The sequence below is a fragment of the Solanum lycopersicum genome, chromosome 6 (assembly GCF_036512215.1).
Source record: "Solanum lycopersicum chromosome 6, SLM_r2.1".
Taxonomy (NCBI): Eukaryota; Viridiplantae; Streptophyta; class Magnoliopsida; order Solanales; family Solanaceae; genus Solanum; species Solanum lycopersicum.
Genome location: NC_090805.1, coordinates 34,210,965 through 34,271,912, shown reverse-complemented (window position 1 = coordinate 34,271,912; position 60,948 = coordinate 34,210,965). Strand labels below are relative to the sequence as shown.

The following is a 60,948-nucleotide window of genomic DNA, read 5'->3' as shown; positions in this document are numbered from 1 at the left end:
CAGCATCTAGCGCATCGTTGATACAGTTGTGCACTTAGAGTCAATTGGTGGGTATCCTTTCTTTTCGGATGATCCTTTTTATTGCTTTCAGTATTTATAGTTTATTAGGATGTCATTGATCTTGTCCCGACGTCCATCTCAGTTGTTTAGAGGCTTCATAGATAAAATTAGTTGATGTTAGTTCATGAGTCTTTGCTTTTCCTTTCCAATTAAATTGAGATTGAGTTGCCATTTTGACAGTGAATTATATTTACATTCTCAATTATTTATTAAGCATTTGAGTTTAATATTTTTGTAAAGTATATATATGTTGAGTAAAATCTTTCACTGAGTAAGTAAGTCTGATCAAGTTTTTGCTTGGGACCAGCAATGATTTTTTTACGTCTAGAGTGTAGGCTCAAAACGTGATACGGGAGCATGGGATTGGATCACTGTGGAGACTTCTCAAAAGGTTTTTTTGATATTGCTAAGTGAGATACGCTTATATCCAGCTAATTGCATATTTTCAACTCCTCTTGAACAGGGTATTGGGATTAATATTTTAAATTGAGAAAAATGAGGGATTTATCCCAAAGTGAAATTTACGTATTTCTTTTATTTGGAAATTGATTAACGATCTAAATTTGGCTGATTTTGTCATGTAAGTTTTTTTTATCTATAAGTAAATTAATTTTAAAGAAATTTCTAGATTTGACATCAGGGTCAAAATTGATTTTTTTAATTTAAATTTTTAGTCTGTTCTGTTTATGAAAATATCGATGTCTATAGACTCTTATTCACCTAGATTACATATTTGGTTAGATTTTGACCATTTAGACCATCTCTAACTCATCTATATTTTACTTTCCTTCTCTATATTTGAAGAGTAAAATAGAGAATGTTTTTTCCAATCTCTTTCTATATTACTCTCTATATTTCATTTATAAAGAGATGAATAGTAGTTCTCCAAATTTAGAGAACTAGTATTCATATTCTCTATTTTATTTTTTGAATATTTTATTATTATTTTTATTACTTTCTAATTAACATATTATTTTAAATATAATGTTGTTAATTAAATATCTAATATTCATACTTCATTTGAATGTATTAAGAAAAAAATAATTTAATATATACTACTTTCATTCTGAATTAATAGTATTTTATTTTTTTCTAATTTTCGTTGACAATATAACTTGATTTTATTATTACTTTTCACAATAAAAAATCCAAAAGTAAAATGATAAGATGAAAATTTTAATTTAAAAATACAACACATAATATTATAATTTAAATACAAGATAACAATACAATACATAAGATAATAATTAAAATACAAGATAAAATACAATCATAACATAATAATTATTTCGCGATGAAACAAAAATCATGCCGAAACGATTTTGAACGTGCATTCGGAGTTTTGCAATCATGATTTCCAATTTTTACAGTGTCGTCACATTTTTTGAAGAAAGGAAGTGCTACATGATATAATGACTACATGTTTTATACTGCATAACATGATAATTGAGAATGAACATGATCTCAATGCACTACTTCAAGATGTCGTAGAAGCTCCAACTCCAATAATAAAAATGGAGGTAGATGAAAATGTCATATTTGAACAACTTCTAGCTAGACATGAAAAATTGAAGGACAAAAACGCTCATTCTGAACTCCCAATGCAGTAATATAGTATTTATGGGAGCAACGTAATAATTTTAAAAATTGAGTGTTTTTATAATTGTATTTCACTTTTATTTGAATTTGTCCATTAATTTATATTATATAATATTTTCTTGCAATTTATGTTATTTAAAATTAAATTTTATATTTAAAAAAATAAATTATCACATGAAATTATATAAAGTAATATTTAAAAGATTTATATTATGAAATAAGAAAATAAGAATGAAACAAAAATAATAATATAATATTGAGGAAGATAATCTATTTCTTATTTGATTTGGATTAGAGTCGTATTTTGTGTTGAACCAATTTTGTGGAGGTGACTTTGATGCTTGTGTTCAGAAGGATAGTACAGGACAGACTCTCGACATTATTTCATGATAGTGCGATATAAATAAAACATAGAAACTTTCTTTATGTCATTTGGATTTTAAACTTGTCTGATATTAATATATATATATTTTTTTACGATTGAATTATTGATTACGATTAGATTTGAATAATCAGACCAATATATCCACTTGATATCAGAATCAGGAAGAGCACGCGGAAAAATTTCTCCTCGCAAATCGCAATCGCAATTGCTCTTTGCCAGATAATAACCGCTAAAACAAATATTCATTTTATGTGCTGTTGTTTTTGTCTGTGTATTTGGAACTTTCCATATGTTTGATCAATATTATTTTGATATATTTTTAATATAAAATTATAATGTTTAATTAATTTCTTTTTACAATTATAGAACATAAGCAAATCAAAATTATTGTTTTATACATAAACCACTAATTAATAGAAACTCACTTTAATTTCATGGTAATTTATTTTATAGAAGGAAACTTTTATTTCTTTATTTTATAGTATCAGAGTATTCCTTTTCACACTTTCTTACTCGTAAACAAAAAAAATATTCAATTACGTGATTTGATTAATTTTCATAATGATAAGAAGTGTCCCTAAATACTATAGCAATATTGAATTTAATAACAATTAGTTACTACTGATAAGAATTTAAACACTTTTTATTAATATATATAGATATTTATAACTACTAAAAATTATTATTTTTTAATTGTAGCTAATAAATAAAATGTCAAACACGAAATTTATTATGTGTATGTCGTCACTGCCATTCTCATGAATTATTAAGTGGATACACATGCATGTATAAAGGCTATATAATCAAATTTTGTTGTTACCATCCGATGATCCCATAATGCCAAATTGTTAATATTGATTGATGTTTCCATATTGGGTCCAATAATTATCACATACTTGGAATATGACTGGCCAGGCACAAACAGTTTGGATGTTGTTTCAAATCAAATTATTATGATATTGTTCCACCTATCTAATCAACTTTAAAAAAATAAAATTGAATAGACTATTCATATTATTACATCATACCAACTAAAGGTTGCTAGTAGACAAGATTCAAAGAATATGATGTTAATGAAGCACAGCCAAAGATAGAAAACTTATCCAAGTTTTGACTACTAAGGAACAAACTATATTTATTTACATATGCTATTCCTGTTCTTACTATAATTAATTAGTTCATTTATATTTTACATATAATTTGGAAAGTTATCTCCTCAGTGTAAAAACTAACAAATACCCAAATCTATGCAATTTTGATGATAACTAGTTATACATTTAGGGCCGGATTGAATTGACTTATAAAAAGTACCTAATTTATAAGTCAAAAGTTAAAAGTTATAAGTAAACGGTATCTTACTTTTAATTTTGTCTTATTTAGAAAAATTTTTGGACTAAGGGTGTATTTGATATGATGGAAAATGTTTTTCTGAAAAAACAAGTAGATATTTGACTTATTTTTTCATGTTTGGTTGGTAAGTAGAAAATATTATAGTGTTTGGTTTTTGAGAAATATCTTTTATTTTTGTTGGAGTAGAAAATAATTTTTGAAGTTGAATTTTTTTAAAAAAAACAAACTTAAATTTTTTTTCTGGGGGGGGGGGGGGGAGTTTAAGGGTAGGGTGAAAAAAAATTAAAATTTGAAGTTGAATTTTTTTAACAAAAATAATATTAATTTTATTTTTTAAAAAATAATTATATATTTTTTTTGGGAGGGGGGGGGGGGGGGGGAGGACTCGTACAGGGCTAGTGGGGGTGGGGCTAGTAGGGGGCTAGTCGGCTGAGGTGGGGGTCGAGGGTAGGAGTAAAAAAATGAAATTTTGAAGTTTAAAATATTTTTTAAAAATAAACTTACAATTTTTTTTAGAGGAGGGGGGGGGGGGGAGGGTCGAGGATAGGGTTGAAAAAATGAATTTTTGAAGTTTAAAATATTTTCAAAAAAGAACTTAAATTGTTTTTTTGGGGGATGGGAGATGGTAGGCGGTGGGTGGGTGGGTTGAGAGTAGGGGTGAAAAAAAAATTGAAGTTAAAAATATTTTTAAAAAATTAAATTAAATTTTTTAGGGGGGGGGGGGCTGGTAGAGATGGGTGGGTTGGGGGCTGGTAGGGTGGGTAGGTAGGAGAGGTTGGAAGAGAGTTTTGGAAAATTATTTTCTTATGTTTTGAAGGGAAGTCATTTTTCTTAAATTTGAAGAAAGTGCGTTGATTTGGAAAAATTTGATCCAACCAATCATGAGAAAATTTAAAAACATTTTTCATAAATTGTTTTCCTTTATACCAAACACACCCTAAATGTGAATATGCTTAAACACAATTTTTTATCATTTCCATAACTTAAAAAATGCTTAAAACCTAAAAACACTTAAAAATAAGCTAATTCAAACGACTTGTTTTATCATGAAGATTAGTATTACTAATCGGGGAAACTTGCATAAATAAATTTTTCAATACCACTGTTGATGTAATGACCTATTCTGCCGTTATGCATGGGCTAATCCTAAAAGGAATTGGGTGAGAATTTTGGGGTTGAGGAATTGAAAATGTTAGACTAGGCTAGGCTCGAATGAATCTGAGCGAAGTGAAGTTTAGGGCGAACCGAAAAAGAGAATGAATGTTAAGGATTTTTGGTCATCATTCTCATTCATTGGATTGTCTTAAATACTTGTTTATTTTACTAGTATGAGTTTTTTTTTCATTGTGGTAGTGATTGTTGTAATGTTTGTGACTTTCAATTTGCTCAGCTACCACACCTACAATGGAATATCAACCGATTGATTTAGATACCATGCCTTGATACATGTTTGTGTGCTTTTGCGTGTTGATCCCATGAGTTAGTCAAAATTTATTTCTTGTGATGTAATTATTACAAGTCCATGAGTGACCGAATTAGTATGTTTAAATGTTGGAGCGATTCTTGATTAGATTGAGACTGTATGTTACGCACCATATCCCGGAGATTCCTAGGTATTCAGATTACTCCAACATCTCGCTCGCCACTTTCACTCATCTTTCTCACTTTATACAAATATAAATGTATACATCGTGTTTGTGTTTGTATAAAGTGAGAGAGAATTGTATATACAAATACAAATGCATATATTTTCGTCCTATACACTTATAATTATACAAATACGATCTTTCCCTGCACAATTTTTTCTTGTCTTTCTCTGTTTCTCGTTTTATACAAACACAAATTATATAATTGATTCTTTTGTACATGTATATCGAAACAGATTATACAATTACTTCTTTTGTATATATAGGTAGCAAAATAACCATCTTCATTTGTATATGCATAGCGAAATAGTCATAGCAAACATAAAGTTTGTTATGGAACATAATTAAGTAAACTATAATTATAGCATATAAATATGATTTTTGTATTTGCTATACGTGAAAGTTGCTCAAAAAATTATCTAAAACTTCTTATCGTAACTTTTTTTTCTAGTATATTTTATTACAAAGAAGTTAAACATAAGTGAACTTACTTATTTTATAATAAATAAAATTAAAAGAAGTTAACTATACTGTTTTCTTAATCAAATGTGTTACTACCAAAAACTTTAGACTTCGTTTTCTCGAGTAAATTTAATTTAACGTTCTTTCAAATAAAATATAAAGAAATATATAAGAAACATAAGTGTGTAGCCCACATCTTAATTTAGGATGATTTGGACTTTATTCTTACCAAAGAATTTATGATCCTTGTTGAAGTATTTTGATTATTAATGACATATAATTTATGCGATATTTAAGATCTTAAATTTATATAAATATCTAAGAGTTTATGATATATTTTGAAATGACTGTTAGAAGAAATAAGCTAGGTTTTAAATTAAATAGTTTTCAAAATATCTAACTGAAATTGAAAATACATTATCAAATCCTAATTAAAATTGCAGTGAAAATTTTGGTGTTTATACTTAGATGGAAAAATCAAGTTATTCTTGTATAGCAAATAAAAAAGTGTGTATTATACTCTTTGATCTTTTTTTTGGCCAAGTTATAAAGGAATAGAGCATATGCCTTCCTATTACCTACCTATATAGTGGGGAAAGCAAAGCATGATGTGAATCTATCCTAAGCAAGCAAAAGATACCTCTTAAATATATTGTTCCTCCTCCTACTGTTCCAGGTAGGGACGGACACAAAATTATACTTCATATATATATATAGATTTAAAACCTCTTTTAACTATATTAAATCTCATAATAAAAATTCTAATTTGACGTTAATAATAAGATTTGCTTTTTAACGAAAAAATGTTTCGAGTGTATCCATCGTGATTCGTTGAAAAGAAGAAGCAATACCAAATTGAAAAATATACACATTTTGTAAACAGCCAATCACAAAGCTTTTTATTGCAAACCATTACATAATTAGACAACAATCGGAAGGTATACCCAATTATCATTGGCCCCTTCCTTAACTCAATCATAATTAAACAAACACAAATCCCAACTTAACAAAAAAATCAAACCAAACGGCAACAGAATCTCAAACCAGCCGTGTTAATCTTACATCCTATCAGACACAAGAGAAACGGCAGCACAATTTTCTTATAGAGCCAATACAAGACCCGGAACAGATTTACCGACCCGATTAGGTAAGCTACTCTCCCAAACAGAGGGACAATGCAGAGGCGTAATAGAGGAAATATCGGATTGGTTTTTCTTCCGAAAACGGGTTACAGTAAGTGAGGTATTGAAATACTCCCTAACCTGGGTAATTACCCCATCCGTAACAGTCCAGGCGTGAACCCAAGTAATAGATCGGGTCGGGTCACAGCCTTCCACGAGAACCACGGAGCCGAATACGTCAATGGTTTTATGAAGAAATTGAAAAGAGGCGTTATCGAATTTAGCAGTACCGGTGAGTATTTGCATCAAAAATTGATGAGAAGGAGGACCATGGAACCACCACTCAAGGTCGGAGGCCAGGAGTTTCTGGACCTGAACGACGTCGTGTGAGCTCAAGGCTTCATACAGGGCGAGCACCACCCCTTTGTTTGTTGTTTCCTCCAGAGTTAACTGAGAGTTAGCCAGTTCAGTAAAACAAAAACAGATACTATTATGAAGATGAGTGAAGGTAGGTATGATGAACTATGAAGAAGGTGTTATGTGGGGAAGGAATATATTTATAGGGACGTTGGAAGGGTAGTTTGGAAATTATAGGTGAATAGTAGGGTGAATTTAGGTTTTAAAAGGGCACATGATATTTACGCGCCATTCCAGTGCTCGGGGATTACGTGATGATATAGTTGGGTGAGAAGAGCCGTTTTATTTTAGGTAGGGTCCATTATAGATGACGTCATATATTTAAGTTTCAAGCATACCTTTTTTGACCTTAACTTATACAAATACCATACAAGTTTAACTTCATTCAAACTCAGACTAATTTTTGAGTTTTTGACAAGTTGGCTTACAATCCTAGCCCACATATTCCAAATTAGTTTTGAAGTTGGTAAATGAAATTTAAAATATTTCATAAGAAAATTATAAATTGTGAAGATTAATAATTTTTTTTAAAAAAACAATTCTTATATTATCTTTACTAAAGGAAAAAGTTATATATTTCAACAAAATACTCAAATATTTTTACGTTGTAGATATTGAAAATTTATACTATATACATAATATTCCTTAAAGGCATGGAATATGCACAAAGATTATTGAAGATCAGATAATTGTGAAAATATCCCATGTGGAGTGTTTACAATGATCAAGATCTCGAATATCTCATATACTATTGAATATTCTCAAAGAAATCATGAAGATATCAAATATTGTCTCAAATAGATCATGAAGAAATCAAATATTGTCTAGTCAAAGAAATTTAGAATATTTCACAAATTCATGAAATATTCAAAAGGATCATGAAGATAAATTTCAAATCACCTAGTTCGAGAAATACACCTCTAATGACCCTCAAATTATAGAGATCAAAAGTCTAAATCATCCTTATTTGATATATATATATATATATAACGACCCTCAAATTATCGAGATTAAGTTCAAATCATTTTATTTCAAGGAATAGACCACTAACGGCCCTCAAATCACGGAAAAATTTAAATCATCCTAGTTCGAGAAATACGTCACCAATGACTCTCGAATTATGGATAAATCTTAGGAGAGTGAAATCAAGAAAGGAACAAAATTGTACTCATTTGATTTTACCAAAAAAAATTCTTATTTCTTCATATTTTGTTTATGGTTAATTTATTTTCCATATATTTAAAAATATATTACAAACATACGTATTTATGTATATTTCTAATAAATTAAATATTTTTTATAATGACAAATTTTAAAATGAATATAGAACACTAGTCAAATAATAATAATAATAATAATAATAATATAATTAATATTATTATTATTATTATTATTATTCAGTATAATTCATTCATATGAGATGGTCAATTCTAATGTCGAGCATAAATATTTTTTGTGAAATTTAAAAAGATCTTTTCCCCGAAATTTATAAACTTATTAGTGAGCGTTTACATTTAATAAAATTAAAAATACAATTTGAAAATCCCAACTCTTGTTTTTTAAAAAACTTAAGATTAAAATCATGATCGTAAATCACATATTCAAATCATATTCAGTAATTCTCTTGTAATAGTTTTTTCTCTATATTATTAATTGTTGGTGTGACATTTTAATATTAATAAAAATATTTATATGTCACATTATGTTATGTCCATTGGTGAACTTTACATTTGTATCTCTTTACTCTCATTAGTTGTGGAAGAAAGGGATCATTAGTCAAAAGTCAAGCGTTTTTATTATTAGGGTTGACCTATTACATGTCTTAACTACTCAAAAGTGTATTTAATCATCCCTTCGGTCACCCAACCCAGGCCATTACGTATAGGGTGAAAGTCATTCGCCTCCTAGTGAAGCCACGTATTAAATGACCCCCAACCCAATTCAATTTACTTGACCCACCCATTTACTTTTTCTAAGAATACCAAAATCTAATTGAGAATTACGATCGTAAATCGAACAAATAACTAAAGATTTCTTCAATCATATAGTGTTTTTGAGTCATCCTTTGTGTTAATCATTTAATCCAGGTTTCACTTTCATGCTTGCAGAAACTTGGTGGCTATAATCGAGGAGTTCATCATTTGGTACAAGAAAAGTGGTGGTAATTAGGATTTGGTGGAGCATCTATTGTGTCGTCGTCTTCATTTGTGAAAGGTCGGTCAGACATCTTTAAGAGTTGGTTACTTAATAGTTCAGACTAGTTAGCCTAGGGTTATTTTGTCTTTAATTTTTTTTTCAAGTTTACAGTATTTCATTCACATAATTCGCCTTTGTTGATGTATGTATTTTGTCATTGTTGAGGGCCAACTATTAATATTGTTTTCAGATTAAATGTGGTTTGAATTGGTTACTTTGAGATTTTACCATAGTGGTGTTACGAAGAAGAGAAAAATGAGATACAATCATGATGGAGAAATTACTAATTTTTTAGATGTTGATATAGATAGATTTTCTTATTTTGAATTGAGGGATTATGGGAAAAAGTTCTGATATGAACCTAGACAATGCATGCTATTTGTGAAACTGCTTAAAAGTGTTGCTATATTATAAATTAAGTCAGACTAGGATACTAATTTAATTGTTGAATGTTTGAGTAGTGGAGATATTTCGAAGGCATTTGTGTGTCACTTGATTGCAGGTCCCATTTTAGTCCACCTTAACTGAAATATAGATAAAATAGAGCAACTCGAAGAGAGGGAGCATCTAAAATCAATGGGCCTAATGCATCTTTTGATGCAGAATTAGAACCAACAAATGTGGCCCAAGAAAATGTTTCAAACTCTAGTCCTACCCATGCCCCTGTCAATTCAACTACATCTTCTTCTATACACTCTTTTACTGCTCCAAATACTCTTCCTTCTACTCATCAAACTCCAACCTCTATCTATCCTTATATTGATGTAACTCTTGACTCTTTCCATCATTCTACTGATCCAACCCTTGACCCAATCCTTTCTTCTAATGAACAAATTCAAATAGAGAATCATTGAATGGACAATTTGATAAGAGTGATGTAGATAAAGAGCCAAGAACTTTTAGAAAGGAAAATAGTAGAAGAAAGAGAAGGAAAACGAGAGAAAGAGCTCTATGCTTGATCATGTAAAGTTAAAAACATTAAAAAAAAAAAAGAGCTAGTTGTTGGGTATGATGAATTTATAGGTGGTAACAGAAACAATTAAGAAGGCAAGCCAGTTGGTGATGAACCTTACTATCCCTCAGATGAAGTTGTCAGTTTTGAAATAGATTTTTAATGATTACTGTGATGATGACAGAGAGGTTTAATAGAGAGAGATAGTTTATGGAATATTCACAAAGATCATTGGAGGTCAAGGATCTGAAAATATCCCGTAAGCTCTAGCTATTTATAAAAATCAAGATCTTATATATCTCATACATTCTTGGGTATTCTCAAATAGATTATGAAGATATCAATCAATGTCTTTCTAAAAAATGATCTAAAATATTTCACAAATTCATGAAATATTCACAAAGATCAATTGAGATAAATTACAAGTCATCCTAGTTCCAGTAAATTCTAACAACCCTTAAATTGTGGATATCAAAAGTCTAAATCGTCCTAGTTCGAGAAATAAACAAACGGTCCCTCGAATTATGGAGATCAAATTCAAATCATCATAGTTAAATAAATACACCAGTAATGTCTCTCGAATCATGGAAAAATTTAAATCATCATAATTTGAGAACTACGCAACTAACGGTCCTCGAAACGTGAATAAATTTTATGTGAGAAGAATCAGGGGAGGAACAAAATTGCACTAATTTGATTTAACGTCAAAATATTCTTGCTTCTTCATATTTCATTTATGATTAATTTATCTTTCAAATATAAAAAAAAAGTTACAAAAAATACGTATTTATATATTTTTCTAATAAATATTTGCGATAACAAATTTTCAAATTAATAAAGAACACTATTGAATGAAGTGAAGCTTCCCAAACATCTTGTAGCCTCATATTCATAAATGTGGTATTTTTCACACTCATGAATAAGACTCTACTTGACGTGATTTGTCAGACATCCTAGGACCTTTTTCTAAAACCAGTCCCTATATATACCAAGTTTATCACGATTCAAAGTACAACCTAGACGTGACATGGAAAATAAGATCCCGAGAAATTCTAAACAAGTCAATTGACATAAACATGATGTATTGAAATACTCCCTCCGTTTTAAAAAGAATGGTCTAGTTTGATTTGGAACGGAGTTTAAGAAAAGAAAGAAGACTTTTTAATCTTGTGGTTCTAAATTAAAGTTATGTTAAATTTACCAAAATTCTCTTTAATTTTGTGGTCTTAAACATGTCACTTAAAAAGTTAAAGTTAAAGTGTTGTCAAAAAAGAAAATTTGGTCATTATCTTTAAAACATAATAAAAAGGAAATAGAGTCATTCTTTTTTAAATTGAGAGAGTATAATTTAACAGATATAGTCAATATAAATCTCGAATCATAAGGTGACCTAAACAATACCAACGAGTATATAAAAAAATGTGAAAAATACTAAGTCTGCCATAAGCCTTCAACCATCATTGATATGACTAGGACAAACTCCTAAGTCATGACCATAATCTGAAACTGAAAAGATAATAAAGCTCAATAAAATTTTCCATGACTTTGTCATCAAATCACTACCACTCACCAATCCAAATGATGAAAGCTGAGCAATCCTAATCTAAGCACGTCAAGGAGGAGAACTATTAGACCCTATATTATGAGACAACATAGACACAACTATGCATTAGTACGGTAAATGTACTAAGTATGAAAAAGTCTGCATAAATATAAATACAATATCATCATGAGTTAGAAACATGAATATGCAAGACCAAGTAAAGACACGAAAAAATTTAAAAGTCAACTTTAAAAAAGTATATGAGGTTAATGCATCTTAAAATCATAAAGAAAACCTTCAAAAAATCTTTTAGAAAAAACATCGTTTAATTATGAGACATTTACGATTTATCAACAATAAAATCATGTGAGTTGTAACATAGAATCTTGTATGATCGTCACAGCAAAAAGGGAAATCTACTTGTCAAGGAAGGACTCCGTTTGATTCATTAGTGTTATTGTGGATTCGCTGACTAGGTCATTTAGGAAAATCATGTGGAGCACGTAGTTAGGGACAAGGAGATTGTTTCTAGATATTTGACATCAACTAACTGGAGAGACTTCATCTCAATGTCCTATGGGTGCTACGTAAATCTTAACAGAAAAGACATAATCATAATCATCTCAAACCACTTGGAACGACACAATTAAAACTACCAATCCAATCATAAATCATAATAAAGTAGTTCCTTTAAAATTAAAATTTCATAAAATCTTCATAATAGACACATACCTTTATAACTGGCTAAATCATGATTCCTTTCAATTGAGAGAAAACCTTTCACAAATCTTTGATACTTATCTTAAAAGAATCTTTTAAGCATAAATCACTCTTTTATGAAACATGCATAAATCCGTAATCGAATTCATAATCATAGTTCATAAGCTCATAAACCTTGTTCAAACCATATGATTGAAAATCATGTAATTTAATCAAATCATGCATAATAATATTGAATATAAACAATTGAATCATACTAAATAGAATCTATGGAGATTTGCATGAACCTTAATAAAATTGAGTGAAATCAAAATTGAGAATCTCATGGGACCCAATGGGTGCAAGGGATCCATTGGTGAATTTCAACATACCTTGATAATGAAATCCCTAAGAATTCAAAGTGAATGAAACCTTGAAGCTTGAAACCTTAACTTTCATTTTGAGAGCTCTTTGAGAGAATTTGTAGAAGAAGACTTAAGGAATTTGAGAGTTTGAGTGAATGGCAGGGAATAGATTAGGTTTTGAAGATTAAAAATGATTATAGAACATATTTAAAGTCCCAAAATGATGTAGTTTAGGGGTTAAATTAATAGAAAAAGACCAAAAGACCCTTCATCAAAATTTGTCGGACAGGGTCTACGACTTTGACCTACTTTCTATGGACTCTACTGATCATTCATAGATCACTTACTAGGATTCAATATGTATGATTTATTCCACGAGATCATTCTATAGTTTGTGCAACATTCTACGGCTCGTAGGCCTCTATTCATAGACTTTTACTTGTGACCAAAACTTCACCAAGTCTGGATCACTTCTACGGTATGTCATGTCGATTCATAGGTCAAATATAAAAGACTTGACATTTTCAAAACTCAATGTAAGTCCTACGATTTTCTTATCAGAATATGTCGAACTTCCTACGATTTGTAGGTTGAAATCGTAGACTACTATCTTAGTGCCAAAGTGCAACCTTTTCTTTCTTAAACTTAATTTTCAATTTCTGAGGTGTTACACGATGACACTTTTAAAGTGGTGATAAAACAATCAGTTTTATATATAAAATTCCTTGTAAAAGGTGACGAAAGAGGAACAAATCATCAAGATAATTGTTGAAATAACCTGTTCTTTATTACTATTATTTCTTGTAAGTGTCATTTGTGATGTAGCTAGCAGAATTAGTTACAACATAGTAAGTTAAAATGAAACTTTCTAGAAGTAGGTTAGCTGGACCTATAAAAGTACTAGCCATCAATTGTAATTAAGAAAATAATTCAATTTAGATTCAATGAAATAGTGATCCTCATTTTCTCTTCTAATATCTCTATAGCAGCTTGGAAAATTCATCAATGGTGAACTTATTCACCATAAGTTCTACATACAGAACTATAAATTAACATGGTATCAGAGCAGCGATCTCACATTCAGTTGAGCTTAGGAATTTGAGTTAATCGCAATCAATTAGTTTAGTAAATGACAGGAGAACAATCTGCTGCAGAAATAGAAGATCCAGCTGCAACAAAAATTGATCTTCATCATCCTCTCTATCTTCAAGCTTCTGATTCTCCAGGCTTAGTAATAATTCTGATCAAACTCACAGGACCAGAGAACTACTCTCTATGGAGCAAATCAATGGAACTAGCACGGCGAGGCAAAGGAAAACTTGGATTTGTGGATGGAAACTACACAAATATTAAGTTTAAAGGAGAACTAGAAGAGGTATGGGAAAAATGTAAAACAATTGTGCTATAATGGATAGGAAGTACTGTTACAACTGATTTGATGTCAAGCATAGTTTATGCTTCAAATGCGAGAATTCAAGGAACATTTTCATAGATTGAATTTGACGAGGATTTATTATTTGTGGGCAGAAATTGCTAATTTGAAACAAAGAACAGACTATGTGACAAGATATTATTCTAAAATGAAGGATCTATGGAACGAGCTTGATGTAATGGTTCCACTGCCTACTTGTGATTGTGAAGAATCCAATGCTTATATAAACCATTTGAAGTCACAACTATTGTTACAGTTCCTTATGGGTCTTAAGGAGAGTTATAGCAATTTGAGAAGTCACATTTTATCTCGCAATGCTAGTGTAATTGTGAACAAAACTTATGCTACCATGTCTCAAGAGGAAAGCCAAAGATCATTAGGAGTGGTTGATGCTCAGAAGGATCATTTAACTATGATGACAAAAAGGCCACAAGGTTACAGATCTAGAAAACCTGGAGGTTCTGGAGGGTCTGGTGGAGCTGGAAGAGGCTATGAAGGTTCTGGAGGAGCTGGAATACCTTGTATACACTGTGGATATGAATTTCATCTAAAGGAGAATTGTTACAAGGTAGTTGGCTATCCTTTTGACTTCGTAAGTAGGAGAAAAGCTTCCCAACAAAGAACTGGTCCAGATGCTTCCTTTTCCAGTTCAGGATCAGGTTATTTTCTCACTGAACAACAATATCAGGAATTGCTTGGGAAGAAGGATCACACGACCTCCACTAGTGAATGTGTCTAACATGGCAGGTATACATTCTTCATTGTCAAATGTTTTTGCATATGAATGGATTGTTGCTTCTGGAGCCTCTCATCATACTACACATTGTAATGATTTGTTGTTTGACATTAAGAAACTCGACAACCATCTTAGTGACAAAGTTCAGGTGCCTACTGGTGGGAGATGTCAAATCACAAGTGCAGGGAATGCTACTATTTTTGGAACATCAAAGATACAGAATGTTCTACATGTTCCTGATTTCAAATTTAACCTACTCTCAGTGTCTAAAATAACCAAGGACTTGTCATGTGTTGTTCTATTCTTTCCTGATTTTTGTGTATTTCAGGGACTCTACAATGGCAAGGTCTTGGGGATTGGTAGAGAAAAGGATGGGTTATACTTCTTAAAGGAACTGGCCACTCCTACTACAAATACTGTCAGTTTCAAACATCAAGCAGAAGGTGTTCTTTTGCATCTCCTATTGGGACATCCTTCCTCAACTGTGATGCATCACATTCCATCTATTCCAAATATGTTAACAATAATATACAAGATAAATGTCATATTTGTCCTCTTGCTAAACATCATAGATCTAGCTTCCCTCCTAATTCTAGTAAAACACTTGCTTGTTTTGACTTGATTCATGTAGATTTATGGGGGCCCTATAGAAAGCCTACATATGATAAGAAATACTACTTTGTCATTATTGTTGATGACTACATCAATTATACATGGATTTGTCTACTCCATTATAAACATGAGGTCCATATTGTCTTGAAGAATTTTCTTTGTATGATTAAAACTCAGTTTAGTGTCAATGTGAAGTCTTTAAGGTCTGACAATGAAACTGAATCCTTCAACACTCAATGCATGCAATTATTGGCCTCACGTGGCATAATTCACCAAAGCAGTTGTCCTTGCACTCCTCAGCAGAATGGTATTGTGGAGATAAAACATCGGCACATTTTAGAAAAGGCTGGAGCTCTTAAATTTCAAAGTGGAGTTCCTATCAGTTTTTGGGGGTGATTGTGTTAGAACTTCAGTGTATTTGATTAATAAGTTACCTTCTCCAGTTTTGAATGGGAAGACACCCTATGAACTAGTGTATGTAAAGATACCTATTCTTGATCACTTAAAGGTGTTTGGTTGTTTATATTATGCTATCAAATTACCTAGAAGTGACAAGTTTGGTGTAAGGGCAAAGAAGGTTGTTTTGGTTGGCTATTCTGAAACTCAAAAAGGGTACAAATTATATGATTTGGAGGATAAAAGCTTCTTTGTAAATAGGGATGTTGATTTTATAGAATCTATCTTTCCTTTTAAGATAGATGTAACATCAGTTTTGGACATGTTCCATATAACTCCTAACTGCCACCCTCCTACTGCTCTTAGATGTTGACGAGGACACTCAGCCTTTTCCTGACTTAATAAAAATATGCAAGATGACACCTTGTCAAATTTTTAAACCTTGTCAAATTTTATTTTACCTCATGATAGGGTGCAGATGGCTAATCTGGAAGATACAACAGTGCAAGATGTTGATTCAATTTCTACAGTTTCTGCTCCTGCTTGCAGTAGACCAATCAGGGCAACCAGGCCTCCAATATGGCTTAGTGACTATGTTACTGCTGTTACGCCTAAAGGGTCATGCTCATATCCAATTTCTCAACATGTTTCTTATGATCATTTGTCTTCAACTTATCAGATGTATTTGGCAAATGTGTCCTTTTTCACTGAACCAACCTCATTCAAAATAGTTTCTCAATATCCTAGATGGGTTCATGCAATGCAACAGTAGATAGATACTCTAGAAGCTAATCATACTTGAGAGTTGACTACTTTACCTGCTGGTCAGAATATTATAGGTGCTAAATTGGTATATAAGATCAAATATAAAGCTAATGGTGGCTTGTGGCTAAGGGATATACTCAAATAGAAGGTTTAGACTATCATGAAACTTTTTCTCCAGTAGCAAAGATGGTTTCAGTCAGGAATGTGATCAATGTTGTTGCATCTAAGGAATGAGATCTTTTTCACATGGATGTGAGTAATGCTTTCCTTCAAAGAGACTTAGATGAAGTTGTCTATATGGATATCCCTAAGGGTTTCCATAGACAGGGGGAGACTAGAGTGTGCAAGTTCTTGAAGTCTTTGTATGGCCTTAAACAGGCTTTAAGACAATGAAATATTAAACTCAAATCAGCCCTCTTGGCTGACAATTACAAACAAAGCTCCTATGATCATTTGTTGTTTACCAAGAATCAAGGAACATGTATTGTGGTTATTCTTATATATGTAGATGACCTTCTTATTACTGGAAACAATCAAGACCTCATCTATGAGGCAAAACAGTATCTCCACAGCAAATTCAAAGTCAAGGACCTAGGACCACTTACTTATTTCCTAGGGATAGAAATAATGAGGTCCAAACATGGAGCCTTACTCAATCAAAGGAAGTATGCATTAGAAGTCATTTCTGATGCTGGTTTGAGTGGATCCAAGCTAGCTTCCACCCCGTTGGAAGCTAATATCAAACTCACAAGTGTATCCTATGATGATCACCTAGGCAATTTGATTGAAGACCTTTTATTGGAAAATATTTCAGCTTATCAAAGACTAGTTGGAAAGCTGATCTACCTGACTATAACAAGACTTGATATCTGTTTTGTTGTACTACCGCTAAGTCAGCTCATGCAGCAACCCAAGAAGTCTCATTGGGATGCAGCAATCAGGATAGTTAGATATCTCAAACACTCTCCTGGATTAGGTGTTTTTATGAAGAAAGATTCTAAACTAAAGTTGAGTGCCTAATGTGATTCAGACTGGGTAGACTGCCCCAACACTAGGAGATCTGTGACAGGGTATGTTATTCAACTTGGAGGCTTGTTGATCTCTTGGAAATCGAAGAAGCAACACACAGTTAGTCGAAGCTCAGCAAAGTCTGAATACAGAAGCATGGTTGCAGTTGTGTCAGAAGTCATTTGGTTGATTGCATTCTTACAAGATATTGGAGTTAATGTTCCTACTCCTATAGAGCTATTCTGTGATAACAAAGCTGCAATACAAATAGCTTCAAATCTCATGTCTCATGAACGTACAAAGCATATTGAGATTGACTGCCATTTTGTGAGGGAAAGGTTTCAGGCAGGGCTGATTAAACCTGCATATTTGTCAACTACTCTGCAATTGGCTGACTTGCTTACCGAAGGTCTTGTTGTAGCACAACATCACTTCCTTTTGTCCAAACTTGGGGTTCTAGATGTTTTCCACGCTGCAGCTTGAGGGGTGCGTTGAAATAATCTGTTCCTTATTACTGTTATTTCTTGTAAGTGTCATTTGTGATGTAGCTAACAGAATTAGTTACAATTTGGTATGAAGTCAGTTAAAATATAACTTTCTAGAAGTAGGTTAGCTGGACCTATAAAAGTACTAGCCATCAATTAGCTTAGAAAATTCATCAATGGTGAACTTATTCACCATAAATTCTACAGAACTACAAATTAACAATAATCATAATAATAATAAGGCAAATGCTTTTAAAAAATACTATAATTTAATGTTTTTTGTGGAGATATTTGAGTGAAATTAAATATTGGTGTGAGTTGTTATCAAGGACAATTGGTTATATATGCAAATATGAGAAGATTATCTGATCTATTTACATTTGAGGATATTGTCATTTTATAAATTCTATAAGACCGTCAATCTTCATACTTATTTAAGTCATGTTAAGATACTAACAAAGTAAGTGACTCAACACTTAGAATATGGGTGGTTTTCTTTAATAAGGAGAATAAAATATTATATGAAGACGACATTGCTTGCATCATTCAACTAAATAAAGAATATATTGGAGAAAACAAAATAAATTATATTTGTCGATGTTTATTTAAGACACGAATTATTATGATAACATATATACAAGATTGAAATATATAGTCTTTGAGAATAATGTTATGTTTTCATCGGGAGGAGTGAATTACACATTACACTATTTTTTTCTTGCCACGTTTTGTCTCATAAGATTTTTCTGAAAGGTTTTAACATCGCAATAAATAATGTGTATTAAAAATATGTTTACTCTTTTTCGTTGATTAAAATTTTTTTACTTGATTTTCTCTAATAAAATTTTAATGAAGCACATTATCAATCTAAACATAGACATCCAAGGAGGTATTATGAAATTTATTATGGATGACCAATATTTAGAAATAAATCCTCAACTACTCTTCCCTGTAATGAAATTAACTTCCACACCTCCACAACCTTCCCCTTTGATATTTAATCATACTATTTTACACGGTTATTAAGGAATTATTTATAAATGAAAAAAGATAAATATACCCATAAAATATTGTAAATGATATGCAGATACTATTCATCATACTTTTGGAATATTGGTGTTCCTACCGTCCAAAACTAGAGCATATATGTCATTTACTCTAAGGGAAGACTAAATAGGGATAGGAGACACAATCTTATCTGTCGATTCGATATTTAATAAATATCAAATTCGTGGATTAAATTATGACACGTGTATGTGTTATAAATGGTATATATGCTCTAATTTTTGGACGGTAATAGCACCAATATCCCAAAATTATGACGGAGGGTATTTGCATATCATTTATGATAATTCCAGGGTATATTCGTCTTTTTTCACGTTATAAATTGAATATATAATTGATTAATCTATTAATGATTTCTTAATAATCGTGTGAAATAAAAAGTGTCCATCTAATATGGATATATAAAGAAACTTTCATGATTAATGTTATGTTTATAACCAAACTTTTGTATGCCTCTATAAATATAGCACTATAAATAACTACATATAAATTCATATGGCATATACTTGAAAATAAGAAAAGCACTCGAAAGAATTAGAGAACCCTCATATCTTGTCCCTCTCATTTCTTGTTTGCTTTCTTTCTTCATATTGTTATACTTTTTCTTCTTATTATAATACATAATATAATTATTTTTAAAATTTGACAAAGTAATGACAATTGACACCATTAAACAAGAGTTGTTCCATCATTGTTACACTTTTTTCAATGGCTGAAAAATAGTTTTTACTACTACCCAAAAACTTTTATTTTTCTTCATTACAATTTGACTAAACACATCAAATTTTAAATACTTTTGACTTTCCAAAAGCTTCATCAAATAGATTTTAAAGCTCTAGGTTGGCCAAGATACCAATTGTGAGCTAATTAATCCTAACTCTTAAGTTCTTATTAAGTTCTTATAGAAAATTTCAAAGTTGCTAGTCTAGCTGATAATTAAAAATTGTCAAAAATATGTACACACCTACTAGTAGCACTTGTAAGTTTGGCCTTGCTATAGCTACTTGAATTGCATTTTGTGATAATTAAATTCACAGCTTGGAGTCTAGAAATTGGACGTAACCATGTTTTGGGAAAGAGAGATCCATTGTAATTCAAAACTAATAAATTGAGCCATTCCTTGTAGTTATTATTATTGTGTCCAATATAGATCTGGCACTAAATATAATTTTTTGTCGCTAAAAGTAAATAAATAGTGACGAATTTTATGTTATACTAACTAATAATTTTATAGTTATATATTATATTTATTGTATTCTGTCATGTGCCCTCATGATGTGAGTTTCTTTATACCTTTAGTTTGTTGGCTACTTAAACGTGAGTTTTGCGGACTCTAATTATTTGTAGTGAATATATAAAGAAAGATGTTATATGCGAGCATCGTCCATATATTAGTATAAATATTATAGTTTATTTCAATGTAATAAACTCGGCGTGTATCTATTTATTTTTTATGATAAAATAAAAGAGATTTATATAGATTTGTTTTAGCCCAAATCAACTCATGATAAGAGTGCACACACGAGAACACGTAGGCAAATAGTTTTGAATATATATTATTTTTTAATTTAATTATTATACAATAAATCCTTTTTTTTTTTTAATGCAAGAGTCAAATGTATAGCTGGATTTGAGGAAGAAAAGAACAATTTATCTTACTATTCATAGTATTCAATTGATCTTTATCCAAAAAGAGCTTTATTTTACTATTCAACTTATCTCAAAATGAACAAATTTAATTAGATTGAATTGAATCATAACCATCATTGAATAAACCCATTTTAATCAATTCAAATTGGCATTAAAATTGATGTTCCAATACCTGTCACATCCTAAATAACCTTTTTCCTTTTTTTTCTTAAATTATCATCATTAATTATTATATAATATTCATCTATTTATTTTCATTCGTTCGTTATATTAAAACTAGTTATTCAATAATATATGATCTTTTGTGCATATTATATATACTCTTGCTATTAAATATCATTAAATATCTAATATATTTAATATTTAAATTATAAAATGATAATATTATAATTATTATTTAATGTTATTTAAAATGTGTGTTAATTCAATAGTGAAACGTTATTGTTGGCTAGAAGTAATAATTATTTTATTATGTTAACGTCTGAATAAAATAATGTCTAATTAAGCATCAAAAGGTGGAGCAAAGAGATTAGTCTTAATTTAAGTATTTTAATTTAACTGAAAATATGATATACATGTATTTTTTTATAAAAAAAAAGAAGTTAAAATTTTATTATTTTAAAATTAAAATATGTATAATTTTTAAAATTTTATATATATTAAATTGGAAAATTTATCAAAAACAGAAAAGATATTTAAGGAAGTGCTTAAATTCAGATGAAATATTTGAAAAGTGGTGGCCACGTTTCAATTGGAGTCCCAAATAATTAACTAAATAGAGTATAAAAAGTCCACAATGTGGAAAGCTGAACGACATATCACTTCCTTATAATGTTTAATGATGGGTAACGAATGTCGTTTCCTACAATATTAAATACTTAAATAGATATTTAACAACATAATTTGATAGCTCATGATGTTTTGACAAGGATGTATATAATAGGATGACAACTATTTGAAGATGTTTAATAATATTTATCTATTTTATAGAATTAATGTATGATTTTACATTTCTAGTTCCTAATCTTATCTTTATCATTGTTAGATATCGCATTTCTTATATTCAGCGGGTTATATAGTAAAATTATCTTTTTATTTATAATTTCTTAAGAAGTGTGTAAAGTCAATACTAAAGCGGGATTGTTGGACAAAGGGAGTAATTAAGTTTTAATATAATATTAGATTGTAAAATAAAGTATTGAAAACACAATTAGATTTGACACAAATTATTAGTTTCATTTTTGAATTATTGACAACCTAGAAATATCTTTTTACTTGATTAACTAAATTAAAATACACCTCCGATCATGCAACATGAGCGAAATAGACCCCTAAATTCTTTCTAAGTTTACAGGGGTTTTCAACACCTTTCTCAGTTGTTCATTAAGAGTCTCATGCTCCTATAAGAGCTTGTGACCACTTGCTATGTCTTGTTGCAAATTAGGGGTGTAACTAATTTTCGTTAGTCTTTGGATAAAAAATTAGTTAGTCAAGTAGAGATGTGTTCTTAAGGTTGTCAATATTTCAGGAATTAAACTAATAATTTATACCAAATCCAGGGGTGTTTTCAACACTTTTCAGTGTGGACTTATACAAGGATATTGAATAGACAAATAATGTGTTAGACTCGTATCTTTCATAGTATGCATTTTCATCTTCTGGCCGCCTAATGACCTATAATGCTAGTCTACCTCTTTTGGGATTGTTAATGGAGAAGGTAATAGTTAATATACGATTCGTTTTGGCTAGAAAATCCAATTCAGCTATATATTTGACACGAAGATACTTCAAGTTAATACAAATAAGGAAAACCTTAATTATATTATTAAGGAAGGAAGTTCTGTATAATAAGGATTGTAATTTAAAAAAGAATCCTTGTTTAAACATAACTTTCTTACCTTATCAGTAAGGATTGTACAAGCCAAAAACTCTATAAGAAAAGCACGAGGTAGAGGAAAACAAACACGACTTCACGCAGAGAACAAGGGAGAATTATTCATCAAATTGAAGTCTTCAAGGGTGATAGGATTGCTACGTTTAAAACATTCTTGAGTGAGAAGGTTTTATCGTGTAGAACTATTTGTCTTGTTTTTGTTTTGATTGTAATTTACAGTTTATTGTACAAAGGGTGGGTTTGGCTCTTTGTAGGGTTGAGCGTTAGTAAGAGGTGTAACAAAAGGTGGGTTTGGCCTTTTGGAGAGATCGATTGGAGTCAATCGAGGAGGTAGTAGAGATAAGACTTTTGATTATTGAGTTGTAATCACAAAATCTTATAATTGAATTAATAAAACGGGGTTTTTCCTTCCTTGACTGAGGAAGGTTTTCAATTTAATAAGTGTTTGTGTCTTTACTTAAAAGCAACTTACAAGAACCTGGTTCTTGTTCTGGGGTACGGTTTCTTCAATTGGTATCAGAGCCGGTCTTTTCGTTAAAAGATTCACACCTTGAAAAGACTCAATGACAGCACCACCTACCCCACAAGAGGAAGCTTCACAAACACGACCATCACTGTTCAATGGAAAATATTATGGATGGTGGAAAAATCGTATGATGGACCATCTTATTGGCGAAAACCCTGATTTATGGGGAGTAATTCTAAATGGCCCAACCATGCCTATGAAAACCGCAACTGATGGAATCACCAAAATCCCAAAGGAAAGAAAAGAATGGAATGTTGAAGACAAGCTTGCAATTCAAAACAATGCCAAAGCCAAGAAAATTTTGATATGTGGCATAGGACCAGACGAATATAATCGAATCTCGTCATGTCAAGATGCCAAAGTCATATGGGAAACACTGCAAATAGCTCATGAGGGAACAACGCAAGTCAAGAAGTCTAAAATTGATAACTTGAACAGGCAATATGAGCTGTTCAGGATGGCAGAAGGGGAGACTATTCAAGACATGCACACCAGGTTCACCTCCATCATTAATGAGATGTACTCTTTAGGAGAGATAGTGCCTAACAGAAAGGGAAACTCTTGAGTGTCCTTCTTGAAACTTAGGAAAGCAAAGTCGAGGCTATCACTGAAGCCCGCGACCTAGACTCACTGGGAATGGATGAGTTAATTGGTAATCTCATCACATACGAACTTAAGAAAAACCAAGAAAAGGAAATTGGAGGAAAAAGAAAGGAAAGGAACCTGGTTCTAAAGGCTACTGCATCAGATAATTTTGAAGATGAAAATATTGCCCTCATAACCAAAAGGTTCACTAGAATGCTAAAGAGAGGGCAGACCTTTCAAAAGAAAGCTTTTCAAAAACCATCTGAAAACACTAAAGATCAGGTTTGTCATAAGTGTGGGAGCCCAGATCACTTCATCAAATTCTGTCCACTTTGGGCCTTAGAGCAGAAAAAGGAAAACTTTGAGAAGGGGAAAGCATAAAAAAGGATAAGTTTGTCCCCTCAAACAGAAGAATGACAACTCAAGAGGCAGACATGTCAATGAAGAGGGCTTTTGCAACAATGGGGAATTCATCTGATGAAGAGTTTGAGGGTGATGAGACAGAAAACCAGTCTCTTCTTGCACTAGAACAAGAAGATGATTATGACTTTCTTGCCCTTGTAGCAGTGGAAACCAAGGAAGAAAAGGAAACTTGCAGATCACAAGAAACCATATTAGCACTCATGGCTGGATCAGATTCTGAAGAGGAGAAAGAAGAAGAAGATATGAATGAAAAGGTTAGTCTTCATCACATACAAGACAATCTAAGCTCATACTCAAAAAGGGAGCTAGAATCCATACTCTACACTCTCATTGATGCATATAAAACCGTAGACTCAAAAAGGGAATTGATAATGGAAGACTATGCATCACTAAGAGAAGAAAACAAGATTATTGAAAAACAGAATATTCATCTTTTATCCAAGAATGCTAAACTAAGTAAAAACCTAGACTTGATAACTAAAAGGAATGAAGCACTCTCCAAAGAGCTTCTTGTGACTAAAACTGAAGCAGAAAATGGAATGAGATGGACCAGGTCTTCCATACTGCTTGACAACATGCACAAGAATCGCACATATGAGAAACATGGGATAGGTTTTGACAGAACTAGCTCTCAAGTAAAAAATCCCAACATAGATTGTCTATGCATGCACTGTGGGTTGGAAGGACATAAAAGTCATGATTGTCAAAGAAAACAAATTGCTCATAACAAAAACTTGAAGTTCTTGAGAAAACCTCATCATGAGAAACCCAATGAGCAAAAACAAATTCCTAAAGTCAAATCTCTTCCTAGATGGGTCAGAAGAAATCTTATCCACCCATTCCCTAAGCATAAATCAAAGTGGATTTGGGTACCAAAATCTAATTCCCAAAATTAAATTGCAGGGATCAGTGAAGAAGAAGCAGCAACAATGGTACCTTGATAGTGCATGTTCTAGACACATGACTGGAGATAAAAGAAGCTTCCTCCCACTCAAGAACATCAAAGGAGGAAACGTTGCCTTTGGTAATGGAAAAAGTGGTGAAATTCAGGGAATTGGAAAGGTTGGATCAATGGATACTCATGCAATTGAGAATGTATATTATGTCAATGGCCTACAACATAATCTATTGAGCGTATCTCAAATATGTGATAAAGGAAACAACGTTCTTTTTACAGAAAAGGAATGCAGAGTAACAAACTCAGTAACTGGGAACCTCGTTCTACTAGGTAAGAGACACAAGAATGTGTACAAAGCCAAGATTGTTGACTCCAAGGAAGGTACTCTTAAATGTCTAAGTGCAGTGTCTGATTGATCTATGTTATGGCACAAAAGAATGGGACACATTAGCATGACAACTATAAACAAGCTCATATCTAAAGACCTGGTTAGGGGACTGCCAACCAAAAGTTTCAAGGACAACCAAGTATGTGGAACCTGCATTCAAGGAAAACAGGTTAGGTCATCCTTCAAACCAAAGTTGACAGTAAGTACTACCAAGCCACTAGAGCTGCTTCACATGGATCTGTGTGGACCAATACGTGTACTAAGCAGGGGTGGAAAAAGATATGTATTTGTAATAGTTGATGACTACTCAAGATTCACTTGGACATTGTTTCTTGCAACAAAGGACGAGACATTCACTATGTTTGAAATCATTGCAAAGCTGGTTCAAAAGAAATTCAACAAAGAAATAATCAGCATCAGATCTGATCATGGGCTGGAGTTTGAGAACTCACAATTCCTACAATTTTGTACTACAAATGGGATTGAGCATAACTTTTAAGCACCTAGAACACCACAACAAAATGGTGTTGTTGAGAGAAAAAATAGAACACTAGAAGATATTGCAAGAATAATGCTAATCTCAAGCAAACTTCCAAAATTCTATTGGGCTGAAGCAGTGAACACAGGATGCTATCTAATAAACAGATGTATGATCAGATCTGTGTTAGACAAAACACCATATGAGCTGCTAAAAGGAAGAAAACCAAATCTAGTATATCTTAGGGCCTTTGGGTGTGTATGCTTTATACACAACAATGACAAAGACAATTTGGGAAAATTTGATGCCAAGAGTGATGAAGGAATTTTTCTGGGCTACTCATCACAAAGCAAGGCCTACAAGGTAATGAACAAAAGAACAAACCGTGTAGAAGAAAGTGTCCATGTTGTCTTTAATGAACATACTAGTGAAGAAGGAAATTCAGAGGATGAACAAAATGAGGGAACCTGCTCCAAGCCATCAAACCAAAAACATGTGAAAAAGAACCCATACCCTCTGATAAAACATCTGAAATAGGAGATAAGTCTACCAATGAAACTGGTTCATCTACACCTCAAGAACCAGGAAGTATTCCAACTCACAGTTGGAAACATCAAAGTTCTCACCCTTTTCAAAACATTCTTACTCCTCTTAACTCAGGCATATCTACAAGATCCAAATTACGTAGTATGTGTGCATTCTCTGCCTATGAGTCCCTGATTGAGCCTAAAAATATAAAGGAAGCACTGCTAGACTCTGATTGGATTGGTGCTATACAAGAAGAACTCAACCAGTTTGAAAGAAGTAGAGTGTGGAACCTGGTTCCAAAACCCCAAAACAGGACAGTGATAGGAACTAGGTGGGTGTTTAGAAACAAGCTCGATGAGCAAGGTCAAATAGTGCGCAACAAAGCTAGGCTAGTTGTACAGGGATACAACCAAGAAGAAGGTATAGACTATGATGAAACCTTTGCACCAGTAGCAAGAATTGAGGCAATTAGAATATTGGTCGCATATGCTGATTACATGGAGTTCAAACTCTACCAAATGGATGTCAAAAGCGCCTTCTTAAATGGTTACCTACAAGAAGAGGTGTATGTAAAACAACCCCCAGGTTTTGAGAATACCATGTATTCTGATCATGTATATAAACTGGACAAAGCACTCTATGGGTTAAAACAAGCACCTAGAGCATGGTATGATCGATTGTCTACTTTCCTTCTCACACATGGATATACAAGAGGAAAAATTGATAATACACTGTTTCTTCAAAAACAAGGTAAAGATCTGTTCATAGTCCAAGTATATGTAGATGACATCATATTTGGAGGAACCAATGACTCACTGGGAGTAGAATTTGCTCAACTAATGAATAGTGAGTTTGAGATGAGTATGATGGGAGAGTTGAACTTCTTTTTGGGACTCCAAATTAAGAAAACTTCAGTTGGAACATCAATTCATCAACAAAAATACATCAAGGAATTACTGAAGAAGTATGATATGAATGAAGCCAAGTCAAATGAAACCCCCATTGGGACAACAACAAAGCTTGATAAAGATGAACCAGGTTCACCAGTCAACGACACCAGATATCGAGGTATGATTGGATCACTCCTATATCTCACTGCCAGCAGACCTGATATAGTGTTCAATCTTGGTCTATGTGCAAGGTTTCAGTCTTGTCCAAAGGAATCACATCTGAAAGCTGTCAAGAGAATCTTGAGATATTTGAAAGGCACAATGAACCTGGTTCTCTGGTATCCAACTGGTGACTCTTTTGATCTAAAGGGATTTGCTGACGCAGATTATGCAGGACATATGGTTGATAGAAAAAGTACCTCTGGGATGGCACACTTTTAAGGACCGTGTTTAATATCTTGGGCAACTGGAAAACAAAATTCAGTGGCTCTATCTACTGCAGAGGCTGAGTAAGTTGTAGCTGCTTCATGTTGTGCCCAACTCCTTTGGATAAAACAGCAGCTTAAAGACTTTGGTATAGAAACAGGTTGTATTCCTATTCTATGTGATAGCACAAGTGCTATGAACATGGCCAAAAACCCAGTTCAACAAAAACGCACCAAACACATAGATGTTAGACATCACTTTCTTCGTGATAATGTTGAAAAAGGAAACATAGTAATGGAGTTCTGCAAAACTGAGAATCAAGTTGCTGACATTTTGAGTTAGGGCTCATCTTTTTGGATTGATCTTTGTCCAACCAAGTTCTAAGGAGATATAAACCAGGTTCAGTTAAGTTGGTTCTACATTTTGTTTTATTTCAATTGGTTTTTTAAAAAAAAAGTAATTTAACAAAAAAAATAATAAAAAATAAAAAATAAAAAATTTAAATTGGGGGGAAATCAACTTCATCTTCTCTCTCCCATGTCACTCCTCTAAAAAGCAGGTGCAACCGTCACAGCACCCGGCTCCTCGGTGTCAATCTCCCATAATTACTCACACCCCTCGAATACAACATCAAAACCGTTCCCAATAAACCACTCTCTCTAAACAAGCAACCAACCTTCTCTCATCTTCATTCTTCAGAAAAACAAGAAAACAAAATCCATTCCATCACCATGGTTAATCCACTTGTTTCTTACTCTGATGACGAAAGCTCGTCTGATAGTGTGTTGTCTCAGGGGGAAGAGAACCCAGTTGTTGATGTTGTACCAAATCTTGAGAAAGAAAGCTAACTTCCACCCACACCTACACCCTCATCCAAATTAGATCTGCCTCCATCTCCACAACCAAAAACTCCATCTCCACCACCAAAAGCTCCATCTCCACCACCAAAAACTCCATCTCCACCACCACAAGATACATCTCCGCCACCACAAGCTACAGCAGCATCTTCACCTGTTGTTGCAGACTCCCCACCACCACCCATCATCGAATCTCCACCATCACCAGTCCAAGAAACCCCATTATCACCGGTCCAAGAAACCCCACTATCACCAAACCTAGAATCTCCCACAACCACTGTCCCAAATAATCCCCATCTTTTCCCATCTCACCACACCACTCCTCAACATCCACCACCATCCCCAATCCATGATGATATTCTTTTGAGCTCCCTTCACCCTAAAAAAAACCAAGGCGACCAAGAAAGCACATTGCAGTTAAACAGGTTCGTCCACACCGGCCTTTGACAAGGAGTGCGCATGTGGTCAAGCCAGCTGATGATGCAACATCTGGGGTGAAGCGTCGCTGATTGGGTAAGTCTCCTGTTCTTTCATCAATCTCCCCAATGGATCTTGATTCTGAAACTGATGTTGTGTCTAAGGGTAAACATTCTGCTACTCCCCAATCAAAATCAAAATCTGCGAAAAGAAGTGCAGATAAATTTCTAAAAGTGAGAAGGAAAAAGTACTTCCAAACCAAATCAGTGCTTAGGGGTAGAACCTTTCACCCTGATATACTTTCAATGGATATAGTGAAGCAGGTTTGTGAACTCCTAAGGTTTCAGGGGTGGGAGGAGTTATTCCTTGAACCTAGTTTGATTTATGAAAAGAAAGTAGTAGATTTCTATACGAACTTGGTAATCTTAGAAGGAGATGTGGTGTCGTCTAGTGTAAAGGGGGTTGACATTGTGTTTGATGCAACCAAACTTGGGGAAATCCTACATATACCTTGTGTAGGGATAAATGAGTACAATTGGGGTTTTGATGAATATTCTAGCCTGCCAGCCAAATTCTCTCAAGGTAGAGTCAATTCTAGGGCTCAAACTGTTTTAAAGGGCATAATGAGATCTTTGCATAAGCTTCTTTTCGAGATATTTCATAAGGTGATACTTCCTAGAGGCCACCAACGTCACATTGCCTCCATCAGAGACATGGGACTTATGAATGCACTTGAGTGCAAAGAACGTATTGATTGGCCCACATTGATTATCAAACATCTTGCTAGAATTGTGGATCCTAAGCTAGGTTCTCATCAGTTAGCTTTTGGAAACTTGTTGACTAGAGTGTTTGATGCATTTGAAGTACCATTGGGAGAAGGCACGATCTTAACACGTGCAAATATGTTCACTCAAACCATACTTGCTGATTGTGGCATTTCCATGGAGTCGGAGCAGGTTGCAACTGCATCTCCACGTACATCTGGTCCTGTTGCTCAGTTACTCAGGGAACTTAAAGTAGCTGAAGAAAAGAACGCCGCTCTTGAGTCAGAAAACCAGAAGTTACGTGCTGAGCTTGATTCTTCAAATGCTGATATACACAGGTTGAAGGATCAGTTGGTGCAGCAACAACTTGCTAACAACGCAAGAGTTGACAGAGTTTTGGATATGCTGGCTTCTGCTTCTACTAAGTCTGGTCAACCTCCACAGTGACAAAGCATGTTGTTTGAACCTGGTTCTCTTAGTTGGTTTCACTCTGTATTGTTGCTCTTTGTTTTGTTTCCAGAACAATTTATATTGCTCAACTGGCTGGGCGTATTTTGTTGCTATGGATATTGATCAGTGTTGATTAGCCGTTGTTGGATTCTTTTTGATTCGTCAAAAGGGGGAAGAGTTATTTGCGCATGCATCACACGTTACACGTTTGTCTTCATAAAAAAGGAGGAATATGATAGAATGTGATAGAATCGATAATTCATTTTGATGATAGACAAAAAGCGCAAAGAACAGTAGCAAACAAGCCTACTTACGTCATTCTTACTTTACATAGGTTAATTTTAGCGGAAAATTTGAAAATTTTAATTTCCTTAATCATACTTGTTAAACATTCTTTATATTTCGTAATCGTTCATCATCAACCATCTAACATTTAAGAGATAAGTAACTGAAAGAAATAATTCATTAAGTATTAATTGTATATCGGTCAAAATAACACCAATACAACGTTTGAACCAAAAGAGGAAAGAAGCACCAGTGGAACATGCTCCACTAGCTCAATTCTAAAACTATGCTAGAATGTAAAACAGTAGCATCCTCGAAAGCATGAGGACCTACCAAACTCCGGATGAATGCTGACGTCCGGATTACTGCAACAACGAACCTGTAGCTCTACCGTCCACCTGTGCCTGCACCTAAAAGTAGATGTTTGTATGGAATTAGTACACACTTGTACTAAGTATGGGTATGTGCAAGCACACACCAAGGACATGCATGAGGAAGAATAGGTCTTTCCTAACAACATGATGTTTGAAAGTCAAGTCAGTGGACTTGCTAAATTGAGATTGAGAAATTTATGCCATGAGAGTGACATGCATCATTATAATCATCGTACTACACACAACACATAACATCTTCATATAGCACATAACATATAACACGTAGTTTCTTCCATATCATTCATTCATATGCCATGAGACCTTATTATCATAGACTTAACCTTAACACTTTTCCAAATGAGGGCTCAACATATGGGACCTCAACTAGGGAGCCTTCTTTAGCAAACACAGAGTCTGCTTCATTCATTCATACGTATTTCATTTCAATTCATTCATAGGCCAGTGCGAACACCAGCTATACCTAGGATGTAGTTTAAGACTTTCATCGGGTTTGTTGTGCAATGATTAAGAATAACCTAATATCATTACCTGAATCTAGCTCACCTCTTGATTATCCTATCCTAACACTTTCGGTATCATTCATTTCTTTATATGATTCATTTGAGGCTTGCCTCATTCATTCATTGGAAACTTTAACTTTAACCGACATAGATCATGTGAGCATCATGAAATCCAGTGTCTCCCCCACACCGAAAAGAGGTGGAATCACCGGCCAAAGCGATTCAATAACATGCTAGCGTATATGGGAATTTAACCCCGCCAGATCCCCATAGTGGCAATATAGGTTCAAAGACTAGGAGATTTATGGAGACCCATACCCGGCAAGCCGAACAGTCTCATCTCATGAGAGTTACGTGAACCTCCACCCTTCCCGAAAGAAGGCATCACCGCTCATAGCTAGCCTATCGGTGCTCAGTATAAAGTTCCATTACATTCAACTCATACATCGTGGAAGCTGGCTTCTAGTATGAGGACATCATATCTCAATAGATGATTTCTCATCTCATCATTTGTATTAAGTGTTTTAAACTCAATATTTTTCATTAGAGTGTTCATAGAGACTAGTCTCTTCATTATCTTACACTCTCATTGGTGAGTACGTATTGGTAACATTTACTTAGGCTCATTTGAGATTGCTCTCATCAAATACATTCGCCTCACGTCATGTTGTCACTACATTCTTCATTATTAGCACCTTTATTTTTCATAGTTACTCACCTCTTATTACGTGAATGTTCATTTCTTCATTTCATTACGTATATCTTAGGTTCACTTATTTTTGAACGTATGTTAAACTTATGTGTCTATACATACAAGCAATGGGGCTTCATTTATAGTTCGTTAAGTGATTCTTATTTTCCTAAGATTATGTATTACAAGACTAATGTATCTTGTACATATACCAAGATCTTGATTTTTGATCTAAGTAGATGGCATGATTCTTGAATATTTTACTCACCTATTACTTATGTATCAATACGGAGGTTTGGGTACGGGAACCCAAATCTTGAATCACTTGGATATCATTTATATTTTTCATTGATTTTATTTCTAATGTTCATAACATTAGAACTCTAAATTAATTCTCAACATTTTCATGACATAATAAATTTTCTATTTTAATCAGAATTCTAAATTAAATTTCAATCATTTATATGAAAGAATAAATTTTCTATTTTAATTAGAATTCTAATTTAAATTTCAATCATGTATATGAAAGAATAAATTTTCTTTTTTAATTAGAATTCTAATTTAAATCTCAATATTTACATAAAAGAATTAATTTTCTATTTTAATTAGAATTCTAAATTTAATTTGTTTTTTTTTAATTAAATTCGCTTGAATGGGGAGGTTGTGGGTTCGAACCCCCACAGCCCCCTTATTTTTCAGCTAAATTCGCTGAGGAGGAGGCTGTAAGGTGGTGGGTTCGAACCCCCACAGCCCCTCCTTTTTTTGATATATATAAATGGTCTACAGTGAGGTTGTGGGATCGAATCCCCTCAGCCTCATTTTTTTTTAATTTTTCACCTACTGAGGTCGTGGGATCGATTCCCACACCTCGCATTTTATTTTATTTTTTTTCGCGCGTGGCTGGGGGTCGCGAGTTCGATCCCACCGGCCCCCTTTTTATTCCCTTTTCTTTTTCGTGCGTGGCTGGGGGTCGCGAGTTCGATCCCCCAGCCCTCCTTTTATTTCCTTTTCTTCTTTTTTCTCGCGGAAGGCAGGGGCGAGGGTTCGATCCCTGCCAGCCCCATTTTTTTTTTCTTTTTAATTAAGGCATGCTGCAGGGAGGTCCTGGGTTCGATCCCTGCAGGCCTCAAAACCTTTTTTTTTTAATTTCTTTGACGTCCAAAAATTTTCAGATTCTTTTAAAGCCTATTTTTAAGTTCTGGAAATTTATTCCATGATTTTTCTGCACTTTTTCATCAACTTTCACATTAATTTTTAGGGTGATTTCATGGTTTTATTCATAATGTTTTAGTTACATTTTTATAGATTCATCTAACCAAGAATTTCTCACTCAAACAAGCCACCTAACATTTCATATGAACTTCATGCCTTACCCAATTTCATTCACAAAAAAATATACAATCATATTACATTAAACTGTTGGAGCATTACATAGAAAACCTCATTCACCGTAACATACTTACACAAAATTTCAAGAAAAACATGGTTGCCTTTCATACGATTCCAAGTACACAAACATAACCATATTCATTGCAAAAACATAATATACACCTAAATTTACCAGCAATCATACCCAACCTAAAATTCATTGGGAGCTAGTGACAAGGACATACAAAAGGGAACAACCCTGGTTTTCGGAATAAATATCTTGAACCTTAAGGGGTCTCTTGGGAAAGGGACCAAGAGAGAAGAAACTCATACCTTAATCGATGTTCAAACTTTGATGTTGCTGCCCGGAAAACTCCTCCAAACCACTCCCAATTCACTTCAACGTACACCTCACTCGACGAACCTCTCTTAGCCTTGACGTTTTGATTACTTTTTCTTTTACTAAAAAAAAATTTTGTGAGTTCTTCAAGCGTGAAGAACTGTTGATATTTGGCAGAATAACGTGAGAAAGATGGAGAACGTGAGAGAGAGAGTTATTAAGCGTGAGAGAGAGAGAGGACTAATAGGGTTAGGAGACTAAATTCAAGAATTAGTCAAATAAAATTTAAAATAAATAAATAAAAAATCTGGTTTATTTTAATTAATACGCGAAAGGACCATTATGCCCTTAAATACCTATTTATTCTTATTTACTTAATTAATATATATATATATATATATATTATTTTTTTTGGATCGTTACAAAGATCAAGTAAAATAGAGTTATTTGTCAAAGCCAAAAATAATATATTAAAGGTACAAGTTAATACAAATAAGGAAAACCTTAATTTATTATTAAGGAAGGAAGTTGTGTATAATAAGGATTGTAATTTAAAAAAGAATCCTTGTTTAAACATAACTTTCTTACCTTATCAGTAAGGATTGTACAAGGCAAAAACTCTATAAGAAAAGCACGAGGCAAAGGAAAACAAACACGACTTCACGCAGAGAACAAGGGAGAATTATTCATCAAATTGAAGTCTTCAAGGGTGATAGGATTACTACGTTTAAAACATTCTTGAGTGAGAAGGTTTTATCGTGTAGAACTATTTGTCTTGTTTTTGTTTTGATTGTAATTTACAGTTTATTGTACAAAGGGTGGGTTTGGCTCTTTGTAGGGTTGAGTGTTAGTAAGAGGTGTAACAAAAGGTGGGTTTGTCCTTTTGGAGAGATCGATTGGAGTCAATCGAGGAGGTAGTAGAGATAAGACTTTTGATTATTGAGTTGTAATCACAAAATCTTATAATTAAATTAATAAAACGAGGTTTTTCCTTCCTTGAGTGAGGAAGGTTTTTAATTTAATGTTTGTGTCTTTACTTAAAAGCAACTTACAAGATTCTGGTTCTTGTTCTGGGGTAAGGTTTCTTCACCAGATATGAAAAAAAATCAAAAAGTGAGTTCGAATGGAGTGAGTTTAGTGCTTTTCTTTAATATAGAAGCACTGAGCCTTCAACAATGCCCTTCTTGACCTCTTGTTTGAGTTGATCAAAGATGGCGAGTGGAAGAACATCCTGCAATAAAAAATGATCTTCTACTCACAAGCACCGACTCTTGTTGGTGCGATCAATCATAAAGTCAATAATAAAGAATATGTGCTCCTCGCTCCCGCTATGGTTCGATACGATATGATTTGATTGGTCCAACCTTTAGTAACTCACAATCATTTATTTAGACTCGTGTAAGTTAGGGAATTCACCCCGTTCACTGTTTTCTCTCTAACTCGAACAAAAAAATTCTTCCTCATCATGGCTCATGATGTATTCATCAATGAGTAAATCTTAATCATTATCTTCCATAAGGTAAAAAGAATCTAAATCTAGAACTTGTGCAAACTCTTGATGAGGTTGTTCCAAGTGTGTAGGCCCCAATATTGCTCATCTTTTCCTGTTGATAGTATTACAGTAGCAATGGACATAAAAGACATTTTTTGTGTGGCTTTTAACGTCTGAATTCAATACCATTCACCTTAGTGGGGCGTTCAATACCTTCTTTCCTTGATAGATACTAGATAAATTTCCTATTACTATGCTAACTTCCTTAGGGGTACCATCTTGCACTGATTTAGGCGATATTCGGGCTCTTTTAGAGACAATAGTTGACTTTTCCTTATTTAAGGCCTATTTGGATTGATTTTTGGTTTATTTTTGTTATTTTGACTTTAAAACAAGTGCTTATAAGCAATTTTTAACTTTACCCAAACACTTCAAAACTGATTAAAAGTTATTTTGACTTATAAACACCTAAAATAAGTCAATCCAAACTGAAAGTTAGTATAGTCACAAGAGGCATAATAATTTAATGGGAAAAGGCCCAAAATGTCATTAAACTATGTGAAAGGAACAAAAATGTCCTCCGTTTATCATTTGGCTCAAAAATTTCCTTACCGTCAATATTTTTGTTCAGAAATGCCCCTTGCAGTCAATACTTTTTGGTCCAGAAATGACCCTATAGTTACAACGTGGATCAAAAATACCCTTTTCGGAATAAATATTTTATTTTTTTAAACAATCAAAATATTATTATAGAACAATATTCTTGTTTTCTTTCTTCTAAACTTTATCAAATAAAAATGTAAGAAATATTCTTTTTCTATTAATCTCATTTTATCAATTAAAATAGAATAACTTCATGTACCCTTTCGATAGATAATATATATGTATATATATAAGATCATAATATATCCATCATTAATTTAAATTTATATAATGATAATAAATAAAAAGATTTTCATTTTTTACTTTTTTTTTCTTAATTGAAGTAAGATAAAAAATTGCTAATTTTTTTTTTTTAAAAAAAAACATTGTTGAAAAAGGATGATGATAATAATATATTTATTTGGAAATGAACATTTTTGACCCATTAAATAACAATAGGACATTTTTCGACCAAAGTATTGACAACAAGAGCATTCTTGGACCAAACTTCAAATGGAGGACATTTTATTTCTTTTCCCATAATTTAAGAGTATTTTTGAACCAAAATATTAACAGTAAGGATATTATTGAGTCAAACTATGAAAAAAGATAAATACATCCCAAACTATTATAAATGTGTGCAGATATCCTCCGTGATACTTTTGGAACATTGATACCCGAATCTTCTGGAAACTAAAGCATATATAACCTTTATACTAGTTTATTCAAAAATTGAAATTTAAGTTTTGTTCAAATGTCATATATAAACAAAAATTTCAAATCAAAATTCCAAATAAGGTCAAACGAGCCTTAGTTTTGACAAATAGAGTTACTATATACTTGTACTGGTAAACAATATTAGAAATTTAGTGAAATTTTTCTTATAAAATTGACCATTTTGCCAATATTATCTTTCTTATAAAAATGACCAACTTCTAAATAAAATAGGTGCAAAAATTCCCCAATAAATAAAAAAATGAATAAGCAAGCACCAAAAGTTTTTGTTAAATAATAGTCGAGGAATATGCCAATAAATGGCGAAGCATAGCATATCTGAAGAGCGTCGATCCATACCTGTTCATCAAAAAATAACATTATATCTCTAAATAAAAAGAAATTATGATATATATTACATTGTTTGACTTCTAGACAATTTTACTTTTTCATATTTTAACACCCGAAATTCTAATTCCGCCACTAAACCTATCAATACGTCACCTCAAAAGACTAGCAAGTAGAATTGGAATTAGAAATATATTACTAGTATAATAAACGTCATCTCAGGAAAGCTTCTGCATTATCTTATTTAAAGTTGTCTATTTGCATTTGTTGCAAGGCATATCAGTGTGCTTAAGTAATTAATTAATTATCTTCACTTAAGCATGCATGTCTCCAGAAAATTATAGAATAACAACGGTATTAGCTAACGACAAAAACTCAAAAAGGCAAATGGAACAACTACAAATAATAATATTAAGTTGATGAAAAGAGAAGTTCCATGTATACTATCTACTCCCTAAACTAATAATAGACACAAACAGGAAAATGGAGTTTCATTATGAATCTCACTCACATAAACAAACAAACAAACAGAAAGGGAAGCCAATATTGAAATTAAAAAAATGTTAGATTGCTTATAATATATAGTATGAAAGTGGAATTCTTAAGGTTCCTTTTCCACATTTATGGCCAATATTGAACCTTTCATTAACTTGAGAAGCCAATAAGTGAAGTTTCTAGTCTTTGAAAGAGACAATTAACATGCCATGAGCCAGAATTATTGGAAAGGTTAGATTGCTTGGTGTAATAATTAATCCTGATATCTTTTTAGTCCTCCCCTTTATTAGGTCCAGGAATGAATTCTGATTGATTTGAGCCAGTAGACTTCAGACACATATGAATACATGATATATTTAAAACTTTATCGAAATTTGAAAGAAGAAAACAATTTTTCTGTAATATAATAAATACTATATCTGATTAGTACTTAATAGAATATTATCCCAATAATCTCCCACTTAGTTTTTTTAATCACGAGAGTTTTTAGAATAAACCATATCTAAAGGTATGGTTAATGGTATATACCCCTAACATATACACAATCTTGTACTAGAACTGATGATAGATGACAAATATAACATTATATTTTTACTCAAGCAGTGGAGCAGTTGGAAGCCTTGTGCAATATACATGCAAGTCTAATTGAGGTCAAATTTCAAGCTGCCCTCTAAGATAGCGATGAGGCATCTCTGGAACTTGATCTACGGACAGTGGTAATAGATACTTTTTATCTATACAGAAACAAAAAGAAGCTTCAAGACTAATCAATTTAGAAATAGTAATCACAAGCACCGGAATATTTGGAACTTACGAATGTCAGAATATACCATAAGCAGATCAAAGAAGGTGCTCTTCATTTCCAACACGTACTAAAAGATATTTCTAAGAGAAACCCGCTGTTAGCTTTCTTTTTTGAGTTCTCTACAGATCCATTGTTGACTGAAAATCTTCACAAATGAATATGATATATCTAACAGTTAACTCCTCTATCAACGGAGGGGCTTCAGTTTCAGTTTTTCTAAACACAATCCCAGTTATATTTCTATTGTCGCCAAGAAGTGTGTACATGCTAGGTGTATATTGGTATCTTTAGTGTCATTTACAAGCAACAAACTATAAGTGAGATTCTCCAGATACAACACACTTTCTAAGCACAGAAAACTAAAGATTAACATAAGCCTTTCCTATCATGAGCATGTGTAATGTGTATTTCTTAAGCTTTTCTCCGTTGTCATTCTAGCATAGGTTACTATTTACTCCTTAACAAGTTAAGGTAAAAATACATGTTATTCCGGCAGGACAATAGATTCAAACAAACTGCTTTATAGCACTATCATTTAAGGCAAGGAAGAAACTTAAGCCACATACACAAGTAGCTTTTGTATAGACTATATGACATTTTCACCAACCACTTATACGATTATATGAACAACAACAGAAACTAAAACAACTATTTGGCATAAAGCAGTAAATACCCTGCAACAAAGTAAATATGGATTTCTGCAATTAATACAAAGGCAATAATTGCCATGTGCTTTATCGCGAATTGCAGCCAGAGTAGTATCATGATCGACTAATTCTGCTTTTTGTAAAACATGGACCCAATACAATACCAACTTGAGGTGTGATGTTGAAAGTCGAGAATCATTAATAATTGCATAGAATAAGTTAATCAAGTTGATTAAGCTATGCTACCAAGTAGAATTTTACCATGGCATCAAAGATCTACAATCTTAGAAGAGACTTACATCACTTTCGTCCAGTGGCAGGCGACCTTATGCTGCTTGTCCGACCAAAGTGTTCCTTTCTTTTCATAAGTTCACAATTAACTAGTTTTATTTCTTTTGGGTCAACGTTCAAAGCAGCACCATTCTTATTTCTATTTTGAGTGTTTCGATGGTACCATGTGTCTTTTTTAGCAATTATTCTTTGTCACTGTCTCTTTCAACTACTATTCTGACCAATTTTCCAATGACTTTTCAAGAAAGCATTCCTAAAACTTCTTAATCTCTTCTTTTTCATCATGGTATCATGGTCTAGGTATTGAGTGATTCATCTAAACATTGAATTCTAACTCGGTAACTTTTTTGTTTCTTATCATTCTATGTTGATGTTGTTAACATTTACTTCACAATACCTCTTTCAGCTGATGAGAATATATTCTTTCTACTAAAAGAAACACTTTCTTATGATGTGCAATTACCAGAGATTTTCCAGAGGGAACAGCGTTGGCACTGCTTTTCTTTTCAGTGAAAGTTCACTATTCCAGTGACACAATTCAAACAATTGTTTACACTTCCAATGATGTTTAGTATTTCTTGTTGTTAAGCATCCCACCAAATTGGTAGTGGGATGGGGCAATTGTCTTCTTCTGTAGACTTGGCAAACCCTCCCCTCCTAAGATAGCTATTGAGATTGAGTTACGCCCAAGTGCTATATCTATCATGGTACCAGAGAGCCAGGTCCATCCAAATTCATGTTCACCACCGATGTTGTTCTTAATCCACGCACTAGTCTTCCAGCCCTAGGCATGACGGGGGTGGTAAGTATCCCACATGGGAAGTGGGATGGGCAATTGGTTTCCTTACATGGACTTGTGCAATCCTTCCCTCTTGAGCTAGCTTTTTGAGGTTGATTTAGGCTTTGGTGCTATATCTATAACTTGTTTCCAAAATATATAAAAAGGCAATTCCCCATCTTGAGCTTTCACGGTAGGTTCAATTTTAAGAGAATTACTATCAAGTGTAAAAAATTCTTAATGATTGTGTAATTGAGTGGATATTCTCAACAACCTCCTGTTTCTTTCAAAATAAATATTTTTATCGTGATGACTGATAAAAATTCCTTATAAGTAACGATAAATCATTCAATCATGACAATCGACCAACAATGCCTCAATCCTGAACTAGTTGAGATCAGTTATATAAAACAATTATATCCATTCCCATCTATTCAGGTCCATCTTGTGCCAAATTTACATATAAGGAACATCCTAGACAATTATATTTCCAAAAAGAAGTCGAGAAAATATATTAATGAGAAAAAATTGGTTGCAGATGCAATACGCACAAATTTAACTGCCATGAATTTTCTCAATCACTAAAGATACAGATCAGATAGCACATTCACGGACAAATGGTAGAGAATGCTCAATAGCGGATGGTTAGTTAGCAGAGGAGAAGGGTCTGACCAACTTCAAGCAAGAGATTCCTCCTAGTTATTCAGATACCCATTTCTCATTACATATGATTTTATCATATATAACATTTGTTTGAATAGAGCATTGTACAAAATCTAGTCAAAGTTCATCTCCTTAAAATTAGATCAAGTTTGGTCTATTCAGACAAGTCAGTAGAATCTCAAGATCGAGCAGGTTCTAAAAGTAAAAAGGATACAGAAGGACTAAATAACGATCTAACTCTCGGACAATTCAATATGCTACAATTGAGATAAGCCATCAAAAGCTGGACAATTTGACATTTTTCTATGAAGAAATTTTTCGAGTCCAGGAAAACTCATTACAGCCCAATAAGTCGCTATAGAAGTCACTCATACTTCATTATCAACAAAGAAGTAAAGTAATTAATATTCAATAATGATAAAAAAAACATCACAAATTCAAGTTATACTAATAGTTAAAAGAAATTGGAAAATACGAGTCCTTGGAACATCACCTCAGAGTAGAAGAACAGAAGCTGCCGTGGCATATCAGCAACATTATGCATATTAGAGAACTAACATATAAGATGGCCAAAAAAGGATAAACTAAATCTATTTGAGTTATGTTATAGTCCCTTTGTTCTAAATTAGTTGTCATGGCATGCCTTTTTGTCTGTCCCATATTACTTGACCATTCCTTTAAATACCGATCTTTCCCTTCTCTCACAACTCTAACATTTGTTGTGCTAATACTCTCTCCACTCTGATCCATATATGAGTTCTTTCCATTTGGAATATTGCGTAATATTTGACGTCATTCCACTAATTAAAATTACTTTATACAACTTTCAGAACTTTTAAGAGTTTTAACTTATTTAACTATTTGAATATTGACTTCGATAGGACGCTTTCTATTTAAACTAATTTTTTCGCCTATTAATTCGAAGTGTATTCGGTCAAACACACCATATAGAACAAAATGGGAGTACTACTTTAGTACTTTATAATATCATAATGTTGAGAGAAATCTTCTTCACTGATTCAGCATATCAAAGTCAATCTTCTCAAGCAAGTCTTTTTTCAAAAACTCCTCACTTCCATTATTTCTCTTCACGTTCATCAAACGAAGGTCCTTCTTATAAGGATTAAGAAAAGAAAGGGGCCAATTATCTTCCCAACAACTCTAATAAGGTGGCACCATAAGGGAGATGAGGAAGTAAATCTTGTATACCAGATTCGAGAGTAACAACAACTCCTCCTAAGTCCCAACAAGAGTAAACTGAAAGAAGTTTTTGTAGAATGGGATTTCTCATCATCATAATGCCTTATTAAGTGAAAAGATTGTTCACCTGAGTGACCAATTAAAAGCGGGCCTCACTGATCAAAATAAGTTAAACGGGCTGCCTAGAAGCATAAAAACACTGACTAAAAACGTCAAAGAAACAGAGTACTGCAACAATATTAAAGAGAATAATATTTAAACATGATGATCACAACCAACACTTGTACAACATATTTAAAATGTAGAAATACAAAATACCTATAGCTAAAATGAAAATTGGGCAGGCAAGCTTACAATTTATGGTTCAGGTTGTCACAACACGGCAAAACTGTTTTGCTACGCATCTTCTCTTTGTATAACTGAAGGAGTAGGTGGTACTGTTATCGCATTTTGACCTCTTGTATGAGACTCATCTTCCACGAAGGGTTGCTGTCTATCATGATTATGAACTTCATCTGCAAATCTGCTGGGGTTTGGGGTTCTGCTTTTTATAATTGGAAGTGAAGAGGAGTTGTTTGCAAGAGGAGGACCTGAAGTATTATATAGCCCATCCTCACGAGGCAATGGTGACATACTTTCATCTAGTTTCCTACAAAATTTATCTTCCACGATGTCATAGGAATTTCCGGTCCTTACTTCCTGAGCAAGAGAGCACCAACAGCAGAAAAGCCATAGTGCACAGTCAGCAACAGAAGGTTTACCACAACAAGTATTGTAAGGAGGCAAATTGTATCTTTTTCTCATCTGAATCCTCCAAAAGCCACCGTACAGTAACCCAAACAGACAAAGAAAAATCCCAGTAACTCCTAATATCCCCCTGACAGTATCGCTGTCAATATTAACAGCAGCCAAATTGAAGATCCAGAAAGGAGCCATACAGAACAGAAGAAAAGTTGCAATATGAACATACATATTTCCAAACCCAAGTCTCTCCATATTCCAACCAAAAACACAAAAACTGCAGAACAAAGAGAGATATGCCAAAGAAATATCATCCCAAAAATCAAGAATGCCTCCACTCCATTGTGGTCTAGTTTCAACAAGTCTCCCTTCATCTGATGCAAAAGAAAATCTCTTTTCCAATGCTTTTCTTCTCAGTTGGCTAGCACTGCTGCTCTCGGCTGTTGTTCGAAGTTGTGCTTCCTCGTCTAACTCAGTATCATAATCTTTTCCTAGAGGGCTGAGCATACAGTAAATTCCAGCAATGGCAGGTGCACCAATTGCAACTGAGATACATATTCCTACCCCAATAGCTGGTCTTACTGACCTCTTGTAACCCAAATTAAGCCCACACAGAGCATATTGAGCAAAACAGTTGAGATTAAGTAATGCGACAACCACCATCATGTGTGTCCATTCATGGGGCTTATAAGTTCCATTTTTGCAGTAAACCTTTCTCAGCCTGGAAATGTCTTCTGGCCTCCATCGCATTAAAAGAACAAAGTGATATAGCCTTTGTGGGTGCTGGTATAGACACATGAGAGTAAACAATGCATTAAGAATTTGGTTATTCACTTCAAACCATGTATCTCTCATAGATTTTTTAGGGATGGCATGGTTCAACATCCCCGTCATCACAAGAAACAAAATTGCACCAGAAACAGCTACACATACAATCCAGATAAAAAGTACAATATTCAGCGGATTTCTGAACCACTCTTTGCACATTTTCCTAAGAGCTGGCCAATCCAATTTCCGTGAAAATAGTCTAGTAATACGTTGACGGAGATGAAGGCTGCTAGAAGAAGGTACAGTTCGAGAAAAATCATCTCTTTGATCAGCTATCTGTTGAAACTTTAACGATGGAGAACCCAAATTACCAAAGTTGAGGAACTTTAGCCTCTTGGGAATAGCAAGAGTACTATCCTGGAAATGGCTCTGAGAATTTTCATTACTTACAAGTCCCCTTTGAGATGTTGAAACATTCAGAGGTACATGAGCCTTGCTCATAGGTTCCTCAACAATACCAGGATGTTCACCATTGCCAACAGATGCCATTTGAATTTTTTTTGGATTCACAGTCAAAATATTAAACTTTACAGATCATTATCTACAGCTTTTCCGCTTGAATGGGGGCGAACAAAACAAGCATCTAAATCTGAAAATTAAGAAAGCTAATAATCAAACGCTTCCACATTTCTGGTACAAAAAAAAGAGATCTGGCTAGTTACAAGACCAAGCAAACAGGTTAACCAAACTAAAACACATAAAAACCCTACAAACTTATCATAAAATAAGCTAAATGAATTTCCTTAAATCTCACTCTCACACCATAGACATATAGAAACTAAACTAAAAAATAATAGTAACAATAAGTCTGGGAATCTTAATAGCCCAGTTGATTGACTACATGAACTTTCACATGAGGGTTCAATTCCCCAATTTTTTTTCCAAAAAAAACAAACATGAGCAAATGAGTATTAATCAGGGAACTGGCCAAAGTTGGTAGAGAAATAACTAATAAGACAAAGAAGTCAACATACCATGAAAACAGCATAGAGATGATCGTAATCTGAATCAAAAATTGAAGTTTTAATTTTCTGGTTTGTACTCCATTAACCTAAGCTTCAATTCAATTTTAACAATAAGCATATTTCAATTTTTGTGGGTTTACTTCATATGAAGGAACAGGGATATGCCAAAAGAGAAGATAAACAATACAATAAAGCAAATGAGTAGTATACAAGTAGAAAAATGAAAAGCATCTAAGCAACTAACCGATCAGAAAAGGAAAAGAGGAAAGCGCTCACCTTGTTCAAATAATTTTCTCTTACATGTGATACTACATTTATATTTATTTTTTTTTATTTAACATCCTTGCATAAAAAATCATGTAACATATTTAATACTCCAATGCTTTTATGGTAAAAAATATTGATCATTCTCCTTTTCCAATTGAATTATTATAATACTTCCAATAAAAAAAGAAAAATTACATCTAATAGAAAATTATTAATTCAAATTAAATAGTATGATCACACTTTGATTTAACTGTAACTCGTACCAAACTATTGTCATTTATCTTTCTTCCAGAAATTCTCGCTCGTCGGTCTCTCCCTTGCTTTTCTCAAATTATACAAATACAAATGTATAAATTATGTTTCTGTTTATATAAAGAGAGAGAAAATTGTATATGCACACGGAAATAATATATCTTCACCTATAATTATACAATACTAAAATTTTCCTGCCCAGTTCTCTTTGTCTTTTTTTCTTTCTCGCTTTATACAAACACATATTATACAAAAAACAATTTATAATTTGTGCTTCTATAAAGCGAGAGAGAGACTTGATATACAAATGTTTTTATTTTGATTCAATTGTATACAAATTTAAATTTTATGCAGATATACTAACATAAAATTGAATTGAGGGGCTGCTTGCGATTTATACAAACGAGAGGTTGTCAACGATTTATACAGATTAGAGGCTACCAGCGATTTTATACAAATCTGATGTTCCCAGTGATTTATACAATCTAATGTTCATACCAAATATAAATTTTGTTATGTAACGTAATTATGCAAATTATTATTATAGCATATAAATATGATTTAATATTTGCTAAACGTGAAAGTTGCTCAAAAGAAAATACTTGTTACTCCTTTATTCCTAATTACTTGTTTAATTTTTTTTCACTAGTCTATTTTCAATTTTTGTTCAACATTAATTATTATTTTATATAATAAATATATCAATTGAAAAAATGAACATTAATATTTGACCGAATGAGTGAGAATGGAGGTGCCAATGAAGTCTCCACATTTTGGTCTTCATTACCCATCACAAAGCGTGTGATTGATTATTCTCAACTCTATGTTTCTTCCACGAGTTAATTTGACATGTCTATTTTTTTCTTAATTCGGTGTTAGGCCGAATAATATCAGACTTTATTTTATGTTATTTTTCCTATATTTCTTATCAAAGGTTGGACATTCATTATAAGTTGAATTAATTCAAATTTATATCAAAAAGAAAAATCAACTTGGAAGTAAAGAATTTTATGCCAAAGCAATTTAAATATCAAGCCTTAAACTCGTAAATGATCTATTGAAAATGAAGGACATCACTTTTGTATGTGACTGTGTCAGGTCGTCACGCTCAGCCACATCAATTTAAATTTGTTTTGTAATCAAATTATAAAATAAAATAAAAAAGTCAATCGTAAAATTGACCTATTGACTTATTGGTATTAGGTTATTGGCTAGACGATTGGTGAATAATTAAATTTTTATAGTTAACGATTTATCGATGTAAGAATAGATTACTTAATTTTTTTATTGGTAAACTATTTATTCGTTAAGAGTTAAAATACTTACACTTTTACTCCTTAGTATATAGAGTGCATACTACATAACATATTATCATTAACCCTAAAGCCTCATTTAATATATATATATATATATATATATATATATATATATATATATATATATATATATATATATATAGCTACATGTTATATGGAGGAGAGAGGCGAACGAGACTGGGAGAGAGAGGAGAGTTAGGGAAAAGAGTAAGAGAAAGGTGAATTGTATATGTATATCTGTTAGATAATTGTATATTCTACATATGTATTTGTATATTTTCGCGAATAGTAAACGTGACTAATCATATAAACTCAACACCATTCATGTAATTAATGTATAATGTTAGTCGTGAGTGATAATTACAGCAAACTATAACTATGATGAGTAATTAAATAATATAAATTTGTCTAACCGTTATATATATATATATATATATATATATATATATATATATATATATATATATATATATATATATATATATATATATATATATGAAATATATTCAAATTTTGATCGAAATCGATGTTACGATACTAAACTTCTGAAAGGACCTTTTACCCCATGCACTATTTAATACTATATTTTAAAGGTATATATGTGTCCATATAGACATAAAAAATATTACATTACATAATTACAAATAGAAATGTGTCCATGTGGAAACATATATGCCTTTAAAATACACTATTAAATAGTGCGGGGTAAAAAATATTCCATAAATTTTTCAGATCCATAAAATTTGATATTCCATAAATTTTTCAGATCCTTTCTTATATATATATATATATATATATATATATGACCCTAAAGCTCATTTAATTATCTATCGTATCAATTATTATAGGAAAAATTACATGGGATGGCAAACATCCCTATGTAATTAGTTAATAAGGGTATAGTTTAATTTATTTACGGTCAGTAAATATAGTTTTAATTTTTTTGTCATAATTAATGGGACCACTATCTATTTGTATACAGAATAAAAATAGTCATTCAAAGATTTTTATATAATTTTATTTAATATTAAATTTATCTCTCCTATGCTCATTCCATATATTTTCCTAAAATTACTCTTCCCTTTTAATTTGAATTTCCATTGAAAAAATTTTGACCTTCTCTCTCCGATGTTCTTCCGCTTTTCGTAGGTAACCGCCAAATTCATGGCTTTCTGTCACAACCCAAATCGGTCCGCGACTGGCACCCACACTTATCCTATTATGTGAGCGAACTAACCAATCTAACCCCAATGGTTTACCAATAATAACAGAAAATAATGCGGAAGACTTAAACTCATTAATGGAAATCAATTAAATAACTTCTAAAAACTCAACAACTATTATTATCCCCAAAATCTGGAAGTCATCATCACAAGAACATCTATCCTCAAATTACTAAAGCTAAGAGTATCTAAGAAACTAAACATAAATAATAGCTAGTCTATGCCAGAACTTCAAGGCATCAAGACATGAAGAGGAAGATCCAGTCCAAGCTAGAAGCGTTAGCTCACCCTGAAATCCGGTGTAATGAAGACTGGAGTTGCGGTTGAGTTGAAGACGACGGCACGTTTGCTGCACTCCACAAATAATCAAAAAGAAAACATACAAGTAGGGGTCAGTACAAAACACAGGTACTGAGTAGATATCATCGGCCAACTCAAAATAGAAGACAGTATATATCAGATAATATCATAAAATCAACTACAATACTCAACATGCGGCATTTACAATTACCATAACACTTGGTCATAACACCAAGCTCATCAATGAGGACTCACGCCTCCCCATCATACTCATTTGGGATTTAGGTTCATTAAATTGAGTATATTAACATATTTCAAGATTCATTCTCTTTACTAATCCTGGTGTCGGAACGTGACACTCCGATCCTCATCATACTATCCTGGTGTCGGAACGTGACACTTCGATCCTTATATACTATCCTGGTACCGGAACGTGGCACCCGATCCTCATATACTATCCTGGTACCGGAACGTGGCACCCGATCCATATTCTATCCTGGTGTCGGAACGTGACACTCCGATCCTCATATACTATCCTGGTACCGGAACGTGGCACCCGATCCATATATTCTATCCTGGTGTCGGAACGTGACACTCCGATCCTCATATACTATCCTGGTACCGGAACGTGGCACCCGATCCCCTAATCTCACTACTTTCGTTCATCAAGCCTTCTTTTATACCAAGGCATCATCATTAACAAAGTAGATTAGGGTTTCTTTTTCAAGATTTAGGATTCAATAGCTTCATCATGCTTATTTTATCACAACATGCAAACACACAATTAAGCATATAGAAGGGTTTACAACACTACCCAATACATATCATTCGCTATTAAGAGTTTACTACGAATAGTGTAAAAACCATAACCTACCTCCACCGAAGATTAGTGATCAAGCAAGCAAGTTCCCAAAGCTTTGTTCTTCTTCTCATTTCTCTTCTTTCTCGTTCGATCCTCTCTCTCTCTCTTTGTTCTTTCTATTTTTCTTATTCAAACCCTCTTTCTTTTACCCTAATTAACATATAATTAAGTATGAAAGATGACAAAATAACCCACTAATTAATTTAAGGTTATCTCCTTTAACCCTCAAGAAATTGGATTATTAATATTCAACCACCAACATTATAACTATAAGCAGGAATAGTCCAAAACTTCCCTTAAAACATTTAAAGAAATCCGACTCAGCCTGGGATTACGCAGCCTGTGACGGGCCGTCGTGCCTGCGACGGTCCGTCCTGCTGCTCCGTCACAGAGTTCAGAGACTCCATTCCATTAAAGGGTCTGTGATGGTCCGTCGTGCCCACGACGGTCCGTCCTGCCATTCCGTTACGAAGTTCAGAGAGTCGATTTCAGTACCCAATTTTCTGAATTCTAAGTATTTTGGAACGAGACACCCTCGACGGTCCGTCGTGCCCATGACGATCCGTCGTGGGTTCCGTCGTCTCAGCCAGTTTTTCCAGAAATAAAATTTGCTGCTCAAAACGACTAAACAGGTCGTTACAATAAATACCAATTTACCCATCGTTCGTCCCCGAACGATCACAAGAAGAAAAACAAGGGCGAAAAGGAGTACCTGAATCTGTAAACAGGTGTGGGTATCTTTCTTGCATATCTGCCTCCTTTTCGCTAGTGGCTTCTTCGACTGGTCGATTCTTCCATTGAACTTTGATGGATGCAATCTCCCTTGATCTCAACTTGCGAATTTCTCTATCTAGAATGGCAACAGGCTCCTCCTCATAAGTCAAATTCTCATCGAGAAGAACCGAATCCCAACGAATGATGTAGTTTCCATCCCCATGGTATCTTTTCAACATAGACACATGAAATACCGGATGCACTCCTGACAGTCCTGGGGGCAAGGCTAATTTATAAGTCACTTCCCCTACTCGCTTAAGTACTTCAAATGGTCCAATCTACCTTGGGCTTAGCTTACCTCTTTTTCTAAACCGCATCACCCCTTTCATGGGCGAAACTTTCAGTAAGACTTGTTCACCCTCCATAAACTCCAAGTCTCTAACCTTCTGATCTGCATACTCTTTCTGTCTACTTTGAGCCGCTAGAAGCTTTCCTTGAATGCATTTCACTTTGTCTAACGATTCCCTCAGAATGTCAGTACCCCAAGGTCTAACCTCAAATGCATCAAACCACCCAATGGGAGACCTACATCTCCTCCCATACAATGCTTCGAAAGGAGCCATATCAATACTTGAGTGATAGCTATTATTGTATGAAAACTCCGCTAAGGGTAAGAAGTTATCCCAATAACCACCAAATTCTATCACACATGCACGAAGCATATCCTCCAACACTTGAATCGTTCGCTCAGACTGACCATCGGTCTGAGGGTGAAATGCAGTACTAAGGTCCAACCTAGTACCTAATTCAGCATGCAATGTTCTCCAAAACTTAGAAGTAAACTGCGTACCTCTATCTGATATGATGGAGAGTGGAACTCCATGCAATCGAACGATTTCTGAGATATAGATTTTGGCCAACTTTTCTGCATTGTAGGTCACCTTGACTGGAATGAAGTGCGCAGACTTAGTTAATCTGTCCACAATTACCCAAATAGAGTCAAACTTCCCCAATGTCTTTGAAAGATCAACCACGAAGTCCATTGCAATTCTCTCCCACTTCCATTCAGGAATGGGCATTCTCTGAAGTGTTCCTCCGGGCCTCTGGTGTTCATACTTTACTTTCTGACAATTTGGACATTTGGCAACAAAATCAACAATGTCACGCTTCATTCTACTCCACCAAAAGTGTTGCTTTAGGTCACGGTACATCTTGGTTGCACCAGGATGTATAGAATATCCGGAACTATGCGCCTCTGTGAGAATAGTGTGGATCAAATCATCCACACGGGGCACACATACCCCTCCCTTAATCCTCAAAACACCTTCCTCATCCATTATTGCTTCTCTAGCCTCTCCTCGCAACACCATATCCCGAATTCGGCTTAGTTTCTCATCATCAAACTGTTTTCCCTTGATCTTGTCAAGAAAAGAAGATCTCGCCTCCACACTGGCCAAAAATCCTCCCTTCTCATTTACTTCTAACCTCATAAAGTCGTTAGCCAGAGTCTGAACCTTTCTAGTCAACGGACGTCTAGAAACTTGCAAGTGAGCTAGACTTCCTATGCTCCCTGCCTTTCTACTTAAGGCGTCTGCCACAACATTAGACTTTCCCGGATGATACAAGATAGTGATATTGTAGTCCTTCAGTAGTTCCATCCATCTCCTCTGTCTTAAATTCAAATCTTTTTTAGTAAAGACATACTGTAGGCTACGATGATCCGTGTATACTTCACACTTAACTCCATATAGATATTGCCTCCATTGCTTTAATGCAAACACAACTGCGGCCAATTCCAAATCGTGGGTCGGATAGTTACGTTCATGCACCTTTAATTGCCTTGAAGCATAAGCAATTACGTTCTTCTCTTGCATTAGCACTGCACCCAAACCCGAATAGGATGCATCACAATAGACAATGAAATTCTTACCTTCCACTGGCAGGGTAAGGATTGGTGCAGTAGTCAACAAGGTCTTGAGCTTCTGAAAGCTTTCCTCACATTCGTCCGACCATACAAATGGAACATTCTGCTTAGTCAAGTTCGTCAATTGGGAAGCAATGGAAGAGAATCCCTTGACAAATCGACGGTAATAGCTAGCTAAACCAACAAAGCTCCGTATTTCTGACACATTAGTAGGTCTTACCCAATTCTTCACTGTCTCAATCTTAGAAGGATCCACCATCACCCCATCCTTAGAAACCACATGCCCCAAGAAGGACACTGCATCTAGCCAAAACTCACACTTGGAGAATTTGGCATAAAGTTTTTTCTCCCTCAACATTTCTAATACCATTCTCAAATGCTCTTCATGTTCCTTCTTGCTCTTTGAGTATACCAATATATCATCAATAAATACGATCACAAAGAAATCCAGATATGGCTTAAAAATCCCGTTCATCAAGCTCATGAAAGCAGCAGGGGCATTCGTAAGACCAAAAGACATTACTACAAATTCGTAATGCCCATACCTAGTTCGAAAAGAAGTCTTTGGCACATCCGTTGCCCGTATCTTCAATTGATGATAACCGGATCTCAAGTCAATCTTAGAGAAGACACAAGCACCTTGTAACTGATCGAACAAGTCATCAATGCGAGGAATGGGATACTTGTTCTTAATAGTTACCTTGTTCAACTGCCGGTAGTCTATGCACATCCGAAAACTCCCATTCTTCTTCTTCACAAATAACACCGGAGAACCCCAAGGGGATGCACTTGGTCTAATGAAACCTTTACTTAACAACTCTTGAAGTTGGGCCTTTAACTCTCTTAACTCCGCGGGAACCATTCTATAAGGGGGTATAGAAATGGGGAGAGTACCCAGTTCAAGATCAATGCAGAAGTCGATGTCTCTATCCGGTGGCATACCCGGAAGGTCTGCGGGAAACACATCTAAAAACTCACGAACTATCGAGACCGACTCAATTGGAGGTACTTGGGTAGTATCGTCCCTGAGATGTGCCAAGAACGCTAAACAACCCTTACTAACCATTTTCTTAGCACGAATAAAGGAGATGATATGAACCGGATTGGAAGTGTAGTCACCCTCCCACACTAACGGATCTGTCCCAGGCTTGACTAACGTCACAGTTTTAGCATTACAATCCAAGATCGCAAAATTCGGAGAAAGCCAAGTCATACCCAGAATTACATCAAAATCAACCATTTCTAAGATAACCAAGTCTACATAAGTGTTGCTCCCCACAAAAGTCAACAAACAAGACCTATACACTTTTTCAACTATCACAGACTCACCCACCGGAGTAGAAACCCGAATAGGCATGTCAAGCAATTCACAATGTAAATTAAGACCATTAGCAAATGCGGAAGATAAATATGAAAATGTAGAGCCAGGGTCAAATAATACAGAAGCCATACAATCACAAACCAAAAGATTACCTGTGATAACAGCATCTGATGTCTCCGCTTCCGACCACCCAGGGAAAGCGTAACAATGGGTCATATCACCAGTCTGTCCGTGGCCTCTAACAGGTTGCGCTGCAGTAGTTCCCATTAGTCCGTCACCCCGACCGTTTTGATGACCACCATTACCTCGGCCACCACGTCCTCCAGAATAACGACCTCTACCATGACCACCTCTACCCCTAGCTATTGGGGGTCTATAACTCGGTTTTGGACAATACCTCTTGATGTGTCCAGTCTCCCCACATCCATAACATTCTCTAGATTCAAGCATAGGTCTCTCAGAGAAGTGTTGACCGGTCTGAGGTGGACCCCCAACTACAGTCTGTAGTGAAGACTGAATTGGTCGGACTGAGTAACCTCCTGAACCCTGTCCTCTAGAGTAAGAACCATTAAACTCACCTCCCTTTCGAAACCTTTTTGATGTCGATGCCATGGTGAAGTCATCTGGCTTCACTCCTTCCACCTCTATCACGAAGTCTACCACTTCTTGGAAGGATTTTGCCGTAGCCGCTACCTGTAAGGCCGAAATCTGCAATTCTGACCTCAACCCCTTCACAAATCGGCGAATCCACTCTTGTGGACTGAAACAAAGTTGGGTAGCATACCTGGATAATGCATGAAACTTAGCCTCATATGCAGTAACCGACATCCTACCTTGCTCTAGGCTCAAGAACTCATCTCTTTTCCTATCCCTCAAGGTCCGGGGGATATACTTCTCCATAAACAAGCTAGAGAATGATGCCCAAGTCATAGGTGGTGCCTCTGTTGGTTGACACTCAACATGTGACCGCCACCACATTTTGGCGTTCCCTTGAAACTGATAAGTCACAAACTCAACACCAAACCGTTCTACTATACCCATCTTGTGTAGTAGCTCATGACAGTCAACCAGAAAATCATAGGCATCCTCAGATTCAGCACCCTTGAAGACTGGAGGTTTCAATTTCAAGAACTTACTGAAAAGTTCATGCTGATCATTTGTTCATTATAGGCCCTGTAGTCAGACGAGGAAACGTGCCTATTTCCAATGGAACATCCATGCGGGGAGCCGCAACAGTTACTTGTTGTACTTCTGGAACCTGAGGTGCTGGTGCAGAAAACACTGGAGGTGTTTGACCTTGATCAGATAACCCACTAAGATAAGCAAGAACCTGATTTATCATCTCTGGGGTAGGTTGGGGTGGTAGTTTCTCATTCTGCACTTGCTCAGTTTCCCCTTCCTCACCCTCCCTTACTACTTCTTCAGTCGGTGGAGGAGTCACCGCCCTAGTATCAGATGGGCTAGGTGCTCGTTCTCTTCCTCTAGAGGACGTCCTCCCACGACCTCTACCACGGCCTCTTGTCGCTACTCTTCCTCGAGCTACAGCCCCAGTGGCTGGCTCAGACGCTTCTTGTCTTGCCGGTGTTGGTTTTGGCGCAGTCGTTGCTCTAGATCTAACCATCTGCGAAATAGATTGAAGATGGTCAGATACCAATTTGTATCACCTAGATACCAATTGGATCCAAGTAATAGCATGAAAGAAAGAAAGAATGGAATTTTCCTAAAGTCTTATAGCCTTTCAAAGAAAAGTAAAGGCGTCCCCCTACCGTTCCTCAAGACTCTACTAGACTCGTTCTTGTGTGATGAGACCAACGAACCTAATAATCTGATACCAAGTTTGTCACGATCCAAATCGGGCCGCGACTGGCACCCACACTTATCCTATTATGTGAGCGAACCAACCAATCTAACCCCAATCGTTTACCAATAATAACAGAAAATAATGCGGAAGACTTAAACTCATTAATGGAAATCAATTAAATAACTTCTAAAAACTCAACAACTATTATTATCCCCAAAATCTGGAAGTCATCATCACAAGAACATCTATCCTCAAATTACTAAAGCTAAGAGTATCTAAGAAACTAAACATAAATAATAGCTAGTCTATGCCAGAACTTCAAGGCATCAAGACATGAAGAGGAAGATCCAGTCCAAGCTAGAAGCGTTAGCTCACCCTGAAATCCGGTGTAATGAAGACTGGCTAGAGTTGCGGTTGAGTTGAAGACGACGGCACGTTTGCTGCACTCCACAAATAATCAAAAAGAAAACATACAAGTAGGGGTCAGTACAAAACACAGGTACTGAGTAGATATCATCGGCCAACTCAAAATAGAAGACAGTATATATCAGATAATATCATAAAATCAACTACAATACTCAACATGCGGCATTTACAATTACCATAACCCTTGGTCATAACACCAAGCTCATCAATGAGGACTCACGCCTCCCCATCATACTCATTTGGTATTTAGGTTCATTAAATTGAGTATATTAACATATTTCAAGATTCATTCTCTTTACTAATCCTGGTGTCGGAACGTGACACTCCGATCCTCATCATACTATCCTGGTGTCGGAACGTGACACTTTGATCCTCATATACTATCCTGGTACCGAAACGTGGCACCCGATCCTCATATACTATCCTAGTATCGGAACGTGGCACCCGATCCATATTCTATCCTGGTGTCGGAACGTGACACTCCGATCCTCATATACTATTCTGGTACCGGAACGTGGCACCCGATCCATATATTCTATCCTGGTGTCGGAACGTGATACTCCGATCCTCATATACTATCTTGGTACCGGAACGTGGCACCCGATCCCCTAATCTCACTACTTTCGTTCATCAAGCCTTCTTTTATACCAAGGCATCATCATTAACAAAGTAGATTAGGGTTTCTTTTTCAAGATTTAGGATTCAATAGCTTCATCATGCTTATTTTATCACAATTATATAATCACAACATGCAAACACACAATTAAGCATATAGAAGGGTTTACAACACTACCCAATACATATCATTCGCTATTAAGAGTTTACTACGAATAGTGTAAAAACCATAACCTACCTCCACCGAAGATTAGTGATCAAGCAAGCAAGTTCCCAAAGCTTTGTTCTTCTTCTCGTTTCTCCTCTTTCTCGTTCGATCCTCTCTCTCTCTTTGTTCTTTCTATTTTTCTTATTCAAACCCTCTTTCTTTTACCCTAATTAACATATAATTAAGTATGAAAGATGACAAAATAACCCACTAATTAATTTAAGGTTATCTCCTTTAACCCTCAAGAAATTGGATTATTAATATTCAACCACCAACTTTATAATTATAAGCAGGAATAGTCCAAAACGTCCCTTAAAACATTTAAAGAAATCCGACCCAGCCTGGGATTACGCAGCCTGTGACGGGCCATCGTGCCTGCGACGGTCCGTCCTGCTGCTCCGTCACAGAGTTCAGAGACTCCATTCCATTAAATGGTCTGTGACGGTCCGTCGTGCCCACGACGGTCCGTCCTGCCATTCCGTTACGAAGTTCAGAGAGTTGATTTCAGTATCCAATTTCCTGAATTCTAAATATTTTGGAACGAGACACCCTCGACGGTCCGTCGTGCCCATGACGGTCCGTCGTGGGTTCCGTCGTCTCAGCCAGTTTTTTCAGAAATAAAATCTGTTGCTCAAAACGACTAAACAGGTCGTTACACTTTCAATATTTTTTTCTTGATTCCTTCTATAACAATTGTATATGTAGTATGATTGTTAGTTTTTTCATATTTTTTTTAAAAATCTTTATTACTTATCAGATTACAAGTCTTTCAAAATCAGAAAAGATGATTTCTGCCCATGTTTGAGGATTACGAGAGGTATGTCATTGCATGTTAATGTTGTTGATAATCCACCTTCGTTTCAATTGGGTTAACTCGGGATTCTGGGTTAATGTAGGGTATATGGCAAAACATAAACAAGTTTAAGTTGAACAATCTATTGAAGAATTGATATCAATGAAAAAAATGACCCAATGACAATTCATAAAGTCATCAACAACGCGAAATCTAGCGGCATTAAAATTGTTGAAGGTGGAAGTAAGAGAAAAGTCATAAACATTGATTCAGAAGAGATTGAATCTGTCTCATCAGAACTGGACAAATCTGAAGAATATCGAGAACATCAGGTAGTGTAATTTATATACAAATTACAAAGTTATGTATATAGTGGTTTGTATATTAAGTTAATATATACAAAGTATTATGAAACAGTTTTTAATTGTATATTCTATTAGTTGTATATCAATTACTAAAGTTAGGTATATAGTGGGTTGTATATTAAGATAACATATACAAAGTCTTATGAGGCAATAGCTATTTGTATATAATTATTTAATTTTGTATAAAGAAATTTGTTAAAATCACTCTATAATATTATAATACATTATACAAATTCGTCGATATATACAAAAAATTATCAACATAATAAAATATTGTATATATAAACGTCACACCCTCAAATATAGAAACATATTTCAAGCTTACTATATATACAATTAACAAATGAATATTATATACAATCAGTTTGATCATTAATATTTTTAAAAAAATTAAATAAAAACATGAAATCACATATGCACATATATAACTATAATATATATACCAAAATTATTGTACATTATACAAACTCCTAGAATTATACAAAAAAAAATAGGAACATAATAAAATATTGTATACAAACAGATTACCCAAAAAAAATTAAAAAAATATATGATGGTCATATACAGTTTAAAACAAAAAATCAATTACACACAAATATTGTATAAAAATTAAATACAATTTCGCAAATATATACAATATAATCAATTTATATATAAATATATCTTTGTGTGTGTGTGTTTTTCATAGATTTATCTAAAAAAAAAATAAAAAAATATTTGATTTTGAACTGTTATTGTCTTTCTATAGCTTTAGAATTCTTTTTTGAGGGAAATATATGATTTTGAATGTTTTGCTTAAATCATGGGATTATGTGAATTTATTGTTAGCATCTTTTGTGCTACTGTTACCATTTATTGAAAAATAACTTTTTTGCATAAATTTAATCTAAAATTTTTTTTATACAAATTTAGAGTCACCTAACAAACTAAACATGAAATGTAATTATGTAAACTATACCCATTGAATGTAATTTCATAACATCCGTTTACCATATATGAAATTTTCCCATTATTATATTACTATCACTTGTTCTTTGTTTTGATGCTTTTCAAATCTAGAGTTTCTTCGCTTGATATATATATTTCTCCATCGATGATAGATATTGGGTATCTCCTTTTATTTTATTCAAAAAAAATTATATACATCGCTGTGGAAATTAAGTTTGTTTTATTTCAAATTTTGATTGGTATTTTTAGGAACTATGAATATCTAAATTTTAGGATTTTATTAGGAGTTGTTGAATATTAAAGTCTGAATTCTTGAAGCTATTGAACATTTTTTAGGGTTATTAATTGTGAGTAATAAAGTTAATCCTTTGATTTTTTTTTATTATCGCAAACATGAGTTATTTTATTTATAATTTAATTGCTCCACTTTTTATGGGTAACTAACCCATAACTAAGTTGTGGAGTCCTGAAAGAGGGATGACAAAGTAGAGTCTCGAGCCTAAAGGGGAAAAAAAAGTTGATAAAAATTTTAAAAGTGTATATTAAAAAATTAAAAAGGTAAAATCGCTATTGATGTAGTGATTTATTCTAACGTCCGTTAACAGATCAATCTTTTTTTAAAAAAAAAAATCACTACCCCTGCAGTAGTTTTTGCAAATTTATTTTTTAAAAAAAATTAAAATTGCTGCTATGACAACATTTTTAATAAATCTTTTTTTTAATTGGAAATCGCTGCTTAATTTCTTTTTTCAAAAGAAAAAAAGTTAGAATTTTTTTTTTTGAAAATTCCTGCCAAGACAGTTATTATATTGAGTTGCATTTTTTAAAAATAAACAAATAAGTCGCTACTTTGGCAGCATTGTGATCTTTTTTTTCTTTTCTTTTTTTTAAAAAAATTTGTCAATACTTTTTAAATTTGTATTTTATTTTATAAATTGGCTAGAACATAAAAAGTATAATATGATTTAAAATAATAATTGACTAGAATATTTATAAAATAAAAATAAAAATTAAAAAGTATTGATAAAAATTTATTTTAAAAAATCACAAAAATCGCTACCAAGGCAGTGCTTACAATTTCAAAGATGTTAAAATATTCAACTAATAATAATAATAATAAATCCTCTAAAATCGCTGCCTCGGCAGCGATGTCTTATAAAAATAATTTCTAATCCACTAAAATCCCTGCCAAGGCAGCGATTTCTCAAAAAAGAAAATTCTACCAATTTTATTTTTAAAAAAAAAAGAAATTAAGGAAAATTGTTGCCAAGGCAGCGATTTCCAATTAAAAAATTTTTTTTATTAAAAATCAAAATGCTGCCATAGCAGCGATTTTGAACTTTTTTATTAAAAAAATTGCAAAAACGTTGCAGGGGTAGCGATTTTCATCTGGTAGCAGTGTTAAAATAAACCGCTATGTCAATAGCGATTTTACCCTTTTGATTAGAAATTTTTTTAATGTACCCTTTTGAAATTTTTATAAACTTTTTTTACCCTTTAGGTTCCGGACTCTGACAAAGTGATAGTTGCATAGATAGAAATTTTTCACGGTAATTTAGGGGTGTGGTTAGTTCTTTTATTTTGTATGTAATCTAACGAAGGCCTATATTAGAACATGCATGCATTATTTACTTGCGCAGAAAAGAAGTTAAGATGAGGAAGAAGAACTAAGTATGGAAACGGGGACTACTAATTCATCTAACGATTTAAGAACTTATGATGAAAATATAGTTGAGACTTAGGTTAACAATTGTTAAAGTAACACCCCCGTATTGCAAGGACTTAGTTTCATGACCTAAGACTACCCCCATTGTGAAAAGCTCTAAACAAGTCATTTGACATAACCATGACACTATGAAAACAACATAAAAAAATGAATCATAAAATCAGAATGTTAGTGTCAAAAAGTTTCATCACAATATGATATAAAATCAGAGTACAAAAGACTTCATACGCGAAAAATACTAAGTCTGACATAAGCCTCTACTAATAGGTGTGACTAGGACAAACCCCAGTCACAAAACAAATCTAAAACTGAAATAACATAAAACAATAAAGACATGTGGTGGAAAGGTAAGGTCCCCCATCCATGAGGACTCATTGGCTCTGAACATAACTGATCAATCTGATACTAGCCGTGCTCGGATAGAAGAGCATCAGAGCCTATATTATAAGATAATATAAGCACAATAAATATATGTGTCAATACTTGAAATATACTGAGTATGAGAATAAATGCATGACTAAAGACATAACATCATGATGAATCAAAAAACATAATAATGCATGACCAAGTAAAAATATTGTGATTTAATGAGCTGAATCCGTAAAACATGATACAAGGTTCATGCAATATTTTGGAAATCATACATAAGCTTAAATTATAAAAGGAAATTATAGTTAAACTGTTGTAGGAGATATTGTTAATCGACATAAACTATGTGAATTATAACATGGAGTTCGGTGTGTTGCTTTCACATCGAAAAGAAAGTTTTCTACTTGCCAAAGTAAGGATCATATCACTAATTTTAAGTGGATTCACTAGGTAGAGTGAATTAAGACTAAATCTTACGGGGCACGTAGGTATGAGACAAGAAGATTGGTACCAGAAAAGCTTGTCTCTACTAGCAGGTGAACCTCTATCGCAAAGTCCACTCAGTGCTAAGTAAATCCTAAAGGAAACATGTATAATTATATCATATTCATACTTCTTGAAATGGTAAGAATCTAATAATACCAAATCAATCATAACTTCATATTTCAAGAATAACTCGTTAAAACTATGATTTCATATCGTACTGATAAGAGACACTTACTTAAGCATCTAAATCATGATCATCTTTTCATAATAAGAATTATTTCAATCAGAAGCATTCAATTTCATAAAACATATTTGATATTTTATCTAAAAGCATCCTTGATTCATAAATTCCTCAATTCATAATGCATGCATATCT

General features: G+C 33.7%; 6 protein-coding genes across 8 annotated transcripts; 4 read left to right on the top strand and 2 right to left on the bottom strand.

The window, feature by feature from the left end:
* Positions 1-6,373: 6,373 nt before the first annotated feature.
* LOC101251891 (wound-induced protein 1) lies at positions 6,374-7,166 on the bottom strand. Its single transcript, XM_026031451.2, has one exon. It carries the CDS (start codon positions 6,927-6,929, stop codon positions 6,603-6,605), a length of 327 nt encoding a protein of 108 aa, XP_025887236.1. The 5' UTR covers positions 6,930-7,166; the 3' UTR covers positions 6,374-6,602.
* A 6,758-nt stretch (positions 7,167-13,924) lies between these two features.
* LOC138349356 (uncharacterized) lies at positions 13,925-14,966 on the top strand. Its single transcript, XM_069299681.1, has 2 exons — positions 13,925-14,170; positions 14,382-14,966. The coding sequence occupies exons 1-2, from the start codon at positions 13,925-13,927 to the stop codon at positions 14,964-14,966; spliced, it is 831 nt and encodes a 276-aa protein (XP_069155782.1).
* An 8,435-nt stretch (positions 14,967-23,401) lies between these two features.
* On the top strand, positions 23,402-23,929 carry LOC138349355 (uncharacterized). The gene has a single exon (XM_069299680.1). The coding sequence runs from the start codon at positions 23,402-23,404 to the stop codon at positions 23,927-23,929; it is 528 nt and encodes a 175-aa protein (XP_069155781.1).
* A 71-nt stretch (positions 23,930-24,000) lies between these two features.
* Positions 24,001-24,330, top strand: LOC138349354 (uncharacterized). Its single transcript, XM_069299679.1, has one exon. It carries the CDS (start codon positions 24,001-24,003, stop codon positions 24,328-24,330), a length of 330 nt encoding a protein of 109 aa, XP_069155780.1.
* A 32-nt stretch (positions 24,331-24,362) lies between these two features.
* Positions 24,363-25,686, top strand: LOC138349353 (golgin IMH1-like). The gene is made up of 2 exons (XM_069299678.1): positions 24,363-25,007; positions 25,276-25,686. Exons 1-2 carry the CDS (start codon positions 24,363-24,365, stop codon positions 25,684-25,686), a joined length of 1,056 nt encoding a protein of 351 aa, XP_069155779.1.
* Positions 25,687-42,334: 16,648 nt separating this feature from the next.
* On the bottom strand, positions 42,335-45,066 carry LOC101251191 (uncharacterized). Of its 3 annotated transcripts, none has more exons than XM_004240805.5 (2): positions 44,933-45,066; positions 42,335-44,280 (listed from the first exon to the last, which is right to left on the bottom strand). In XM_004240805.5, exon 2 carries the CDS (start codon positions 44,178-44,180, stop codon positions 42,519-42,521), a length of 1,662 nt encoding a protein of 553 aa, XP_004240853.1. In that variant the 5' UTR covers positions 44,181-44,280; positions 44,933-45,066; the 3' UTR covers positions 42,335-42,518. The 3 variants fall into 3 exon arrangements, with proteins under 3 accessions (XP_004240853.1, XP_004240851.1, XP_004240852.1); XM_004240803.5 differs by having other exon boundaries at positions 44,901-45,015; XM_004240804.5 differs by having other exon boundaries at positions 44,666-44,978.
* Between the last annotated feature and the right edge of the window lie 15,882 nt (positions 45,067-60,948).

Excerpts from the sequence above, each read along its gene's own strand:
- LOC101251891 (XM_026031451.2), bottom strand. The coding sequence starts at position 6,929 with ATGCAAATACTCACCGGTACTGCTAAATTCGATAACGCCTCTTTTCAA.
- LOC138349355 (XM_069299680.1), top strand. The coding sequence starts at position 23,402 with ATGACAGCACCACCTACCCCACAAGAGGAAGCTTCACAAACACGACCA.
- LOC101251191 (XM_004240805.5), bottom strand. The coding sequence starts at position 44,180 with ATGGCATCTGTTGGCAATGGTGAACATCCTGGTATTGTTGAGGAACCT.
- LOC138349353 (XM_069299678.1), top strand. The coding sequence starts at position 24,363 with ATGACAACTCAAGAGGCAGACATGTCAATGAAGAGGGCTTTTGCAACA. Across the intron at positions 25,008-25,275 it reads TTGACAGAACTAGCTCTCAA|GGATCAGTGAAGAAGAAGCA; the intron begins GTAAAAAATCCC and ends ATTAAATTGCAG.
- LOC138349354 (XM_069299679.1), top strand. The coding sequence starts at position 24,001 with ATGGATGAGTTAATTGGTAATCTCATCACATACGAACTTAAGAAAAAC.
- LOC138349356 (XM_069299681.1), top strand. The coding sequence starts at position 13,925 with ATGACAGGAGAACAATCTGCTGCAGAAATAGAAGATCCAGCTGCAACA. Across the intron at positions 14,171-14,381 it reads TTAAAGGAGAACTAGAAGAG|GATCTATGGAACGAGCTTGA; the intron begins GTATGGGAAAAA and ends TCTAAAATGAAG.